This window comes from Equus quagga, chromosome 4 (genome assembly GCF_021613505.1).
Source record: "Equus quagga isolate Etosha38 chromosome 4, UCLA_HA_Equagga_1.0, whole genome shotgun sequence".
Lineage (NCBI taxonomy): Eukaryota > Metazoa > Chordata > Mammalia > Perissodactyla > Equidae > Equus > Equus quagga.
In genome coordinates, this window is record NC_060270.1 from 50,641,901 (window position 1) to 50,713,989 (window position 72,089).

The 72,089-nt window shown below is 37.4% G+C and overlaps 1 protein-coding gene across 1 annotated transcript; it reads right to left on the reverse strand.

Moving 5' to 3' along the window:
- Positions 1-17,778: 17,778 nt before the first annotated feature.
- On the reverse strand, positions 17,779-50,890 carry LOC124238658 (EGF-like and EMI domain-containing protein 1). Its single transcript, XM_046659839.1, is given in 11 exon segments — positions 17,779-17,935; positions 22,078-22,205; positions 25,860-25,993; positions 34,947-35,078; positions 37,036-37,158; positions 37,161-37,226; positions 39,441-39,563; positions 43,698-43,835; positions 48,690-48,741; positions 48,744-48,820; positions 50,773-50,890. Coding segments are annotated over 11 exon segments (1,248 nt in total).
- Between the last annotated feature and the right edge of the window lie 21,199 nt (positions 50,891-72,089).

Below are 72,089 nucleotides of genomic sequence, written 5' to 3' on the forward strand. Positions count from 1 at the left end.
CATCTTTCTTTGGAATCTTTTTCAGGGGCCAGAAGCAGGTGCTGCTAAATTTAGCTCTATTTAGGGGCATAGGTGTTAATCGGTCCTAGGATAGGCACGATTGTCTAAAGCAGTGGTTCTCAAACTTTAGCAAGCACCAGAAACACTTGGAGAGCTTGTTAAAACACAGATTGCTGGGCTCCATGGAAGCCAAAGAATTTGCATTTCTAACAAGCTCTCCAGGGATGCTGATGCTGCTGGTCTCGGGAGCTCAGTTTGAGATCCACTTGCCTAAAGATACCTATAGAGAATCTTTCAGATTCTTCTGGATACTGAAAATGCCAGATTTATGCAGAAAAGGTCAATGATGGTGACATCTCCTAGCAAATGTCTTGATGGCATTCACTGGGCAGAAGCTGAATCCCTGACGAATGGTGCAGAATTATTAGAATTGTGCCTGTACTGCGACCTCTATGTTGCTATCCCCCCATCCTACGACTGAGATAGTCCACAGACTCTCTGTGATACTGTAACAGAGGGCAAACAAACCAGAAAAACAGGGACAATACTTGGATTATTATAATTTCCTTTTCTCAAGTAAGAAACCATAACTTTTGACGTGCTTTTAAAAATTGAAAGGGATCTTTAAAACCACATGGTGGCAGTGTAATCACATGAGTGACAGTCTCATGGCACCGGTTTTGGGTTTCTGAGCTCGTTATATATTAAGAGATAATTCTCAAAGCTAAGCTATCTGCGATTTTGGCTTAACAATTATTGGCCCGTAAAGCATAAATGACAAGTTGTAGTCAGACACCTCTACCAAAAAACCTCAGGCAGAGCTTTCAATATTTTTACAATGCCTCAGACAGAATACATTTTCCCTTCTGCTGTTTGGTACTGTGAAAACAACTTCGCAAGAACAAGTCACAGATCATTTCATGCATGAGCTATGTAACAAATTCAATCTAACTTCTGCTTCAGTATAGCGAATTACTGTGTGGTAGCAAATTCACTTCTAGAGTTTAATCATTTTTGAAAAGTGAATTTATCTTTTCTCGAGCATTGCTTAATTTTAGATATTTGCATGACCATAAAGTTCTTACAACCAAGAAAAGCTGAACTTTCCTAGATTCATTTACTAAAGTACCTATTCAGAACTTTTCTTTCTACAGTGAGCTTGTAAGGTAGCATTAAGTCTTGGGTGCATTTTAATTTGGCTGGTTGGCTATTAATCTGTACTTTATAATCTTTACAACCCCAATATAAAATAAGGAGTAAGGAATTCTTAAAACAGGGTCCTGTTGAAGTGAAGGACATATTTCACTATTCCACTCCCTGTCCTGTCACAGAATATTCTTTTCTGTCAGCAGAAATGGCAGGTTGCTGGGGAGAGGGAGGAAGGGCTGGCTTAATATTAAATATTGAAAATACTCGCTTATTTTCATCCTGATATGGTGCTTCTGGTTACCTGAGCAGTAGAAAAAGTCACATAAAACCATTGCAAATGCCAACACAGATGGATGTCAACAGAAGGGAACAAAGAGCCCAGAACCTAGAAACTTCCCATGCAATATGGGGTTCTGTTCCAGCTCGCTGACAAAATCTGCTTTTGCCAAAGATGATGGGACCCAAAACATCAGCAACCAGATGAAAGTGGGAAAGAAGGAGGCATTACCTGTTCCACAACCTGCCCCCTTCCGTCCTCTTGAACATGTGCAGACTTCTCACACCACCGCAGACATTCCCATCTGGTCTTGGTTGCTGACCTTGCATTTCGGATCAAAGGTTCCCTCTGGGCATTCTGAATCAGACAAAATAGCCTCTGGGAATTACACTGTGCCAGAGATTGCCCCAAATGCGGGGATCTGAGGGGAAGGTGGATTAACCCAGAAAAAGACAAGACTCAAGGTCTAAAATGATCTCCCCAAATGCAGACTAGAGGAGTCATTAAAATGTTATTTTAGGATGGAGCTGTTGCTCTGATGTGGGTAACATGCACTGCACTTTACTGCCATGTGTGCTAGGCGGAATGGGAGCTCGGAGAGCCTGCCAGCTCTGCAGTGCTTCACAGCACAGCAACAGGTCTACAGTTTCAGAGGTTACAACTCCCCAGGTCCTCATTGCGATCGATGGGCTGCACACAGTGTTCAGAACTTCTTACTCGCCCCACGTCATCTGGGTTTTTAACCTGCTCTCCTAGTTGAGCTATTCCATATTCAGCCAGCTTGTTTTGCAGAGGTGTCCAAGTTTTATTCTCTTTCAGAATCTCAAGATCAAGTTTTTAAAGGATGAATATTAAGATTTAGAAAAACTATACTTTGCAAAAAAATCAGTCTCATGTATACACTCAGCTAGAGAGGTAGCCAAGCCTGTATGACGTAGGTATTATGATTCCCACTTTGGACATAAAGAAACTGAGGCTTAAAAAAGTCCAGTGACTTGTCCCTGGATGTCACAGTCACTAAGTGGCAGTGCTGGGATTCCTGTGCCAGTCGGCTTGGTAACTCTAAAGCCTGTGCTCTTAGTCATTGACAGGGTTGGAAAGACTTGTCAGTCATTACACTTCCTACCTTCAAAACAGTTATTCCTTCTTCCCGCCTTACTCCTCCAAAATGAGGAATAAAAAGGAAAAAACGATCTATTTTTTCTGTATGAGCATATATTATAGGCAGTTTATGAAAACTAGGCTTTTTTCTCCATGCAAAAGCTACTTATTTTTAATACTGACACATACGTTAACATTTAAAGAACATTCCATGCAATATTTATATGCATAATATGTATTAGCAATATTATGTTGGACATTTATAATTTTATCAAAGCACAATTACTAGGATTATTGCATGAGCTATCATTCTTTTTGACAATTCAATCAGGCTTCAAAAATTCAAAAGAAGTTTAACTTGCCTCATTGATTGATTTATTCATTATTTATACCCTGTCTATTTCAAAAAAGGATTTAAAATAACTTACACAAAAAAGAGAGACCCATAAAATAGAATCATTAAAGTAAAGATGAAAGAAAAAGAACCATGCAATAAAAGGGACAAAGGAATTGTGCCCAAACCCTTAGATTAAAGAAAGTTACTGTAATCAGACATGCTTTATTTGTGAGTTTTCAGATAGCTAAAGCAAAAACAAATTAACAGATAAAAATATAGTTCTCTAACTGATAAAAAGGATACTAGTCTTTTAGAAAAGATACATATCTTTGTACTATTAAACTTAAAATGTTTTGACCTGTGTGTATGGTGTGAGGTAGGAGTGAAGATTCATTTTTTTTCCTATATGAATATTCAAGGGACCCAGTCCCATTTATTGAAAAGACTGTTATATGTTCACTGCACTGTCAGGTGATCTTTGTCATAAATCAGTTGACTCTCTATGAGAGGGTCATTTTTCTGAACTTTTGATTATGTTCCATTGGACTATTCATCTATATCTGAACCAATACCACATTATCTTAATTGCTATAGCTTTATTTAGTAATGAAAGTTTCCCATCTCTGTTCTCATTCAAGATTGTCTTGGGTCTTCTTAGACTTTTACTTTTCCAGATACATCTTAGGGTCAGCTTGCCAATTCCAAAAAAACTGCAGGGATTTTGATTCTGATTGAGTTAGAACTATAAACTTTGAGTTGAATCTTCCAGTCGCTGGCCATGGTACATATGCCTACATGATATAGGTCTTCTCTAATTTCTCTCAAAAATATTTTGTAGGTTTACGTTACAGGCATTATACACCTTGCATCTCACTTATTTTGTGATATTCTCTAATGAAATTATAAATGCTGCCTTTTAAAAAATTCATTTTCTATTTGTTTGTGTTATATAGAAATATAATTAGTCTGTTTGTAGAGTATCTACTGACATAGTATCCAGTGACCCTGATAAACTTACCTTTTGGTTCTAATAGTATGTAGTTTATTTCAGGTTTCCTAGACACACAATCACGTCATTTAGGAAGAATGCAGTTTATGTCTTTCTTTCCAATAAGTCTTTTTCTTGACTTATTACACTGGATGGGACCTCGAGTGCAATAGAAGTGATGACAGCAGCATCCTTGTCTTATCTTCCTGATCTCAAGAGGATAGTTTCAACATTTTACCACCAAGTATCGTGTGTACTATATTTATTTTTATATTTTTTTTAAAAATCAGATTTAGGAAGTTCTCTTCTTTTACTCACTTGATAAGAGAATATGTGTGCGTGTGTACGTTGTGTGTGTGTTTTATTATAATGAGTGTTGAACTTTACCACATACTTTGCTGCATCTATTAACAAGATTATATAATTTTGCTCCATTTTTTCGCTAATACTATGGGGCATTACACTGATTTTTAATTGCAAAACTACCTTTGATTTCCTGTTATAAACCTCTTTGGGCAAGGCATATTGTCCTTTATATATATTACTAGATGGATTGTAGATTTAAATGTGAAAGGTAAGACAATAGAACTTTTAGAAGAAAACATGAGTGAATATATTCATGATTTTGAGTAGGCAAAGAATTCTTATATAGGGCTCAGAAAGGCTAAACACAAAGAAAAATAATGAAAATTCAACTATATTAAAATTAAAGACTTCTGTTCATCGAAAGATATTATTAACAGAGCAAAACTGTATGCCACAATGTAGGAGAAGATATTTGTAATACATGTATCCTACAAGGAGCCATATCCAGAATACAGAAAGAACTACAGATGAATAATAAAAATCAGGCAATCCACTTAAAAACTGGGTACAATACTAGGATAGGGACTCACAAAAGAGAAAATCCAAATGACAATAAGCACATGAAAAAGGAATAAATATCCTTAATTATCAGGGGAGTACAAGTAAAATCACAATGAGCTACCATTATACACACCCCTAGAATGGCTAAAATGAAAACTAGACACAACATCCAGTGTTTTCAAAGATGGGGTAACTAGAGTATTGCTTATAACAGTATAAATTTTTGCAAGCACTTTGGGAAACTCTTTGTAGTATCCTACTAAAGGTAAATGTCTGCATAACATATTGCAGAAATTCCACTACTAGGTATATACCCAACAGGAATGCATAATATTCTTACAAAATATGTGTAAAGGAATGTTCAAAGTAGCACAATTCTATTAGCCAAAAACTTAAAGCTGCTCCAATAGCAACAGTGGGAGCCCACCTCTGAGATGGTCTGCAATGTCCCTGCCTCCTGGTATCCACACTCTTTTGTAGTTCCCTCTCACACTGAAACGGTTAGTCGGTGTGACCAACACAGTGTGGCAGAAGTGATAGCATGTCACTCTTCAATTTGGTTATCAAACACTGCAGCTTCTTTCTTGGACCCTCCCTCCTTTCTTCTCCTCTTCTCTCTCTCGTCACTCTCTTGGGGAAACCAGCTGCCGTGTCATGAGAAACGGTATGAGGAGACCTATTTGTGAGGAACTAAAGCCTTGAAGCTTCTGCCAACAGACACAGAAGTGAACTTGAAGGAAGTTTGCCTCGGTCAAGTCTTCAGAGATGGAGCCTGGCTGGAAGCTTAAACACAAGTCATAAGAGACTCAGAATCCCTCAGTCGAGTCGTTCCTAGGTTCCTGATCCTCAAAATTTGTGTGAGATAATGTTTGTTCTCTTAAGGTGTAAGTTTGCTGCAAATTTGGGATAATCTGTTATACAGCAATAAATAACTAATACATCTATCACCAATAGAATTGAAAATTGTGGAATGAACATAAAATGAAATGCTAAACAGCAATGGGAATGAACCAATACAACTATATCCAACATTGTAGATGGATCTCACAGATATGTTTAATAAAATAAACCAGCTACTAAAGAGTACATACATAATGATGTATTTTCATAAAGATCAAAAGCCAGCTGGAGAAATGAATCTACAGTGATAGACGTCGGGATAGTGGTTACTCTCCCATGAGTCACAGGGGGCTTCAAGGAATACCGACAATGTTCTATTCCCTGCTCTGTGTTGGTGACATGGATGTGTTCATTTTGAAAAGTTCATCGTTCTGAACAATTATGGTTATTCACTTTTCTGTATGTATGTTATCATTACACATTTTAGTTAGGTTAAAAGGGAATGTGTTGCGAATTTCTGTATAAGGATCTTTGAACAACTCAATGAACTACTGTTTGGTGATAGTTTTGTAAAAGTACAGAATCACTTGATGTGTTGTTATTGCTTATACTGATTCTTGATAAAAATCAAGCACAAAATAGTGAATCATTGTACCGTGAAGATGACTCTCTAGGGAATTAAGTTAATGAGGTCCCAGTGTATAGTTCTCTAATAATCAAATTTAATTCTGAGATAAGCTCAGCAGTGTTTCTCAAACTTTAATATGCGTAGAAATACCTAGAGGATTGACTTAAAATGGAGATACACTGCCTCTACTCCCAGAGAGTCTGATTCAGCAGGACTGACAAAGGACCACGAATCTCTATTTTAAACAGATATTCTAGTGAAACCTTGTAAAATACTGAAATAAAACTGTACAGGTGTTTTCTGCAAACCTCAGTACATACTTGTGTTTCTGAATTCCAAATAGAAGCCATAGTTCAACTGCACATACACACGATATTTGATACTTAAAAAAAAAATTCCCTCAAAATGAGGGTAGATGAAAAAATAAAGCCTGAATATCAAAGCTCATATTTTAAATGTCTTTGGAGAATAAAAACAATATGAACTAAAAAGAATCACATATACTTTGCTGATTCTAATATATAACTTCTGTTGCATGCAGAGGGATGATATCTATAAAAGATACACACCTGTTGTACGATTAAATGTCACTGTAATGCGAACACTGCGCCCCCCCAACACACACACTTAAATTGCAGTCCAAATAGCCAACTTGGAATCCCCAATTAACAAAAAGGTTAAAAAACCCTCACAAATTTTAGTAAGATCATAGTGGTCTCTTAGAGGTTTATCTGTTCCTATGTTGTGTCCCTACAGTTCCAAAATCTTCACCTGGCTGTGGAAATGACCACGGCATGGAAAGCATGAGATTCTGACACGGAGGGAAGAAAAAGCAATAGCTCTCAAAGGACAAAGATCCAAATAACCTGTTTTCATGCAAATATACTCATAATGAACAAAGCGAGGCAAAAGGAATCCTGGAGACATAAGATATGTAGGCAGAATTATTTATAAGCTGTATTATTCTGAAACTGCCCAAGAGGCATCAGCAAGTCTTTAAAGGCCCCTTATGATCACTGTTACAAGTACTGCTGGAAATAACATACAGCAGTAATAAACCATGGGTAGCTACAGAAGCAGGCATACCATTTACTTTACCAAATGGGCTTTATTTCTCCTCTGTAGTCTCCTCTTAATAATATGAGCCCCAAAGTGAGGTCTGCATCTAGATTTATGAAGTAAGTGAAAATGGGGAGGTCCCAGGTCCTCATGCACACCAGCAACTCTGTATTCATGCAACAGCTTGCTGGGCAGGGCATGTGGCTACCTCTGTGTTCTGTACATTAGCTAGGCCTGTTGGTGCTCGTTAAATTCTTAACAGGGATGACAACACTACAACTGATGGAGTGTTTGAAATGCAGCTACCCCAGGTGCAAAATTATGGACCAGACTTTGAGCCCCCTCTTGCTGAGCCTATGAATTTTTCTATTAAAACTAGAACATGAAGGCATGAATAAACATGCTTATTAACATCCTCACCCTATATAGAGCAACCTTTTGGCCCCAGTGAGGCAGGTAGCATCTCCTCCTCCTCTGGGCAATGAACTTTGGAATGATCAGATCAAGATGGTGCCTCAGACTACCAGAGAATAACAAGGATGCTGGCATGCTGTAGAAGTGTACAAATACATATGCACACACATATATACACACAGATACATATATATCAAAGAAAAAAGATAGGAAAAAAGAAGAAACTTTCAGAACAGCCTTTTTTTAAAAATCAAGACTCCATTAGAAATTACATCTGTATTAAACCAAACATTGCAGAAATGTGTTACCCAGTGCACAACAACAATATGGAGCACTTTAGTTATTTTTCTCAAATGCTAATAAGGGCTAGAGAGTATTCAGAACCTCACATCTCACTTTGACCTATGGAGTGTACCATGAGGTAAAGAGTTGGTGTGATCCAGGATATGAGGGGCTATTAATATTGCCCTTCTTAATCTGAGAAAACAATTGTGGTTGATTTAAAAACGTCCCCGATTCTCCTCCCAGGCCTGTATCCCTGTCCTTTGCAATGTGACTTTCAGCTCCTCCCTTCAAGCGGTGGAGTTTATTTCTCTCCTCCTTGACTCTTGGTTGGTCTTGCGACTTGCTTTGACCAGTAGACTGCAACACAAGTGATGGTGTGCCAGTTCTGAGATTAGACCTAAGAGGCCATTGGGGACCAGCCAGCCATAACTGACCTGCCAGCCGACCACAGATACGTGAGAGAATCCGGCTGAGTCTGGTCTAGACCAGCACAACTGCGCAGTCTACCCATGGATTCTTGAGAAATAATAAATAGTTATTGCCTTGTGTCATTAAATTTTAAGGCAATGTGCTGCACAGCAGTGGCTACACAATCTTGCCTGACATTGTGATGAATAAATTCCCTCTCTAAATAAAGGATATTTTCTTACATTCCTTTTTGAGTCCTAGATAATAGCCATTATTATCATTTTTGCTATCTCATGTGAGATGCAGTTCTCTGTACCTTGTACATTTACTACAATTAATAGCTTTAAAAATCCAGATTTCTGGTATGGTGCTTTACCTAAATGGGAGGTCTGGTTATAACCACAGAGACACTAGTTTCTTGTCATTGACCCTCTGCATCAGAAAAGGTAGTTCAAAGGAGCAGCAGCCATTGCAGGCAACAGTGGGAAGATTAAAAGTGGTCCAGGCGTGCTATGACTGGGGACCCAGATGAAAAGTGGGTTGCATAATGAATAGGCAAACTCTCTAGTAACCTTTTCATCCTCAATTGGCACTTTGAACTGAAATTAACCTCAAAAGCTTGAGATGAAATGTATTCAGAAAAATGGCCGGTATCTTTAAATCATCATGGACAGGTACCAACCGGGATATTGGTTCCAGGATGCTCTCTGTAAGTGAGCAAAGACAGACATCCTAATATTCTTTCTTCCTAAAAACCAAACTTTAATTGCTGAGCAGACTGTTCCCAGGCAAAGAAATCTGAATATAGCCTGGTATCCAATCTATTACATATTTGAATTCAAATGATAAAAGAAACCATATAATTTTAAACATGGGCTCTCTAAAAACATTGGTGATCACAGCATTTTGGAAAATCTACAACTTGGAAGAGATTGTGAAATATCATCAAGACAAGAAAAAGAAATATTTTTATCCCCTTGGCTCCAGCAGATTTACTGCTTTGACCCAGGGGTAGCTTCACATGAACCCCTCTGCGTGGGGACAGAGGCGACAGTGGGAGAGGTTACAGTTATTAGTACTTTGAACCACTGTTACCCGTTTCCATGGTCCAGTCCGCAAATACCAGCATCGCTAGTTGCAGAGAAACACAAAATTTAAATGAGAGTGAATTTCACACTTGAGGCAACAGGCAGCTTTACATTTGGATATGACATTCTGAGCTATGTAAAAATACTACTTTGCATACGGATTATCGAACGCTTTGCCTTGGAAACCAAGTCATGTTCTGTATGCCAGGACCAAAGGAAAACTGGCAACGCTGACTGGCAGTCTTTCATTTAATTTAGAGAATTCCAAGAAGGAATATAATCTCCCCCCAGAGCATTTTTTATGAAAAAAGGAAACTAACAAACTTTTGGGACTGGATTTACAAGCACCTACAATGAGAGAAATACACCCGTTGAAAGACAGAGAAACTATAATTTTCCCCAAATTGGTAGTGAAAATGACTACAGAAATTTGCGCAATCATGCTAAATAACAGCACAGTTCACCAGATTATCTCTTTTTTTTTAATTCAAAGTTCTTGGAATGCAATATTTAGATATTTTAAAAACTAATTGTCATAATAAGAGATACCAATTATTGGGAATCCACCACGCGAAGACTAGTGTAACCGTTTTTGTGCAGTAAGTGTTTCTCACAACAACCCATCAACACAGGTACTATTGTTACTCCAATTTGAAAGATGGGGAAAATGAAAGGAAAATGATACATAATTCACCAGAGGTCACACTCAAAATACATCAATGATTTAAATAAATAGTTTTGATGTAAACAATTTTAACGCTGTTTTTGCCTCTTTTCACATTTATTATTATTGGCTTTTCTCTGGCTCTATAAACACATCAAAGTCAGAATTAAGAACAAAACACTCCTTTAGACCCTTCTTCTCTTCCTATTCCTCTCTCTTTTCTATTACCTCACAGTTCTCAAAATTTCCCCATTCTCCATTTAGATATCTATTTTTTCATTTATCTTCTTATTCCCAAACTTTTACTCAACTAAATTTTATGGTTACACTCCATGAAAACAACATACAGATTTTAGACGGTGAAGACTTCCTCATGATGACATGCCTCTGATTGTGTCAGTGAGTGAACTAAGTGACTCAAGCTTCAGGAGGTAGCAAGTCTTCCTCTGAAGACATCCTGCTGTCCCACATTTCTTTACTAGCATGCATATCGCCATCATCACCTTCTTATTTAATTGCTGTCAAAGACACTTGAGTTAATGTTTATGTGTGTGTTTTGATAAATAAAAACTTAAGGTTGGTGAAGAGGGCAGAGAGTCTCATACTATGTGTTCTTTTCAGAGCAGATGCATTTTAATTCAGATAACTAGAAACCACTCAAACTCTTTGACCTTAAAGCTGACATCTAATTAATCTTTAATGAGTTATTAATATTCTTTGCAAAGTTTTGAAAGGTCTTGCTAGGGACTAATAAAATTATTAAAATTTGAAAAATTAGCCCTGTACCAATGAGCAGGATATTTTACTATCTTGTCAGGTGGATAATGTACTTGAATACTAAGTGTGTGGGAATGTGCCACTTTGCAAAGAATGACTTTTGGAAACATTTGCCCGGGACTCTTAAAATTCTTCGTCGCCTAATGCATAGCCTTTTCATATGTTTTCAACCAGAATTGTCTTACTTTTCACTTTTAAAAATCTAAAATAGAAGAGAAAACGTGTATAAAATGCAAGATAGTGCAATATGAAGACTGCACGTTAGATACCATAAAGCACACATATTCAAGATTGATGGCAATAATAATTTAAGAGACTAAATATAACTGGGATTGGCTTTTTTGCCATTTCAATAGGACTGCAATATTGAAGTGGAGATCATTGTTTTCCCTTAGATAGTTTTCTTAGTTTTCTAAATTTGAACAAGATAATAGATGTGAAAAGTGCTTTGTAAAGTATAAAACACTAAACAGTTTTTATCATGGTATAATTATTAGAGATACAAGTCAGACTGCTTGCTCACATAGTTTAAGTTATAGAACATTCTCTATAGAAATGCAAACTTCTAAGAATACTATCTATAGACATTTTGGCACCATCACTTGCATTCTCTTAAATTTAACTTAAAATTTATCAACATACAGTTGAAATACAATGGAGATATTTCAGATTCTATAATACAGTGAAATGTAATTCCCTGGTAATAGCTAATGCACGTTATCTTGTGGGACTAAATAGGCAATTTCAGTGATATTACCGAACGTCTTCCTTGAGATTTGAAAAGTTTTAGATTGGGCTTTCAAATATGCATTAATTATGTGGAGAGTCTCACTAAGGTAGACATCCGGGAAGTCTATGCTCTTTGCTGCTGCGTTAAAGTGTGAGGCACATTAAGTGGTCTGCAGGCTTCCTTCCCCTTCTCTGTCTTCAGACAACTGATTAATGATGGCACAAAAACACAGTTAGTAAGATCGACAGTATCTTAAAATAGCAGAAGGATTTTTTTCCCCGGTTTCTCAGGCCTGTCGTTTTTATTACAGAAAAAAGCAAATACAGATATCTCAGACTGAGCACAACCATTGTCTCTGAAGCCAACAGGCAGTTATTTATTCCAACTTGGAAATAACTATTATGATCGATCAGGCATTTAAAATTGAGCCACTTCAAACTGTTTGAAAATTAATACACATATTTCATTTGATTTTCCCTTTGTATTCTATCTGCTTTTGGGCCCAGGAGATAGAACTTATTTGCAATGTAGTCACAGACGCTTTCCTTCCATGTGTTCCTAGAAAATAGACTACGTTAGGAAGTTACGATATAATTATATATTGCTGTGCTATTAGTTGTAAGACGTGCTCTAATTTTAGAGAAGTTGAAATGTCAAAAAATTATGACAGAATACGTAATACAAATATTGTATGTGTGTGTATGTGAGAGAGAGGAAAGAAGAGGGAGGGGACAAATTAAAACTTGACAATAGAAAAAGTCAGTGAGTCAAAAAAGTTGCTTCTCCAAGCGTCTATCAGCACAATTATTTAAACATATTCTTTGCAAGTTTCATGTGAAAGCAAATTTCCAGGTATTTGATTTCATTTCAACATCAATAATTCTCATGGATTCTGAATCCTTTCTATCGTGATTACATCGGACCTTACCTTCTATAGTGAGACGGATCGAGAATGAATAAGATTCATCGACAGGCAAATGACGGAGGCTCATGACCAGGAGGGATCGTGTATCTTGAAGAGGCCAAGAACATTTTAAATATTCTGTTGAGAGGGGAAAAAAACCAAATGAACCACTTTGTGTCCTTCACTGTCAAACTTTCTGAAAGAGCAGTCTGTAGGTGCCAATTTTATTCCTCACTTTCCATTCATTCTTTAATCCCAGTTTGCTTGTCCTCTCCTTCAGGGAATGGGTTTTTTCCCAAAATTACCAAGTCCTAAATCACAAATCTTTTTCTTGTCCTCCATTTTTTCTTCTCCTTTTTAAGCAGCCTATGAGACAGTGATCCTTTTCTTCTTGAAAGTCATCTTTCTCTGGAATTGTATCTCTGAGTTCTCCTATTTCCTTTCCACCTTTCCCCACCTTTCTAAAGCAGGGGTCACACACACAGTTCCCCGACAGCCAGGCAGGCCACATGTAGGTGTGGGCAGGTGGAGTCTCAGCAGGTGAATCACTGGGCGTGGAGGGCCTCCAACCAGCTGGAAAGTGCCTGCCTCCCCCAGAGAGGTATGAGCCAATTAAATGTAGTCATTTGTTCCCAAACAGGAATATGGGCCCAGTGTGCCTACATCCTCTGATTCTTTAAATATGGAATGATACATTTTAAAAGGAATTTTCCCATTATCCAAAGCACATCTGCAAGTCAAATGTAGCTCGAAGGCTGCTAGTTTGTAACATCTGCTCTAAGCAAATCTTGATCTCATTCACTGGTCTTCCTTTCTCTATATCCCCCTAAATGCAGGGGATTTAATGAGTTTCTGTTCATAGCCTTCTTGGCTTTCCCCTTCAGCATCTTCTCCTCAGTCATCTCATCCAAGCCATCTCTATGTTGATGGGTCTCACATCTACACTGCTAGTTCTGATCTTTAATTTGAGTTATTAAGATCTGATTTTTTAACAAATTATTTTCATGAATGTCCCGCTCAGCACGCCTCAAACTATACATGCCAAATAGTTTTTAAACTTCAGTCAGTCATCTTTCGCATGACTTGGTCCCAATCCAGTTCCCTCACTTAGTAACCAGGTGGCTTAGGCAAATCACTTTAACTCTCTGTGCCTCACTTTCCTTACCTGGAGATGGAGATAATAACAGTCCCTACTCCAAGATTATCCTTAGGATTAAAAAATTATTGACTAGATAGCAGGATACAAAATGGAATTTTTTTGTTGTTCCAGATTTGCAGAAGAGACCTCAAAACAACGTGTGTTAGACAATTTATTCAAGTTTTGCTAAGGAAGTATTAATCTAGTTTTGTGACGCAGCTTTTCAGTCATTTTGAAGGTACATAAGAAGTGCTATGAATTAATATTTGAAGACTGTCCCTGAGCTAACATCTGTGCCAATCTTCCTCTATTTTGTATGTGGGACACTGCCACAGCACGGCCACCAACAAGCAGTGCAGGTTCCTGCCTGGGAACCCAACCAGGGCTGCAGAAGCAGAGCACACTGAACTTAACCACTAGGCCATGGGGTCACACTGAGATTTTTTTTTTTTGACAAATGTACTTGGCTTTAGCCTTTTTTTTTCTTTTAAAATTTGCACCTGAGCGAACATCTGTTGACAATCTTCTTTTTCTTTTTTCCTTCTCCCTAAAGCCCCTCCAGTACATAGCTGTGCATTCTAGTTACAGGTTCTTCTGGCTCTGCTATGTGGGATGCCACCTCAGCATGGCTTGATGAGTGGTACTAGGTCTGTGCCCAGAATCTGAATCAGTGAAACCCTGGGCCGCCGAAGTGGGTGCGAGAACTTAATCACTTGACCATGGGGCCAGTCCTTGAGATTTTCTTTAAGGAGAGTTTTTTCAGCCTATAATTTGCTGAGTTTGTGTGCTAAATGCCCTTCCAAAGGTGTAGTATGTATTGACCTATTTAATCCTCGTTAGAATCTGATAAGTCCTTTGTTAATTCCATTTTACAGATGAGGAAACTAAGGCTAATTAAATACTTACCTAAAGTAAAGAGAGCCTAAGTGGAGAAGCCAGGATAGGGGGGCAGACAGGGTGACCCCAGGGTACAGCAATTCATTACTGTCCTAGTGCATCTTTGGAGTTGTCAGAGGACTGCTGCCTTACTCTTTCCTCTCTATGGAAAGCTTTCTCTTCCCCTTATGCCAAGCATGGAGGGCTTTGAGAGAACCACTTTGAGAGCCTGGTGTGTGCCTTCTGGAAATTTGGAAATTCATGAGCTGGTATCAGAGCCATATTTGAAGATGAGAGACTAGAGTGTGGCGCTTCCACCAACAGCAAACTCCAGGGACAACTTTCTCACAGGCCACATGCTGGCCCGATAGAGGTCGTCTTGGAAGGGGATCCTCCAAAAGAGGGGTGGAGGACAAGAGCAGGGGGAGGATGGAGGGAAGAGGCCCCTCTTTTCTCTGTTCTCCACTTCTGAACTTGAGTTTAGGCCTGGGCTGGGCAAGGGAACAAGCTTTGAATTGGATTAGAAATGGAAGTTTTGATAACATAGAACCATACTTTTAAATTGGATTATGCAATAAAACTTGAGAGTGACTAGAAAAGTCATGGGATCTTTCTAGGACCTCATCCAGAAGCAAGGAAAAATGAATCAACAGAGAGGCTGAGCAGAGCGGAGGTGCAATGATGTTTTGCACATCATGGCTGGGATCACATCCATTTATTTCTCAAAAACTTTTAGACCTTCCTTGTTCCTTCCAAAATAGGGCTCCATCCTCTAATGTGGCACCCAGGACTTTTCACTGTTTGACCCTTATTCTATCCCTTTTACACATATCATTTCTCATCATTAGTCCATTGCTCTTGCTAGTCACCCTGCCTGGCATGAACTTCATACCAGCCCGCCCTTCAAATTTTACTCATCCTTTAAGGTTCAGCTGATATTCCACTTCTTCAATGAAGCATTCAGGGATTTTCCCTAATGGGATTAATCACACTTTCCTCTCACACATCTATTATTTCATCTTCTTTTAAAATATAATTAAAATCAGTGGTTTGTACATCTTTCTCATCCATTAAATTGTGAATAAATTCCTTGAGGGCAGGAAGACATGTTAGTTTTTTAGTATCCCATATAGCACTTAGGAAATGATATGGACACAAGTCTCAACAAACAATAACAAAATTAAAATTTGATGAGTATTATGATCTGAGAGCTTTCTTACCTTCAAAGTGCCATGCAAAATTCTCAGGATAATCTATACCACATGGACGTTCCAGAGGTATAATGTGTATTAACTTATTTAATCCTCATAAGAATCTGATAGGGTAGGTCCTTTATTAGTCCCATTTACAGATGAGCAAACTAAAGCAAAATAAGTATTTACCTAACGTAACACAGAGCCTAAATGGAGAAGCATAGGAGGTCAGGACTTGTAAGATCTTTGCTTGTAAAGGAAATAATGACACAGTGTCAAAAAGCAAACCAAGAAAGGAAAGTGTTCTACATGTCAAACTGGTCCCTGTATTTAAATATTAAGAAATTACAGTTTTTGAATGAATACATGTCAAAGAAGTAAAAGTAAATATTCAGTCATAAGTAGATAAAAACTCCAAAATACATTGGACCATGAGCCCAACTAGTAAGGCACAAAGGGTCTGTGTATATGTATGAAAGGTGTGTGTGCTGGAAGGTAGAACTTCTGAATGACTCACTTTGTGGAAATAAGAATTTATTTTGTGCACTCTCAGATCCTCACTGTGGGGCTCTGGAAGCAAGCAGCAAGAGTAATCGTGGATTATTCTAGGCAGCTAGCCAGCGATATTTACCAAGACACAAGAAGAATTTTAAACACAGTTAATATTGGGTAGCTGTATAAAAACAAAAAGGATTGAGACCACTCAGCATCTGCAGAATGCAAAGAAAATTCCTCGGCTCATTATTTATGTTAGATGATGAACAAGACTTATAATCACCTTCTGATTTATAGCATCTGTCATCATGTTTGGTCCAGTTGCACAGGCAGGTACATTGGCTGGTATCAAGGTCCCACCGAGAACTACTATTACTGATGTGGTGCAGCAGGCAGCTTAGGCTGTGGAAATAGGTTGGACAAACAGAAAGCATCCTCCCTCCATCATTAAATTGAGCATAGGCTATTATGGAACTTGACATCTCAACTATGCTCTTGGCTGTATCAGTCACTCTTTTTGCAATCTACACATGTGGGGAGAACAAGAGAACAACCTAATCAAACTTACTGATTACTCAGGTACTCAGGGTTTTCTATGGAATCTTAATTTTCTCTATTTTCCTTAAATTTTACAAGCAGACAGCTACAATATTTAGTATTAACAACTATTGTCTCACTTTATAGATATGTAATGTTTGCGTGAACTTTACTGATTATCTAGTTCCCCATTACTAATTACATACAAGTTACCTTGGACAAGTTACTTAATGCTTCCCAGATTCAGCTTCCTCATTCATAAAAAGGGGATAGTAATGGAATCCCAACCCAATTAGTTGTTCTGAGGATTAGGTGAGTGAATTGATGAAAAATATATCTCTTGTATATTAAGTACTGGGGAATAATAACATGAATGAGTTTTAATCATGTACAAACAGTTATAATACAATATGATGGGAGATGCTATGGAAGGAAAGGATTTAGTATTTCTGTTTGTTTAAATATACTGAAAAATAAAAATCCCTCAAGAATTTTAATAGGCAATAAAAGTAGAGAGAGGAAAAAATTTATTAGCAGGAAAGCAATCAACAATGGCACCACATTTTCAAAGTGCATGGTGCTTAGGGGAATGACTAAAGGAGGCGGGGTATGCCTGAAAGCAGTCAAAATGACGCTAGCAACAGATTGATGACGAGTCTTTAGTGCCCAAAACTCTTCATGGAATTTTGACTTCATCACATAAAGCATCAGTCGGTCATTGAGGGTTATAAGGTTATGACATGATTCAGTTCATTTTTAAAGATCTGAGACCTTATAGAGGATGATATGAAAAGGGGAAAGAGTAGCTCTCAGCCTTCTTCAATGGGTCTGTGCTAAAAAATAATGCCAATTTGAATATTAACTTTTTGGAAACACAGGAAGACAAATCTCCTCGAGACCAGATGCACCACGCCTCAACTCCATGACTTTGTATCATTGCACCAAGACTCCCTTCTGCTTCCGCAGACGATGGGGAGATGAATGCATTGGTAATGACGTCCCCATCAGTCCTCAACTATATCCCTATTTTAAAACTGAATTTGCACAATAGCTTTTTGAAAGGCCTGTCACTTCTTCAGTGTCGCCTCTCTGTCGCACTTCTCTGTGGGAGCTGACATTTTGCTGATACTTCATCAGGCTGGACCGCCCGCTGAGAACCAGATTGGTAAGGGATACGCATCTCACTGCTGGAAAGGATGGGAGATGTATTATTTAAATACAATTTATTTTATAGCAACTTTAAAAATCAGATTTAGAATGGCTTCAGAGAGGTTAGAAATATATTATTGCATCTCAGCTCTTCATGTTTGGCGATGTTTAAGACATTTAATTGTTCTTCTACTGGTTTTTTATTTGTTCATTTTGTTTTATTTTATTTTACATGTACTCATTTTTTCTGCCTTAGATAACTGCTTTCTTTTTCACAACAGAGCGTCATAAAGGAAATGCTAGCCCTGGTTTAGGGTAGGTGTGTTCCAGGAAGTTGGAAAACAGTTTAGAGGTTGTTTAAGGGAACAGATGGTTCCTTTAGATCTGAGTCAATGCTCCGACTACATGAATTCTAGAGAAAAAGAGCGGGGAGTCTGTGTCTACACATAAAGCAATCCAACATTTTTGTTTGTTTTTCAAGCTTGAATCAGTTCAGTCAAACAATTGAATTTTGTTTTAAAAATAAAACAGACTGAACAGTGAATGTTTTGTTGGTTGGAACTATTTGTTGGTTAATTTAATTTAACCAAAAAGGTCAAACTAGTTATCTGTTTAGAAACTGCAAAGTAAAACTGACACCTGAAAAGTAAAGAGAAAGTACAAGTTTAAGAAATCATGCTGTGTGTTCAAAATGCAATATTTGCCAGCCAGGGGTATACTGGAGCTGTTACTCCCAGCTCAGGAAAGTCAATCGTTAAATTTTCAGGAATTTCGAAAGCCAGTTCACACCCGTTGCTTGAAATCACCATGGTGGAGGTATTACACTGTGGAAATTGGCAAATGCTGCAAACCAGGGTTTTTGTATTTCAGAGAACCAGTTGTTAAACATTCACCAGATTACCTCTACAGCAGGTTCACATCTGTGTTCAGCATGGTTTTCATGATGTTTAATGATGTTTGAACACCATCATTTCACGATGATTCATCGTTTCATGATAGTTGATGGTATGATGCTTAAAATGTAAATTGTATTTGGAATTCGTATCTCCCTTCTAGTGTCTTCTCCCCCATTCTCTCTAATTTGCTCTCTTTCAGTAGTGGAGGGGCCATATTTGTAAATGGTCATGAAAAACATGGCAGAATTCAGAGAAGAAAGAACAAAATGACTGAGAGAGAAAATGGGATTTCTGAAGAAAGGGAAACAAAGTGTTCAGAGGAAAGATTACTATGTTCTTTTAGCTTTTTTTTTTAAGTTTTAGTGGTGCTGCCAAGCTATGTTCAATATCCACATCATGTGAAACAGGAGAACGCAGTCAAATCAAAATAATGACACATTCAAGTAGACTGGAGGAAAAACGTCTTCACTATTTGGAAAGTTAAAACCACCAGATAATACTTTAAGAACAGATAACTATCTCGCTTGGATATTTAGTCAATAATTGGTCTGAAGATGATTTATTTTTCCTCCAGATTGTTAAGGGGGAAAATGGTAATGACTATAAGGACAGACATTATAAAGGAGAAAAATATTCACCCATAGTCCAAACATCTAGAGATGGCCACTGTTACCAACTGCTGTCCTTTCTACTAAAATTTTCAGTATACATACATGGGTAGATGTTCTTACAAATTTGGGTCATTTTCTATATACATCATTTAATGTCAATGTAATGTCAATTCTCCTGACATTACACGTTCTTCCAAAATATGAATCTTAATGGCCTCAGAATAGTCCACTGATGTGTTATATAATTTGTTTAATCATTCTCCTTCTGATGGATAATTAAGTTGTTTCTATTTTATACTTTTGCTATTATAAATAATGCTGTAATAAAGAACAAACTGGGACTACTTCTCAGATTTTTTGATAAAAGCCCTGATATATAAGGCTAGTCGACGCTTCACAGAGATGGTACATTCTAACCAAGGATGTGAGAATGTCTATGAAGCCACAGCTGCCCCACTCAACACTGTTTAGAAAGCGGAAAAAAGAAAAATACAACATACCATAATCCAGAGAGTTTTCTACCACAGTGAAAAGAACATTTTTTTTAAAAAGAATTATTTTACTCAAGTATTTGTATCTATAACTTCCAAAAAAATTGGAATTTATATAAAGCCAATATCTTTAGAAATAGCTTTTTTGGTCTTTGCTGCCTCTAAAACATATTACCTTGGATAGCCTATAATATTTTTACAGTTCATTATGCAGAGTAACTAGGTCCTAAAATTCTGTAAGCACTATAACAAGATATTTAGTGAAATGTTGTATCCTTTTTTTCCAATACAGGTCCTTTTTTAAATGCCATACACATTCTTTGTGGAGTATGCATGAAGCATTTTTAATGAGTCCTATCCTTTGGTTCCATTCATTTGCCTAAATATCTTATTATGATGATTATATAATTTGTGTTTGTGTCTGTGTGTGTAAAATCAGATAATAGCATATAATACTAAAATTGAAGTGGACTAGGAGTCAGGGAATATTTTTGCCTGTTCAACACATTATCTCACGTATCACGTTGCCAATCAAATTAGAATACTATTACTCGTCACCAGGAATCTCTCAGGACTATCATGATACAGTCATCTGGGGTTTGAAATCCCAGAATGGAAGAGTTGTAATGTAACTATTAAAATTAATATTTTAAAGAATGAGCAGTTTATCTTCCTCTGCACTTGTTTCTAAATAGTCTATTTATATCACCTGACAATTGGAACAGTGTAAACGTTATCACTATCTGCTTAATAATTATTGCATTAAAGTGAAGTTAGACAAGAGAAAATGTCACTTCACTGTGGAAATAGCAAGTAACTACCTTTTGAATATGTAAATTCTTACCTTTAAGGTTTTTTTTTTTTTTTTTTTTTAAGCAAACACATAGGTTAGGGATAGCCAACTGCTGCATGGGCAGACTTTTACACTGTTTGAAATGCTTGTCAACAGTGCCCGAATGACAGCCCTAAAGTAAAAACTATCTAGCTATATCCAGAAAAATCATCAGGCAAAGACGTTGTTCCCTCTCTTTCTCAAGGGTTATCCTTCAGGGCAGCAATGCATTTCCCCAAATCATCAGACGATTAGCTACTAGGTGTTACATTTTATATTTACATTAAGTTTCTGGTTTTATTTGCTTGCTGGTTTATAAAAAGTCCTGAGCACTGAAAGCTAATTCAGATAACTGTTCACACCTCATAATGTCACAGACAATCACAAGCAACAGACTTTTGCTAACCTGTATTAGTCACATTTGAAATAGTAATGTAAAAAATACCGTCTTTACCATGCAGCCCCCAGCTTCCCTGGAGTTCTCAAGTTCCTGAGTTCCCCCGTGGATGGAGTAGAGGGTGAGAGAGACAGGGCTAACAGAGGTTGTGTAAGAGTCACAAGCAAGAAAGGAGATTGTAGGGTAGTTGTGCTACAGGCTCTTTGAAGCAGATTCAGTTTAACTAACCACTTTCTGTCAGCCTATAATGTGCTTCCACTGACAAGAAGGATAAACACAGTCTAGTGGATTCTTAAAGTGTCTTTCAGTATAACTTTCAATAGTATACTATGGTAGATTGGTTCCAAAGATGGCTTCAACCATATCTCCCAGCCGGCAGGTCCTTGCAATGAGATATTGCTACTCTTCGTGTCAGGGGTAGAATCTCTTTCTCCTCCTCTTCAATCTGGTTAGACTTATGTCTTGCCTTAACCAACAGAATGTGGCAGAAATGATGATGTGTGGCTTCTGAAACAAGGCTTTTTGACGTGTTGAACCTTCTGCCTTCACACTTTTGGGATGCTCCTTCTTGGACTGTTATCCCGAGACTGCCACGCTCTGAGGAAGCCGAGGCTAATCTTGTGGAAATGCTGTGTACAGCAAAGGCCAGGTTCCTGCTGAGAAGCCCAGCCAAACCCAAGTCCCAGCTGACCTATTAGCTAGAAGCAGCTACGGGAGTGACTCCAGGTGAGACTAGCAGGAGAACCATCTCCTCAACCCACAGGATCAAAAGAAATAATAAATCATTGTTTTAAGCCACAAAATATTGGGACGGTTTGTTACACAACAGTAGATAATTGAAACATGTATCCTAACACAGTATCTCATAAAGCAGTTGAGAGGGGTAAGCACTTACAAAAGCTAACAACTTTGTTGACTTTCTTGGTTATCTTGTCTAGGTAATGACTTATCCATGGTACAGGCCTTTCCCATGTAACCAGGAAGACAATCACAGTTGCCAGATTTTTTGTTGCACTGACTTCCATTCTTGCAGCATCCACAGGAGAACTGGCACTGTGGTCCCCAGAGGCCATCGGACAGGCTTGTAATATAAAAAGAAAGAGAAAGAAAGGAGCTAAGACTTGTAATAAATCTCAAGATGGTCCCAGATTTCTGCTCTTGCCTAAGTGAGTTGCAAGTTGGAAGTGTGTGTATGAGTGTGTGTGTGTGTGTGTGTGTATGACTGAGCTGCAAAGAAAGAAACATTCAAGCAGCCTCCAAGGATTTACAGCACTTCCAAAAATACTCCCTCAAGAAATCAACATGATGCTATATCTTGTCACTTTGGAAACACTGATACAGAGGTTGGCTTTTTGCTGAAAATGTGGTTTTTCAGACAGTAACAATGGAAGCAATTTTGATATATGTCTTCGGAGGCAGTTGCACAGAACAAAACCTGAAAGTGAGATGTAATTTGTAAAGGAAGCCTAGGAGGTGCGGTGTTCGGGAAGTTGTCCCCAAATGGTTGCCTGAATCCTGTTCTCCCAGACTTTGCTTCTTTTGTAAGCCAGAATAGTCACTCTCGAGGTTTGTAATTTGTGTATTTTAGAAGAGTGACCAATGCATAAGGTGGGGAGAGAGGAACATGCGCTGCTTTGTTGAATGCCCTTTGAACTGGAAAAAGATGATGGATGCTACAGGGACCACCGAGGGCTCAGGGAGAGGTTTCAGTGTATGTTGTACTGTTGAAGCCCCCAGAATTAGAAACCTGGTAGAAAACATTCTTTTAACACAGGGAAAACAGTGAAAGTTTCCTAAATACGTGACAATTGTGGAAAGTTATGTTAAACCAAGTTGGGCTGTGAAGTATCTTCCTGTCCTGGGCAGAGTCTCTGGGTAATAGAATTATTACATTTTCTGGAATGTTCATACCATTCCTGGCTATTATCTGTTGATCACGTACTCTGTGCCAAGCACTTTACATAAATTAGCTTATATTTCCATAAATATCACCATATGACACAAGCAACTTTATCTCTATTTTACATAAGAAACCGAGGCTCTGAGAAGTAAAGTGACTTACTCTGGGTCACACAGCTAATAAGGAGCAGAGTCAGGATTTGAACCTAGAACCTCTGGCCTCTGAAACTGGTGCTCTAAGCCACTTAAACCCCACTTATGCTGCCATACTACGTGAGCAGCACCTTTCAAGTCAATTAACCTGCTTTTAGAGATCCACCAGAGTTCAAAATCTGAAGTTCGTTCAAAATGGAACCACTGTAACAAAAATCTGTCCTTCTTTTGGTGACACAACAGTTGAATGGGCCTCCTTAAATGAACTCAAGTGGCTCACTGGGCCAGAGTTTTCCATGTACAGAGGTCTGCCTGCAGCTGGGGGCAAAGTACCCCGGGCTACAAACTAATCAAAACAAGGCAAAGACATTGGCTGTCTATTTTTTTTTCTCTCTCTCTCCCTTTTTTGCTATTTCACAAATTAGTGTAGAAACTAGCTCTTCTGCTCTTAGAAGTCATTGCTGATGGGCTAAACAAGGCCTGGTGCTGATTGTGGAGAGCAGCGTTCATTAGTGCCATTGAAACAATTTGCACTCTTTAATTAACTATTCATCTGCAATCCAGACACAGGTCTGGAGCTAAGATCTTTAAAGATATGTCTGGCTCTCGGAGCACTTGGTCTACTTCACTCCTAAAATAGAGAAAGAAAAACAACAAGCCTGATTTGCATCATGCTCAACTCTTGGAGAGCTCTTTTCGCCTTGATTTCAGCTGTCAATCAAGGTGATCCCATTCACCCGCTCCAGTCTGATTCATAATTTCATTTTGTGGTTAGACAAAAATATCAGAATTGGACAAAGTTATCTGATTGAAAAATAATATGTTTTCCAGAGATTATGGTGACCTCTCTATTTTGCTGATTTACATATACTTTCAACTCATTTTCCTTCACAGTGGGAATCTCAGAAGCATTTTCCAATATACTACATTCAGCAGCTGCTTTAAAAAAAGTTATCAGAATAAATTAAATGTACCCAGGTGTGTGTATATGGTATTGTCTCCTCATGCGTTGACGTCCAGGGCATGACTTCTCTAGTGGGGAAATGAATAAGGGACTGACTCTAGGCTTACAAGTCAGTTGAAGCAGGAAGAGATTCAGAGATTGGCATGGGGCCCACTCTCATACCATATTAAACACCTTTGTGTAAAGTCAGGCTTCAGTTTCCCCAAGTTCTTTCCCCCTTTGCTTAGAAAGTTGCAATCCAGCTACATAAATGGCTCACTGTCCATGAAATCTAGATGGACATTGCTGCTCACAGATTCCAGTTCCGTAGCCACAGTACCTGGAGAGTCTTACCTGGAAGAGTCTTACTCCCAGTCAGCTCCGGAAAAGTCCGCAGACTCTCTGAAGATGACAATGCAAGGAGCAATGTGTAATACTTGAGGGCCAGAGACAGGCTTCAACCCCAGTGCCTGCCTCCGGAAGTGGGCCCAACAGGAGTACGGCTTCCTTTCCAACCCATTGGCTCCTCCTGATTTTAAACAAGACTGCCCTTCGGATCATTTCAAAGGCAAAAAGGGCACTTGCTATTAGTTTTCATAATTTTATTTGTTATATATTTAGTCTTCCTATATATTAAAGAGAAAAAAATGCTGTGATAATTTCCCCTGAATAAAATAGTAACAAGTGCTTAATTAAGAATGCATGATAACATGAAAAAAATGGATAAAGAATAAAAATTGGACCATGCACATTTACGTGTTCATTTAAGAAAATACTTATTGAGCAACTCCTATATGTCAGGATTGTTCTAGAAGTTTGGAGCTACTTCAGTCAACAAAAAAGACAGATATCCTTTCCCCCACGGGGCTTAGCTTCTAGCAGGAAGGACAGGCAATAAATATTAGACATAATAATAATTAAAATGTGTTATAATAATAATAACATGTTAGACGATGATACATACCTTGGAAAAAATTTTTAAAGTTCAAGGAGTCTCGCAAGTTGCAATTTTAGGTAGGGTGGTACTGACAAGATTCAGTGAAACAGTGACATGAGACTCTTTGAACAAGCAAAAGAGCCATGTAGATGACACTGAGGGAGAAGCATTCCACGCATCCACAAACCAGGGACAGCCATCACTAACATCTTGGAATACTTTCTTCCAAATTTTATATACATCTACATACACATATATTTATATATTTTACTTAAAATTAGAATCATGCTGGACATAAACTTTATTTATAGATTTATAAAAAATACTTATGTAATCCTGAAAAGTTTGAGGAAGGACCACACTGATAACCAAATTGAAGTTTTCCAAAATTTTTCTATGGTTAGAATGTTTGAATTGTATTTGTTTGAATGATCAATCTTTAGATATAAAGAAAACGATTCTTTGACACTGGAAGCCAGCAGCGCCCTTGTTGAGTTCAGCTCAAAGTCGTGATTGGCCAGCTTTAATCTTCTTAAGATACGAGCCTCTGCCAATGTGATCTTTCTTCCTTTGCTCAAGCTAGCAAGGGGACAGCGAACAGCAGTGACTGAGAAGACAAGGTTGAATAACTTTATTGCCCGGTGTCTCCGTTTCCTCACCTGCAAATCGGGGATTAATAAAGCTTACCCATCTCCTGAGGACACTGGTGGATTAACTAATTAATGATCATATGGTGCTGAACAAAGGCTGAGTGTTCTTATTAGAGAAGAAAGAGAATTTATCATCAGATTGTACCTTTCTGGCATCTGTTGCCTTGGTAACCAGATTTGCAGGTGCAACTGCCATTTTTGGCACTGTATTCCAGGGTGATCTCCTCCACACACTGACATTCTGAAGAGCAGCCAGCTCTGTAGGCCCCCTTGGGACAGGCTGCAAGCAGATTGAGGCAAACCAGTCACCTGAAAACCACGCTTTGTTTCTTTCACATTGTTAGTGCACGGCCATGTTGTTCTGTGGGGCCTGATTATGGGGAAAACAAGGGGATCATCCTGACTGCCAAAAAAATAGGGAAACAAATGTCTTTCAAATCAGTCAATTCATTTGCTTTTTGGCAACGGGATGAGAACAGTGAAGCCTGAGCTACTTAAAAGGCTTTGGTGCTTCCGGGAGAGAAATTGCTTCTCAATGTGCTCCATTGGTGCCTATAGTTAGTATTCTCCAAGGACTGCTAAGGCCTGCCAGGCCCCATATTCCTCCTGCTGCAGCCTGGAGATGATGGAGAAGCTTCCATGTGAAGGCTCGCCATTGTTTCCATTCCCTTTCGTTATACGGTAATCGGAAATAATTTTACATCACGTAGGTAACACAAAACTTTCATTGTGACAGCTGCACTATCCTGGCCACATCTTGGGAAATGGTGCTTGGCTTTTCTTTAATTATTTTCCCCTAGCTGTTAAGTTTTAGGGATGTTGGTCAGCACAGGAATTCTAATTTGAAAAAGTCTCAACTTCTCATTCAGGAAAACATACCCTTAGTTCTCTCTTTGAGGAGTTACTTAGAGTAATTCAATTCCCTTCCCAAAATATCTCTCTGACAATTTTTTTCTCCCCCATTACAGATGTCCATGGGTCTTATCAAATAAAAGATCCTTCAAGTGCTCTCCAGGCTCAAGGTAATTGCATTGTATGCCCATATAGGCTTTGCTGTCGAAAGCTGCTTGAAGAGAACAAAGTAAGCCACTTGACTTTCTGGTGGGTGGAAATTACTAGCATCTGCTAATATCTGCTATTATTAGTTGAGATAATTTAAAGCTATGGTTACAATGCCAACATGTAGGGTAATCCTTGTCCCAGTTGCCAGTGGTACAGTTACGCCTAAAACAGAACAGAACTATTAACAGGGCCCTTTTTCACTATTAATATTATTATATTTGGATAATAAATTATATGCTCCCTCTCTCATCTTTCCTGTGCCTTCCAAGTTTTGAGTCCTTTCCCAGTCCCACCATGCCTCAAGGTCTCTTACAACTATTGTCTTCCTGGATGTAGGCCGCTTCTTGCTCGTTCCAGAACACTCGCCTCCCTGTATTGGCTTCCACACCCTCCTCTTCCTGGTTCAGCACGTATAACAGTGGTTCAGGGGACAACTCAGGCGTGATGGAATACTTAAATGCAACAATTGTGTATATTAAGAAAATATAACTGTGGAAATATGATTAGAAAAAAAGGGAAAGTACAGGAATTAACCTCTTTCGGCAATCTAGTGTCTCCTCAGGGCTTGTTATGCATTGAAATGTGTCCTCCTAAAATTCGTATGTTGATGTCCTTACCCCCAGTCCCTAGGAATGTGACCTTATTTGGAAATTGCATTGCTGCCAATGTAGTTAGTTAAGATAAAGTCACAATGGAGAAGCATGGGCCTCTAACCTAATAAGACTGGTGTCTTTATAAATAGGAGAAATTTGGACACAGAGACGCTTAACAGGGGAGAAGACCATGCGAAGGCTTCAGTTATGCTGTCATAAGCCAAGGAACCACCAGAAGCTGCGAGAGAGGCCTGCAACCCATCCTTCCCTAGCACCGTCAGAGAGAGCACGGCCTGCCAGCACCTTCATCCTAGACGTCCGGCGCCCAGAACTGGGAGCCAATAAATTTCTGTTATTTAAGGCTCTCAGACGGTAGTACTTTATTATGACAGCTTCTAGAAAACTAATACATGGTTGCAAACTCAAACTTCTCAGGACCAGGCAAGTGGCATTGATAAATGAAGCCTCAAGGCTAAGCAAGAAGAGGCCTGAGGAATGGGAATGTGGATGTTTTTTCTAAAGACAGTCACATTCAAAATGCTAACCACCACTACCACCACCACCATCTGCTCTTGACATTTTTTTTTTTTAAAAGATTGGCACCTGCGCTAACACCTGTTGCCAATCTTCTTTCTTTTCCTTGTTCTTCTTCTTCTTCTCCTCCCCAAAGCCCCCCAGTACATAGTTCTATATTCTACTTGTAGGTCCTTCCAGTTCTGCTATGTGGGACCCGCCTCAGCATGGGCTGATGAGCCGTGTTAGGTCCGCACCCAGGATCCGAACTGGGAAAACCCTGAGCTGCCGAAGCAGACGGTGTGAACTTAACCACTTGCCCATGGGGCTGGCCCCTGCTCTTTGAATTTTTGACCAGATGAATTACGATTTAAATGATTTTTCCCAAAACATCTGCTATTACCTTATAAAATATTCAGAAGTTATTACTAAAAAATAGAGTGTGTCTTGTTAGCCTGGAGGAGGATAACAGAAGTGATGCTGTTTCTAGGTGTCTTCTTCTGTTGGCCTGTTCTAGGAGGTATATGATGTTCTAGAACACACCATCTGCACCCGCATTGTTCACATTTATCCATATCCTCTTCCCTTCTGCTCCACTTTGCTTATCCAAGCCTAGCCTTTCCTCATGACCCGGGTTCAGTTTTCTATGATGCCTCCACTGGCTCTCTTATTGGAATATCCAAAATTTACTCTCTGTTTTAAAGGGGCACGGCTTTTACAAAATAGGTAAGATCCACAGACATTCAATGAAAAATACAATATAAGACTTTAAAAGGTCTGTGTCTTGAGAAACAGGTCACGGCATTCCTGAAGCCACTCAGGAAGGATTTTCAGAGGAGGGCATATGGAACAGGAGAGGAGCAGACAGGAGATTGTTTCAGGCTCACAAGTCCTTGCACGCAGCTTCAAGATGGGATGGTGGGCACCCAGAGCTGGCCAACTGGGAGAAACCCTAAAAGTTACTGATAGGCTGAAGTATTTAATGATTATATTTTCTTGTATCTTTTGCAACATGTGATTGATGGTGAAAATGCAAAAGGAATAGCCTGTTTTAGACATTTTAGAAAATAATTGCTTTGCACTAGAACCCAGAAATAGAGGAAACTTATTCTGGGCCTTTGATATTCAACTCCTATAAACTATCAAATGTCCATTTAAATGAACAATTAATAATCTTCCTTCAATAAATAAAGTAAACACTGACTGAAAAAAATGTAAAGAATTCAGAAATATTTTGCTTTCATTCATCAACATCCAGACTCTGTAATGTAAGGAGGCTAAATAAAGACTAGAACATCATCATATGTATGTGATATGACTATATAAAATGCTATGTTTTTTAACTCTCCTTCTTTGTCTAACATATTGTCAGTACTTTTATGAGCATCCTTGCTTCACCTAGGGAGCAAATTTAGCAAATTTAGCCTGTGACTTACTCAGATGACAAAACCTCCCATAGCACCCTGACTCACACATACGGGCGCCACACAACCTGTGGCAATGGCCATTGTTGGTGCAGTTACGTTTCTTTTTGCAGTTCTTCCCAAATAATCCTTTTGGGCATCCTGGAGGGTGAAAGGACAAACAAAGCAAATATTAAGCCACATGCAACACTTGCTCGAGCTATTTTTACATGAAATAAGGAGCTTGCAAAAGGTTAGATGTTTCTAACCTGATTGGACTGAGGCTAGCTAGATCTTTTGAAAGCCACAAATATGATTGTATATCCTCTCCCTAAAATCCTACAATGACTTGCCATTGCTGTCAGGTTAAAAATCCAAAACCTAACAAGACCTGTGAGCCCCGTGCTGGCTGACTTCACATTGAGCTAGTGTCTCCCTGACTGCCTTTCGCTCCGTCAGGTTCCTCTAATGCACCTCACTCTTTCCCACTTTAGTCTGGCAACATGTGGCACCCTCAGTCTGGAATGATCTTCCCTCACTCTCCCCCCTTCTCGTGTCTCCTCATTCTGCAGGCTTCTGCTTAAGTGGCACTTCTCTAGAAGTCTCTCCACGGCTCACACAGTCTGCATTGTCTGCATGGTCTGACCTCCAAGCAGACATTGATATTTAATTTGTAATACCTACCAACATTTGTAACCTAGGTTTGCTTTGAACAAGACCATAACTTCCACATGGAAGGACCAGGGTCTTTTTAATTTTTTTTGTTGTTGTTACAATATCAGAATGCCTGGCACAGTTTCTTGCAAACACTTAACATATATTTTTTGAATAAATGAATCACCGTTGTTCAGGGGGATAAATAACTAGGATGCCCACAGGAGCCTTCCTGCACCTCCGAAAGCAAAGTGGACTTAGTTTCCATCTCCCCAGTTCCATGACCTGTGAGAATCTATGATTTCTGGCAATCCCTGAAGACGTCTATCTTCGTTGATTCTCTGCCTTCAGCTCTTGGGCCTGTAAAGGAGGGTTTTCTGGGTGCTTTATCCACCCATGAAAGAAATGCAGCCTCTTCACTGGTTTCCATGAAAAATCCACACACAGCACTCATTGGTATTTTGTGAGTTTTTCATCCATCATTTCTCTTCTTGTTTCCTCTCTTCTGTTTCTTTTCTTTCTTTCTTTCTTTCTTTTTTTTTTTTGCTGAGGAAGATTAGCCCTGAGCTAACATCTGTTGCCAATCTTCCTCGTTTTTTGCTTGAGGGAAGATTAGCCCTGAACTAACATCTGTGCCAATCTTCCTCTACCTTATATGTGGGGAACTAGCACAGCATGGCTCACGAGTGGTGTAGGTCTGTGACCAGGATCTGAACCCGCAAACCTGGGCTGCTGAAGTGGAATGTGCTAAACTTAACCACTATGCCATGAGGCCAGCTCCCCTCCTCTCCTTTTTGTCTCTGATTGTCATCTCTTTTCCTCCCCAATTTGCCCAAAGAGCTCCATTTTTTTCTTCTGTTGTGCAGAGCAAATAAATTCTCTCCAGCTCCTATGTCCAAACCTGCACACACAAACTCAATTTTTTGCTCAGAGGAAGAAAAAGCCTTTCTCTGTATCAGGATTCATCCCACTTGGATCACAGTTGGAGATTTAAGCCTCATTTATTTTGTTCTATTACATATATCATTGGTCAAAGCAATTGTACTTTTGTACATATAGATACACAAACACACACACAAGACATAGCCTTTTATGTCTTCACAAAGGCCACCTTGAAAAATACAGATGCAACTTTCACTTGGTCTATTTCTCATTAGAAACCTCAAGAACTTCAAGAGTTGTCTCCTCTCACCAGCACCAGGCATTCCTACCATCTTCATAGGTTTGCCCAAGCATCCCTGGGGGCACTGGCACTACCCAGTGAGAGCATCACAGGTGCCTCTGTTCTGACCATCACGGATGCTGCCACACTCTTTCCCACTGGCCTTTGGGGAACAAGCTATGAAGAAAATGGAGAAGGTGAACAAGCAGTATAATATACTTATTGTAATACAAATGAAGGGGAAAAAAAGCTTGTCTTTCTATTAGAATGGATACCAAGTAGTTAAAATCTCTGTAACCTGCAGACTCAGGAAGAGTCTCTGGCAGGTTCCTAGTTAGGATGGCGTAATCATTCCTGGGAGAGCACTGGCACAGCTAGTTAACATGATGATGACAGAGGTACTGCTAACAAGGTTCACATGAAAAATTTACCTTGTTCCTTAAACTCTAATGCTCACATTTCAAAGCTATTTAGACATCTATGCTGTATAACTCTCACCAACATTAATGAGAAACTGAACCGTCCATTTTGAAAAAGGGGAAGAAAACGTAGAAAAAAGTCATGAATTTTTAACCAGGAATGAAAGCAGCTAAGACCATCTTGAGTGTCCCAAGGTATTTTGCATTGTCAAAGATTGAGGAAGTCAAGCAAACAACTGTTTTCTTTGGTTTGTTGTTTTTTGGGGAAGTGTTCAGTATTCCACTAAAAAAATAAATTGGGAAAAATGTCTGTGACTTTAAGTTTAACTTGAGTAAATACATCCCCTAAGATACTTTCAGTAACCATTTTAATTGCCATTTTATTGTAATTGGCTAAATATTATAAAACTACATTCCTATCACCTCCTCCATCTACCCACAGACACTATTCCAGATGTTAATATAGAAGCTTGGCTCCTTATTCACTTTTTTCTTTGTTTTCAAGCTCTAGGCTACTATGAAAAGGAAGGAGAAAAACAAAAGGAATGAGAGAGTAAGAAACTGGCAACAAACATTGGAGGAGGCCTCCCTTGTTAATTTACATGTAGTAAGTCTGAATTCTTATAGCAACAACAGAGGGAACAATTTTAAAAATGACCTGGAAAATGAAGCTAAGGAAGTTCAAATAGGTTGCATTGTATCTGGATTATAGGAAGCCATCAAGATCGGCAAACCAACACCGTTGTCTGACACTCGGTTGAAAAGTAGAATATGATGTCACATAGTATAAGGATTTGCTAAATATTTCATTCGCATCAAACAGAGCAACCCTGGAGAAGAAAAACAAATATGCCCCAAACCATGGTTGTATAATTTGGAAGAAGTCATGAATCTTCCCTTCCATGTATAGTCCATTCACTTGTCATATGAAAATTCTCCTATCTTTCCTTTCTACTGGAAAGAGTCTCACAATGTGAAATGTCTTCAAAAGAAATGGAGTTCTAAAATGTGCTATTAAAATTAATAATACGTGGTAACTTTTAAATTGTTTCATTATAATGACTTGAAGAAATTCCTAAGATATCAAAGTAGATATTTTCATTATAGACAGAGAAAGATATCAGGCTAGAAGATCTAAATGCAAAAACTGACTTTCCAGATCCCTGCTGGATGCTCTTTTTTTAATTTTATTTATTTAATTAATCAATTAATTAATTGATTAATTTTTTTGAGGAAGATTAGCCCTGAGATAACATCTGATGTCAACCCTCCTCTTTTTGCTGAGGAAGACTGGCCCTGAGCTAACATCCTTGCCCATCTTCCTTTACTTTATGTGTGGGACGCCTACCACAGCATGGCTTAATAAGCAATGCCATGTCCGCACCTGTGATCCAAACGGCTGAACCCTGGGCTCTCAGAGCGGAATGTGGGCGCTTAACCACTGCACCACTGGGCCAGCCCCTGAACATTCTTTTTAAATTTCCTTTGCTGCATTTGAAGAGCTGGTACTCTCAAAAATATGGGTGATGAATGATTGGTCACTTCCATTTATTGCAGTTTACAGGGAGTTTTAAGAAAATGTTCCCACTACCCCTTTTTGTTAAAGAATTCATGAATACTTTTTTCATTTCTCCTAAATGGATTGTTGTTTCTGTTTTTGTAAAAAGAATGAAAGAAGGACAGAGAGGAAGTGCAAAGAAGATATAAGCTTCTGGTTTCAGACATAGCCTCCCCTTTACAAGGCCAGGTGAACACTTGAGAGATTCCCAAGGTTTTCCAAAGCCAGAGAAACAGTCATCTTATCTTCATGTTTATCAGCAAGTTCATTTTCAATAGCATTAATTTTATATCAGAGATGTTTTATTCTGATGTATTTGAGATAGGTTTTTAGTTTTATTTTTCATGCTGCCATGTTAGGGATCAAGGGTTTGAAGATTCATATTTACCAAAAAAAGTACAATATAAGGTTACTCTCTAATCGTCATGCAGTAACACTTATTTGATCTCAATTTTATATAGTTGAGTATGTCAAGTTGAAGGTTAATATAGTTGGGTATCTCAATACCAAATTTTATTTGGTATTCATTTGTTCATTCATGCCCTGGGCACCTCCAGTTTGGAGAAACAAGAATAGGACCTGGTCAACGAGCTCTCAGTTTAGTAAGGGAGATAGAATAGACGCATAGCTAACTCAAGTCCAATGTCGAGAGAGAGAGAGACAGAGAGAGACTTTAAATCCACTGAAAATATAAACAGTTGTGGCTCGACTGAGACCGTCAAAGAAAGCTTCCTGCAATAAGTGGCAATAGACAATCAAAGGCAGCAGTTTAGCAAAAGGCACAAAGCTAAAAATTGGCAAAGCATTAGGTAGCGAGTGGCTTAGTTTTCTGGAAATGATAAGCCAGGCAAAGAGTTGTGATTGGGGTAAAAAATGAAAAGGATTTATGAGGCCCTGGTTTTAGATCTTGCCAATGACTGAATTCAAAGTGGATGCTTTATGTGTCAGGAAATGGGACACTCAAATTTTTTGAGCAGCCAAGAAACATGATCAGAGCTACACTTGAGGAAGCTCCTCAGGACTCTAACCAGTAATCTTGGTTAAACCACTTCACTATTTTATGACTCAAGTTTGCATCTATCTCATAATAGAGACAATATTTGTGCTCTTCCTTCCCATATGCAGGGGGTTCAAAAGAAAATCTGCTCATATCATCTTCCAAGCCAATCACAAAGACTAAGAAAACACTTTTATTAAAAAATTTATAAGGTAAACTTAAAAACAAGAAAGAGGAGACAAAGATAGTCCATATGTTTTGTTTTATTACTTGGCAGTTTCAGTACCTGCAAGTATATTTCCATCAAAAATACAAAGAAAAAGATTTATTAGGGGCATCTGTTTGTAAATTTTTGATATTGTCTCATGAAAGACATATAAAAAGTTAAAAGTATCATTGACTTCACTAACATATTTTAAAAAAGGAAAAGAAAAAACGCAAACAAAAAGTAGCAGCAAAGAGTCAAGAGATTCCATTAATTGCACTTTGAGGCACAAATCCTTTCTTTTTTTCCTTCATTGGGAATAGCTTGCCAGGGCCTAATGATTTATTTAAATGGAGGGATTTTTATAGGCCTAGAATATTAGGATCCTTTATTAACTTTTACGTTCATGGATAAACAAGAGACAGCACATCAAGTTTCCCGGGAAACACAAAATCTCCCCTTTAATCACATGTTCAGTTTAGAAGCTCAGCGCTTCACAGGCATTCTTCATGCAGAACAATAAATTGGTTTCTCGCCCATATCAATTGCCTACCTTGTTAAGACATTTTGGGGAGAACCCACATAAAGGAGAACTCATCACCAGCAGTTTACCAGTAGTAAAGGAGAACTCATCACCCTCTTACCACTTCCCCAGGGGGTCACTTACTTTCATTACACAGAATGCCACCCCAGCCAATGGGGCAGGAGCATCCACTCTTCCCTTCCTGGCATCTACCTCCATGCATGCAGTCCTCACAGCTCAAACTGCAGTCGTGTCCCAAGCTATGATCTAAACAAACTGGAATGTGATACCATCTTGGTTAGCTCACGCTGTCTACACCACTGAAAAGGGAGATGAAACCCTTAATTTCTCAAAAAAAAAAAAAGAGATCTTTGACTGTACTTCCCAAAGAGTCCAAGAAAAAGACAACAGCCAAGAGATAAAATAGAGCTTATTTTACCTTTTCCAATTATAATATTGAAATGTAGTCCCTAAAGAATATTTAGAATATTTAAAAAAGTGAAAAGAAATTACCCTTGATTTCAAAATACAAGAACAATCAGTGTTCCTGGCATTTGGGGCTTTTCATTCCAGGCTTTTTTATGCAAAGTCTCTTTTCCGTAAGTAAACGTTTTTATTGAGACTCGACATACATGCAGAGAAGTGCACGAATCTCAAGTGTTCACTTCATACTTTTTTCTACAATGCAAACAACCCCATGTAAATGCCACTCAGACCAAGAGATAGAATACTGCCAGCACCCCAAAAACTCAAAGGGGACTGGATGATTCTTCATCATTAGTCTCACAAATTAAGCACTATACTAATTTCTATCACCATAGATGATTTTTCCTTATTTTTGAACTTTATATAAATGGAATCATAAAACATACTTTTTGGTTATCAAGCTTCTTTCATTCAGTATGTTTGTGAAACTCACCTGTATTATGTGTACACTACTTTACTTTTTATGGCTATATAGTATTCTATTGTATAAATGTACCATAATGTGTCTTTCCATTCAATCACGTTAATCCGAATAAGGATAGAGATATTTCAGTTGTTTTAAGGCTTGTCTCATTTCAAGTTTTGCCCCTGCTTCTAGATGGTATCTTTCAGACATCCCAATGGAAAGCCAGTCATGTTTACCACATCCTCTTTATTTTGGCAGATCCTGAGCTCTAACCTGTACCTGCCCTTCACCATGATACTACTAATAACTGTGCTTAGCTCCTCACCCTATTAGCAGCTGTCTTTTGATTTCTTGGCTTCCCTACCCGGGCAGGCCATACATTAGCAAATGCTTCAAGGGGACAAGCAGCAGAGATTGTCTGTCTCACTTGTCTGAGCTTCTCTTCTCTCAAGATCTTGTCCACTTAAATTCTGGCTGCCTTCATAGCCCTAAACTATTTCTATTCTGACTTTGAGTAGCCAAGATATCAGGAGTTTAATTAAGAAACTCTAAAGCATTGCTATTTTTATGCAGACACCTTTATTCATATTATTAATCTGATTGGTCGTAGCATAAAAATATTCCAGCCATTTTACCCAACGCATTCTGAAGCAATCATCAAGCTTTGCTATTCTTAAAATACAATGAATAGAGGGAAAACAAAAAGAGCAGCTCTGTCTCACAAGGAAAAGAAAAAGAAGCAGCAGACTGCCTGCAAACTGTTACTTCTGAAAGAGGTTATGCAAATTTATTTTGATCAGGAGTGATTTGACGCTTGAATTCTGTTGCGTGGAGATATAAGAAAAACTGCTCAAATTTTAAAGATATTTTCTTGGTCCACTTGAGCATATTGAACAATTGGTTCTCTGCATTTTACAATCTAGAAAGGGTCTAAATCTTAAGGCTATTTAAGGTAAATTTCCACTATGTAAAAGTGACTTCTAGCGGAGTTTTAATAGTTATAAGAACTAAAAGATTCCATTACGCTACCTTAAAGATGTATTTCAGCTCCATTTCACCATTTATCACACTTCAGCAGCCCCCTCCACCCTGACCCCCACTTCCACTCATACCTGCAAAGCAACCCTTTATTTTGCAAAGGGAAGAAAGATTGAAGAGGATGGCTTTGATAGGAAGCATTGAAAAAGTGATTTTGGCTCCATTTTTTCTTACTAACATCATGTTAAGACATTTGATGGCATTCAATATTGATAATAAAATCGTCAATAAAAGAATTTGTGAATTTTCTTAAAAGAAAGAAAAGAGGTGAGAATAATGAGATCAATTCTTTTACCCACCAACTTTGCACAAAGCAGTTGAGTTCTCCTCGAATTTCTTTTTCCTCTTCTTCCGCATCTTCTTCATCTTTGTAGGTGGGAGGCAGCGAGGTAGCAACATCATGAAGCAGTTGAGGTGGGCTCTTGAATAACGGCCTGGACACCTCATGCCTTCCAATTCCTCTTCTTCTTCATCTAGCTCATCATCATCTAAAGCTAACACCACACAGGAAAAATGTCTGGATTCAACATGCTGGTTAAAAGAAGGGAAAACTGAGCAACGGTTGATGACAGAAATGAGAAAGTTTGAACTAGACAGCCAAGGCAGGGGGTGAATGAAAGGTAAAACTCTTTGAGAAGACCATTTCAAAAAGTCTGTTGTAAAGGAAGGGGAGAAGCAGCAAGCACAAAGTTGAAACTGCAGCAGAGAGAACAAAACGAAAAGAAAGATCTCAGTGTGTGAAGAGAGAAAGGAGAGGACAGGTTGAGTTAAGGAATATGTGGTCTCCATGCTCCTGAAGAACAGGATGAGGGTGGAAGCAGTTTAGAAGAGATACAGTAAATTCTTCACAGTGACTTAGAGATGCAAGTTTTTCCATCACTTCCAATTCTGTAGCCTTCTTTACAAGTACAATCATATGTTCCCAAGAGTCAATACATAGTTAGTCACAGACTATACTGACTTGCAGACACTCATCCACATCCAGGAAAATTTAAACAATGTCTGCTTTTAGGCACTGAGAGATCAAATAGACATTATGAACTCATGGGCATATTTGTGTTCCTCATCACCTTTATCACAATGTATTGCCTTACAGAAAGTATAGCCCCCAAATTGTTTCTCAAGTATATCCTGTCAATACTTTTTTTACTCATTTCCAAGTTTACTGTAGTTCATCTACATAGGAAAAGACTTTCTGAGACCTTGTTCATGAAGTTTTGATAAAGAATTTGAAACTTAAAATAAATTCAATGGTCTCAGCCTGTGCACCATTTTGCGGAATGTTCATTCATTCTTGAATTATTCAATATCTATGATGAAGCATTTATAATTCTGTACTAGGTTTGTAGAGAATTTTAAAGATGCACGAACCTTAGACCTTAATCTCATGTGACTTACTGGTGTATGCTCACGTCTGAGCCCAGACTTTGGACAATGTGTTCATGATACTAAAAATTCATTTTTGAAGCTGAGCTCCTAAGCTTTGCCTCAGATTATGGACACCTTTTCCATTTGGATGTGTGTACGCAGCTATGTACATTCACTCCATACAATTATCTCTTGGCTCACTCTCTTTAAGAGCAGATGGTACATGAAATTCAAATTTTTTGGCCCTGTTAATTGGATTGAATGTGGTAAATGGTAATATACTCTACCGTGTTTAGAATATATAGATATCATAATTGTGTGTTCTTTGCTGTTATCTATACTCCAAGGCTGGGGAACTTGGCATCTATATGAAGAAACACACCTATCATCCTCAACAGAATTCAGGAATTTGTTTGTTTAGGCAAAAAAACACTATTTCCATTGAAGTGTTAAAGTCCTCATATGATTTGACTGTTGTTGAAATAGATGTCAATCTTATGTTTGTTTTGATTTCAAGAAAAATATTGTCTAAAATAATAGTAATAATGATCACAAAATGCAAACTTAAAGATTACATATTTAAGGTAAGCTTTTAAAAGGAAATCATGGCAATGACTTAAATGAGCCGTTCTTCATGGTAAAAAAATAAAGTGAAATAATTTTACTTGCTAAATCCAAATTCTCCTATGATATTTAAAAAAAATACCTAAGCTACAAATCATCTGAAAGGCAAGTAAACCAATTTTAACAAATGTTAGAAAATTGTAAAATGACATTTAAAACTTGCATTAGCTCATTTAATATTGGATATATAGAGGATTCTGAGACAGAGTTGCACTGTGGCTCATGAACTGGCAATCGTTTTGCTACTGCTCCCTCATTAAAACGACTTTCAGTAACCAACTTTCTAATTCCAGTCAAGTTTGCCTTGAGTGATTCCTTGGCAGTATGCTACGGCCTGCCAGAATCCCTCACTTGCCTATATATATATTAAATTAGGTAAAAGAGATCATGGGCCAATGAATATTATAATAATAATAGCTATTTTTAGTTGAATGATTTCTCTATGTCAATCACTATACTAGGCACTTTACATTTATTACTTTCCCTAATTTATCCACTAATCCTATTGCTGTCTTCACTTTACCGATGAGGGTCTATGGCTCAGAGCAGTTAGAGGCGCCCAAGTCCATACAATAGTAAATGGTAGAACCACATAGAAATCCCGTCTTTAGTGTCACAGCCTTCCTTTTCCAACCCTAACCCTCTGCCTCAGATGCTCCTCCTCCATTGCTTGCCCCAACACATCAGTGATTTCACGTTAGATCTCAGGACTTTACCATCACATCCACAACCATCAGAACTGATCCCAAAGCCCTTCTGACAACTGCATTCGTAGCCTCCAGAAAAGGTGATGCAGAGCTGAGCACAGCAGGCTTCTCCACTCTCACATTCATCAAGGTCTGAAGGGGAAAAGGACATTTCTGTTATTTATGAGACAGGAATTTAACAAACCTAAAGAAGTGCTGATAAGTCTCACTTCTAAATGAAAACTGTTTTACTAATCAGTTTCTATTTCCCAGGCTACACTGGACAGACATTCGAAGAAAGTGTAATACAAAAAGAATGAAGCCCACTTTAGGGTTTATGTTTCTTGCGTGCTTCTCCTATGACTGTTAGCTATTTGTTTTCAAAGTATGTAAATACTCTTCAAATGCATTTATAAGTAAAGGAAAAGAGATCTCTGCTATTTTTCCAATTAAACAGTAATCTCATTGAACAAACAGAGAACTTGAAGAACAACAACAAAAAAACAGCTTGAGAAGAAGAGCCAAAGAATTCCATTCAGTGAACATTTGATAGCTGCAAAGAGAGGCAGTCTTAGTTAGCTTCCATAAAATGTTTGTCCTTCTAGAGCTTCGAAGAAAGAGTGTTCCCAAGCAAAAGGAAATTACACCACCGGGAAGAGAAGGGACAACTGCAATTCAGAGAGAGGGCAGAAAATCATTTTAAATATTATGTTTTAAATTACAGAATATTTCAGAGAATTTGCTTGAACTTTTCAGTGAAGGTTTGGCTGGGATCAATAGGGTCTGTGGGTTGTTATTACAATTGGTGACACCATTACTCTGGCATGTCCTATCAGATAAACAGCTTTCTAAATGATGACCTTTAAGTCTCCTTCAGCAGTATTATTCTAGAATTCTACCAACCTGAATGTTTCTTCCTAAAACATAATTGCCCTGGGGAAAATAAAAATGCCCATCAAATTGAAACCCTTCAGCCAAAGAATAACCTATTTGGCCTGAGTTTTGAGGTGATTGCTTCTAACGTAATTGGCTAAGGAGTAGCAACAGACTCTTCACCCACTATTTCCTTAGGCTAGACACCTGGGAATTGTGTGGTCAGAGTTTTTGGCTATAGGTCCTTGGTTCAATTCAATCGCTTCTGTTTGTTGAGCTGTTAGGCTGGGTGGCCTGTCGGTGCTGAGTTTACAAAATTCTATTTTTCGATAACTACGTGAGCAGCCACAGATGTAAAAGGTCGATGTCTCAATTAACCTTGGAAAGGGTACAAATGTAAGGAAATGCAGACAAGAGAAAGGAAGGAAAGAAAATGCAATCAATCAACCAAGGTGAGGGGTCACTACAAAATATCTAAATGAAGGTCGTTTGGACACAAAACAGTCTTTCTCCTGCAAAATGTCACAAGCAGTGCCACTCACAAAATTTTAGATGGTGTTTTTTCCCTTCTCATATTAGATATTCCCTTGTCCTTTGGATTAAATAGTATGAATATAGAAGCTAAAGAAAGAAAACACTTGAAAAAATTCAGTTTCATTTCATCTAAAACACTATCTTTTATGTTTTTTTAAAATTTTATTTCAAGATTTTTTTAAAGTCTTCTCAGATACAGCCAGAGTGTCCAAACATGCTTGCCTCAGGAGTCCTTGCTCTCCACTAGCAAGGGGTATGATTGCTTCACACAAGTGGAAAATGAGTTCCTCAATCTATCATTTGACGATCCATTTTGGATTCTTCTATTATCATTCCTGTGGGGTGATTTCTAGCTTATCTTATGTGTATCATCCTGAAACCCATCTGAAACCCATCCTCATCTGAAACCCATCCTTCCTACATCATAGACCTTTTTAAAAAATGCTCTGTCCCTTCAACCCTTAGATCACCTGTTTCCTAAATTCCTTGATTTCTTTTTGGATCTTATTTGGTGAAATCTTTGCTTTCATATTTTTCCCTTTTAATTTTCCTTCTCTCTGATGATCGTATTTTTCCTACATTCATCAATATGCCAAATATTGTGACATTGCAGAGAAATTCACCTATACATAAAAATTAAGCCTCAGTTAAAAATAGAGCATCATTTATAGCCAGGATATACAATTACCCATTTCAGTCTGACTTCAGAAAAGCATTAAAAGTGAATCTTGAAAAAAGTCATCTTCTGTATATGTCCTCCATACATAATCACTCAATAAAGCTCCAAAGATTAGAAATAAAAATATTTTCTAATAACTACCAATTTTTAAATTTAGTGTGCTTATTGCTGCTCAGACATTTGAGTTTTGTACAGCTGTCTTTCAAATTATGTTTACATATCTTTAGATTTTAGCCCTAGTAAATTTTTGCATTTGGGCAAGACTGATTGACCATTTGCAGAGTGGATGACTTATTTTCAGTTATTTGTACGTTCTCATATAAAAAATAAAGCTTATCCTAAAATAAGCTAAGAAGAAAATTCTTTAATTTCCTTCATGCATGAATGTTTTTACAAAGCATCCACGGCCTTACTCTGTTCTTGGGCAAAAAAGCAAAGTATGCATATGTACACTCCAAACAAATCATTGCCTTTACTCTAGTGAAAATTTAGTCTTTAGAAATGAGTGTTATTTACTGTCGGAAAATGAAATAAACTTGAGCCATATATAATATGACGTTGTCACGTTGACTGCTGAAATCTCATAAATATGCAATTTTCTAAATTTTGACCCTGGCAGATGCTATTTTTTTCCAGCTGTAAATGAGAACTTTACTGAATTGTACTTTTCAAAAAATAAGGAAAGACGTCAAATTGTAAGTTGCAAACAAAAGGTTTAGCAAAATTCCAGTTTCCCTTATCTAATAGTCAAAAGAGGAAGATAGACAGGTAGGAAGAAAGGGGGGCAGGGAGGGAAAGAGGGAGGGAGGGAGGAAGGAAGGAAGTCCTTTATTTTTTCCAGAGATACAAATGCTAGCAAGGTAGAAAAATATTTAAGCTTATTTTTCATTATGTAAAAAGAAGCAAGGAAAGCAATTGGATTCATTAAGTTAACCAGTGTGGACTCTAAGAAAAATGCAGAAGGCACTGTCGGATCAAGAAATACAAGTAATGACATCGTTTTGGTTAAATAATTTATGAAATGAGAATATTCAAAAATCCCTTGAAGTTCACTCTGTCATGTAGTTGTGCCAAAATAAAAAATCCCAAGTACTTGAATACTTGGACCTCTGAAATTCATTTCTTCTTTTATGATACTCCAATGTTTCTCTAATCATATTGAGTGGCATGGAATGGTCAAAGATTTTTTTTGGTATTTATAATTTTTAAGAAAGGAGATATAAAATATCACAAAAGAAAACAAGCAAATATGGTATCATAATTCCTGAATGATGGCAAATTGCCCTGGGCCTTGTAGGTGTTCTCAGAACCAGAGCACATAGTAATATAGTTGGATACTCATTATCCCTATTTTCAGTAGATATTCCTTTATTTCAGAAGCTCTAGATTAAACATTTTATTATGAAGCAAGGATAGGCTGGAATTTATTCTTCTCAATGTCCCAAATGATATGTTCTAATAATATGTTGGAAAAGTTATCCATTAAAAATGGGTTTGAGTTGGGATTTCCAAAGAACGATACCTTAGTTCTCCTTTGGCATGGAGCTATCTGCCACGCCGAAGCTGAATGCAACCACATCACCACGAAGTTGAAAACCAATGCATGTGAGTTAGTTTCTGCCTGAGGTAGAGAGAAGTAGGGGGGTTGGTAGCATTTGTTGTTTAAATTACAAATTACATTAAATGGTTACATAAGCCTTGGAATATTTTTCTGAAATAAAACTATTAAGTCCATATATTTCATTAAAATGTTTTAAAGGGGCCAGCCCAGTAGAGTAGTGGTTAAGTTCGTGTGCTCTGCTTTGGTGGCCTGGGCATGGACCTACGCACTGCTCATCAAGCCACACTGTGGCAGCGTCCCACATATAAAATAGAGGAAGATGGGCACAGATGTTAGCTCAGGGTCAATCTTCATCAGCAAAAAGAGGAGGGTTGGTGATGGATGATAGCTCAGGGCTAATCTTCCTCACTAAAAAAATTTTTTAAATCTCCTTTAACTTAAAAGTAAATATTTAAGCATGATGATGTCTTCTACCAAGTAATCTTTCTCTTACGTGTATCCAGTAGCCAGAGACAATGTTCACTTTACTTCTTGCATTCTGAGAGACATGGTCCACATGACAGCAATAAGTATCAGAGGGGAAAGGGCTAAATGAATCCAGGGCAACTTCTGAAGGAAGATGGCATTCAGTATACATTACCTATGCATGTATTCTCATTTGAATCACTCCGGTGTCCATGGTTACAGGAACAACGGGGCCCATCAAGTACACGTTCACGGTGATGGGAACAACCACCATTGTTCCTTTCACAGCAATTGACAATTTCCAATTCAACCTCTTTCTAAAACAAGCAAAATAGGATTATTAGCATAACAACAGAAAAACCTGAATATATGTCAACAATGGGTACACTCTCTCTGTTGGGAAGGTGACAAACTTTACTGGAAATTTATCAACACTCTACACATGTAAAAGGAAAAGTCTAAGGGCTATGAAGTATTGTAAATATCTATACCATATCAAAATACTGATAATCCTATAAAATATGTTAAGTTGATGAAATGATTCAGAAAGGTAATGAATCCACCAGTGGTCACTAAACACTTATCTTAAAGGACACTTACCTCTTGGAATTCTCAGTATTTTCAGGATATAAAAATATGTGTATTGAATCAATGATCAGAAAGCAAGTAAGTTGTTTGCCAGCTAACGTTTCTGTTCTCAAGCTAATGATATGTTATTATCTGTCCTTTTTAGAGGCTCTGAGTACATGAAAATACTGTTAAAAATAGCCTTGGAACCAAAGTATGAACATGAAATCAATAAATTAGCTGATCATATGTAACTACTATCATGTTGGTCTGCTAATCAGCTTTGATATATATGAGAATCACTTATTATATAATCATACTATTACTTTGAAAACGAATTTGCCAATTCTGGTACACGCTGCTAATTTGGGGCATTTCGGGGGACATCAGCCTCAGCATATGGATGCCAATTGTCCTGAGCACACAGACATTATAGTCAATCATTTTCTAAGTAGGAAGTGAGAAATAAAAGAATGCTTTGAATCTGGGTTAAGAACATGGAATTCTATTTTCTGCTCAAGTTTGTTATTTTCTCCATTGGCCTCTATTGTTCTCCAGTTGTGTTGCTTGGATACATCTCTTCTTAATGAGTGTCTATAGTGGTTCATTTCTTTCCATTCTTAACTCTTGAATCCTTTGGGAGAAGAAAGATGGGAAAGTCCAGGACAAGGGATTGTGGTACTCTGTGAAAGCCTATATCACTATTCAAGCTGCCTAGGTGTCTGCTGCAGTTCCTGCAGTATACAGTACAGAAATCATCCTCCCTGAGCCCAGCCTCCAGTCTGTGGTAGGCAGCAGCCCTACGTGCTCCAGAGCACCCTACATGCTCCAGAGCACCCAATGTATATCCCTGTCATCGCATGCATCTCTCTGTGCCATCATCATCCTGTATTACTCAACTCATAACAGATGTTCAAAAATAGGTTCTAAATGATTGAATAAACAAAAGAAGGATTATACTAATCAATTTATTGTTGAAAATAAGAACCCCTTTGGGTTTAGAAACAGCAAGTTTAAGACTGAACAAAACTAAAACCTTAACGGAAATATTGAAATAATGAAGGGAACTGATATTTTTCACAATATGTTAACATATACTCTTTAGGGAGACATATTTCAAATTTTTACCCCTATTATTATTTTTCTGTGATCAATGCAGCTCTAAGACTGCTGGTGGTAACTTACTTCAAACATAAATGATATTATCGTAATCTCTTTGAAAAACATATGGGACCAAAACAAGTGCATACTCAGATCTATAACTCTCCGCTAGAAGCAATTTTGCATCCTTGATATAGATGACAAGATTTAACTATTGTGCTTAAAAAATATTCTACTTTAAAAAAACTTTAAAAAACAATCCTTGTAGTTTCCGATAGGTAGCAAATAATCACTATTTTCTTGATATATTAAACATGTATGGAATTTAAGTTCAACTATATATTGCTTGGTGAGTTGGGGGAAGTCTTATTTTACCTTGTTGTATCTGGAATTTTCCAACCTCTAATCACAATATAGTGATAGTTCATTCCTAGCACACTGTAAGGATTTGATGTTTATGCTATACAATGTTTTGAGAGCTTCTGAGAAGAAATTATATAAATACAAAATATTGTTTTCCTAAGAAAAATTTAAAACAATATTTTCCTAAAATATACTTGTTAAGTGAAGGACACATAATTCATTGTTAAACATCACCATGCTCTGAAAACATTTACTCCACCTACAGGTTTTGAAACAACTTAAAATACCAGTTTTCACCAAGAAACTTTTGTATGTCAGTTAGTAAATATTGAGGTCTTGCAAAAGCTGCACAAAGAACTTAGCCAAATATTCACATAAAGGAAATAAATGTAAAAATACACTTCTACCAAATGTATTCAACTCTAGGGCAAATTGCTTTCCCAAGTAAATTCTAAAGAAAGCCTGTACCTCGCAACTCATTAGCAATAATGGCCCCATGTTTCATAACTGAGAATCCACCAGCCAGATTACAAGAGATTTTATTTCAGATATTTGTAAAGTGTACTCATCTCCTAAGCCTTTAGCCACATTAAAAACCCAAAATATTAATAAGAAAGAAAAACCCATCCACATTTCTCTCTGCCCGAAAGGACTCCTCAGGGCATTGAGAGAAAGACTCACTTCAGAAGGAGTTGTATCCTAATTAGTAGTTAATTCTTCTCTCCCATCTTATTTAGTTTGCTCTATAAAAGACAAATATCACCCTGGCAAGACTGCACTGTCTTTAATCAGTAGAAATATACCAACAGAACTTAAGGCTACACTGGCAACCTGGGCATTAAAGAAACGTAGAGTTTTATGCAGTGGAGGAGAATGAAGAATTTGGTGATCCTAAGAATGTCTCTTCATGAGACAGCTTGGGTAAGAACAAAAAATTCTTTATTCTATTTATTACAACCTTTATTCTCCCTCTGTGATTAAAATTGATAAAGAGACATACAATGAAAATAAATATGCGATGAAGTTGAAAGGATAGTACATTTGGAGTCTAAAGAGCCTAGTTCAAATCTCAGTTCTGTCACTTACTCATTTTGTATTACTGGGGTTTTTGGCTTCAACAACAAATGGATGGTTTACTAAGATATGGAGAACTGGGAAGAGCATCTTTGGAACTGAGACTGGAAAGCAGTAGTTCTGTTTTGGACCTGTCAAGTTTTTAATGCCCGTTGGTCAAACAAGTGAACATGTTGAGTACATAGTTTCACATATTCACATGTAGTTAAAGGAAGAAGAGAAGTGGAAATATAAATCTGACAATGAGAGAGGGGCCAGAGACGGAGAGGAAAACAAGGAAAGTATGAAAACATGGAAGAGAAGAAAGCGTTCCGAGAGGGAGGAAGGGATTAGTCAACTGTGTCGAAAGCTGCTGCGAGGTCAAGTAGGATAAAACCAGAGAAGTTAACATGCCATCGGGCAACATGGAGGTCATGGGTGACCATGGAGGGGTAGAGATAGAAATCTGATTAGTCTAGGATGATGAGAGAATGCCAGATGAGGAGGAGAAGACATTGACTAAGTTATAAAAATTTGCTGTGAAAGGGATCAGATTGAAGCTCTAGTGGAATGTGGGCTCATGGGAGAGTACTTCAAAGATAGGAGATTCTGGCCCATAATGATATGCTGATGAGAATAATCCATTAGATAATTGTAATAGCAAAGATCTTGAGATAAGGAGAGGGAATGGAATCCAAAGTACAATGGAAAAGACAGCCTTTGATAGCAGTAAGACCACTTCCTTCATATTAATAGGGGTGAAGTCTTTTCCATATGATTTTGTGGGATATTTCATGTCAATTACTAGCTTGAATGGTAGTTTGCATCCATTTTATTGATGATGTAAGGGACAAGGTAGGGATAAAGGCAAAAAGGAGGGTGACATAAAGATCTGGAAGAGAAAGAGAAGGTGTTAAACATTCATTTTGATGAGGATCAAAGTGGACATGTTCTGAGAGTAGAGATTTGTCCAGCCATGTCCTTTAATCATTTGAGATTTAAGGTCCTGAATTTGAAATAAAACCATTTAACACAGTTATGTTTTGAACATAGCAAAATTCACCTGCTAAGGTATAGATAGGAAGTGGAGAAAAAAGGGAAGTCACCGATGGAAAGGTAGGGTCTGAAGATGAAGAAGAAAATTGAATTACTGAAGTACCATAATCACATAAAATGCAGAAATGGAGAAATCAGCCAAAGAAACAAGAAAAAAATTATTCTGTCACTCAAAAATGGAAGGAAGATGATGGGTAAGGATGGAAAATATTGAAGTAGGGTGCATGGAACTTGAGGGAATTTGTATCAGATGGTTTTAAGCTTAGTAAAGTAGGAAGTGTGTTCATCTAAGCAGTGGACCAGTAGGGAAGACATGAAAGAAGGAAAAGCAGCAGTAGCTATTAATTCAGCATATTAACATATTCACAGTAACGGATATATTAAACTGTATAACTGAACCTAGGCGCGGAAGAAGCTAAGGTTAGATGACACGGATCATAATTTTTGGAAGAAAATGGGTAGAGGGATGAGTCAGTGAAGGAGAATGCAAAGTCAGAAGGAGCTGCTTAAAGAGGCTTGATGGAAATGAGTGGAAAATGGGGGAGAGAAGCGAAGGACTGCCATGGAAGATACTATTTAGAGCATCCAATGTGTCAGACATGGTACTACAACCTAGAGCCGCTTCTTGTACTGCTGGTTCCTTCACTCCTGCTAGTTCCTTTTCCTTGAATTTTATATTGGACTTATTAGTATTCAATAAATATTGCATGGCAGAGATGATGAAGGAAGACAGACTCTATGCAAAGGAGAGCCATGGGTCCAACAGAGCCCCAAGTCAGAGGTCCTCAGACTTAGTCCTTGCTGTCTACACTGTGGATCATTATGCCAACCATTTTCTTTTGGCTTTGGGCCCCTGTTTCTTCAAATTAAAATGAGGGGGTTGGACTGCTAAGCTCCCACCACCAACCTGCCCCAGCGGAAAACATTCTCAGGAGCTTCTGCTTTGCCAAGATATCCAGGGTTGTTCTTTGTTTATCATTCTTGTAAAATGCCACACATGTCCCTGGCCATGATTGTTGCCACTTACTGTAACACTGTTTTCCATCAGCTCCCAGTTCAAAGCTAGAGTGGCAGGCACAAATGAAAGATTGAAAGATCGCATTGTGTTCACACCACGATGGCCACAGTGAGCAAGCCCTTCAGCACACTCGATTATGTCTGTAGAGAGAGATACACAGCAGCTGTGTCTTCTAAGCTGGAATTAATATTTATCTCAAAACTGTGACAATGAACTAAGGCATCCCCTCCCCCCAAAACCCCCAACATCAAGTATGACAGTAAAATACCGCATAGGCTCCATATTTTCAAATAAAGCAAGTGCTAAGGACATTAACTCTAGTGTAGGTCTTAAGCTCTCAAACACTTCTTTCCACTAGAACCTACTAGTATATACTAATTGAGAGAAAGAAAAAAGAAAACAAACAAAAAGCAGACCTTATCTGACCCCTAATATTACAAGTAAAAGTCAGTGTAATTTGTCTTTAGGACTACATATCACATTCTTAACCAAAAATGGTATCTCTTTGGGGCCGGCCCAGTGGCACAGTGGTTAAGTTCACACATTCTGCTTTGGAGACCCAGGGTTTGCCAGTTTGGATCCTGGGTGCAGACCTATGCACAGCTTGTTGGGCCATGCTGTGGTAGGCCTCCCACATAACATAAAGGAAGATGGGCAGAGATGTTAGCTCAGGGCCACTCTTCATTAGCAAAAAGAGGAGGATTGGCTGCAGATGTTAGCTCAAGGCTAATCTTCTGCCCAAAAAAAAACAAGTATCTCCTTGATTTAAGGTAGACAATACGTGTGGCCATAGACAAGGCAGATTTGGAGGTTTCCTATGTAGCAATCCATGGCGTATGTGGTACATATGATTGATACGTGGCAGTGCTATTTAAACAGTGGCACCCTCTCTCTCTCCTGATACTGACAGCCAAGTCTGTTCAGTGTAACTTCATTTTGTGGCCCAGGTAGTCCCTGCTCCTTTCCTTTAAATGGATAGGTCTCACCATCATTTCCCCACTAGAACTTCCTCCTTGTACTGTCCTGCATGTCATTCTCCCCCGGGAGCTTAAGAGAAATACTCATTCTTCTAAGGTCTTTGTAAAACCCTATGTAGGTAGTAATTTCGGGGATAGACTTTCCAGGAATAATGCATCAGACATTAAAACAAAACTTTGAAAGAGTATATGAAGTTGGATATAGATGTATGTATATATCTATATCTATTTGTCAATCTTCCACAAATACTTAAAAAGATCTTTTTCTGTGCCAGGTTCTGGGCTAGGCAGGTGCTGTGTAAACAGAGGACCGAAGCAGAAATGTTCTCTGTCACAGAAGTATGTTAACAAAGCCACAGAAAACTTTATTGTAGTTTGACTTAAAGAAAAAAAAACTAACAACATAATTTTTTTGACTAATTCTTTTTAAGTTTCTCAAAGTGTTTATCAGTCCCCTAAGTCAGGAAATGTTTTGGCATTTTCGTAATTAATCCAAATAAACTGTTTCTCATTTCATGAAAATGTCATAATAAAAATGAAGGATTTTGTGATTTCTCAGAAGTTATTAAAACAAACTCTGTCCCACAGGAACGACTTCATTTATCAGTTCTGGTCATGGAGTAATTTATCACTTTCATCTTTGAATTGAAGTGTGTCTGTTTTGCTATTTCTAGGAAACAGAAATATGTAGCCTTGTATTTATAGAGTCTCTTTCTTTTTGGTTTTAATTATTCCTAACTTCTGAGAACACTCATTTGCACATACTTGCTTTTCAAAGGTTTCCCCCATCTTCTCTAACCTATAATAAAAAGCTCCCTGTGTGGTTATGGAAGGTTTTGAAATATTAATTCTGGAATTCACTTCAGAATGAGAAACAGAAAACAAAAAGCATAGATTCTGAAACTACACCAGACCATATTTTTTGTAACTAAAAATTTCACTGAGTTTTTATGGTATCATAAAAATACCTTTCAGAATGATCAAATAAGAATATAAATGGCCCTTTTTTAAGCATACATGAAAACACCTTTCTCCTAGCTGTTCTGACTATTCAAAACCGAATTATACCACAAAATTTCAATTACACAATTCAGCCATCAGCTTCAGCTTCCTACCTCCACAGGCCTTTTTGTCTTCAGACAGCTGGTAGCCTGGGTGACAGGCACACCTGGCCACTCCATCCTCACTCCGACATATGTGGGCACATCCGTTCCCACCTGTGCAGGGGTCCATCTCTAAAAGCAATTAAGCAGTGATAGTTTGCAATTCATTAACTTTAGAAACATACACAGAGTGGTAGATTGGATAAGATAAAGAGAGAACTGGGGCCAATGGGTTTTTCACGTAGATCTTAAGGACTCCTGAAAGTCCTTCCCCACTTTCAGATGGAACTAATTCAACAAAAGTTTTCTCATTTTGTGATCTGAACTCCAAAATATGATCAAATCTAAACAGGGATCAAGGCCAAAGAAGAATTAGCTTAATGTCCCTCTTTCTAAAAGTGTATCAGCTGCCCAAAGTTAAACAGAATCAGCAGGGGCTCCTCCATACACCTTTGCGTTTTTTCCTTCTTCTCTCTGCACCTTTTCCAGTCCTTTAAGCAGCAGAATCATCCTTAGATAAACCCTTTTACCTCCTCTAGATCTCCTCTGCCTTTACGTAAGCAACCACTATGTGAGAAAAAGCCCGACTAGAGCTACAGGAGAGAGTCTCAGTGACAGCTGCAGTGGAGATGGAGCAAAGCTCAGATCCCCCTGGAATTAGTCAGCTGGCCTCCTTTTCTCCATCACTTGCTCCTGTCTTAATCAGTCTTAGTCATATTCTCTGCAAGGCCAAAATCACACACCCTATCAGGAGTACCTCCACAAGGAGCTCACTTGTTGAATTTAAGAAGTGATTCCAGTCCACTGTGAATCCACCCTTGTCTACGTTACAGGTTGCTGGGGTGGGATGGCAGAATTTCTACTCCTGCCCCACCCCTGCCACCCCTTTAAAAAATAACGTGCAGAATATAAAAAGCAAAACAATGTATAAAGCTACCCTGCCCCCACATTCACCCAGTTTCAACCCAACCACTACCATACACGGATGCACTTGCTTTCATTAGTTTCTTATAAATCCTTCCAGACTTTTCATGAAAATATAAGTAGTACAAACATATCTATCTATCCATCCATCACAGATACAAAATACACTGTTCTGCTCTTTGCTTTTATGGCAGAGAGAGACTAAATTGAATTTGTACATCAACTTGGGGGAATATGGCCATTTGAACAATATTAAGTTGTCTGATTCATGAACGTGAGATGTCTTTCCATATATTTTAGGTCTTTAATTTATTTCAACAGTGTTTCATAGTTTTCGGTATATAATTTTTGCACTTCCTTGGTGAGATTTGTTCCTATGTACTTTATCCTTTTTGATGCTATTGTAAATAAGATTGTTTCTCAATTTTACTTTTAGATTGTTCATTGCTAGTGTATAGAAATCTAATTGATGGTTACGTGTTGATCTTATATCCTGAAACTTTGTTGAATTTCTTTATTAATTCTAATGATTTTTTAAAGCAGATTCCTTAAGATTTTCTGCATGCAAGATCATGTCATCAGCAAATAGAGATATTTTACTTCATCCTTTCTAATCTGGATGAATTTTATTTTATTTTCTTGCCTTTATGTTCTAGCTGGAACTTCTAGTACAATGTTGAATAGAAGTGGCATGAAGAGACATCCTTGTCTTGTTCCTGATCTTAGGGAGAAAGCTTTTAGTATTTCACTATTAAGTATAACATGTTAGCTGTATATTGTCATAGGTTCCATTTTATCAGGCAGCTCTCTTCTATTTCTAGTTTGTTGAGTTCTTTGATGATGAAAGGGTGTTGGATTTTGCCAAGCTTTTTTTCCCCTGCATCTATTGAGATGATCATGTGAGTTTTGTCTTTTATCTGATTGATAATGGTGTATTACAATAATTGATTTTCAGATGTTGGACAAACCTTGTTTTCCTGAGATAAATCCTACTTGATCATAGCGTATAATCGCTTTTATATGTTGTTGGATTTGGTTTCCTAGTATTTTGTTGAGGGCTTTTACATCTATATTCACAAGAGATTTTGGGCTGTAGTTTTCTTTCATATGAAAACCTTGTCTGGTTTTGGTATCAGGGTAATACTGACCTCATGGAATAAGTTGGGAAATGTTCTCTCTTCTTCTATATTTTGGCAGAATTTGTATTAATTCTTCTTTAAATGTCTGGCATAATTCACCATTGAAACCATCTGGGTCTGAGCTTTTCTTTATGGGAAGTTTTAAAATTACTAATTCTATGTCTTTCTTCTTATATGTCTAATCAGATTTTCTTTTTCTTCAGAAGTCAGTTTCAGTAGTTCTTGTCATTCTAGGAATTTGTTAATTTCATCCAAGTTATTTAATTTGCTGTGACACAGTTTTTTATAGTATTACCTTATTCTCTTTTTTATTTCCTTAGGGTCAGTAGTGAGGTCCCCTGTTTCATTCATGACTTTAGTAATTTGAGTCATCTCTCTTTTTTCCTTTGTCTGTCTAGCTAAAGGTTTATCAATTTTGTCAATTTTCTTGATCTTTTCAAAGAACCAACTTTTGGTTTTATTAATTTTCTTTCTTGTTTTTCTATTCTCTATTTCATTAATTTCTATACACATCTTTATTATTGCCTTGCTTCTTTTCTCACCTTTCCCTGTCCTTTTTCTTCTCGTCTTGCTTCTGTTCAGTATCAGCTCTCTGAGAAATTCTTACACTCAAGTTTGCAGATTCAACCTGCCCCTTAATTTCACAAAAAATAAAATTTGCTGGACCTTTTTGGTTTTGTTTATTTTCTTCTTTGTCACAGGTTAAGAGAAAAATGTTGACCTACACAGTCACCAGAAACTTAATTTCTTTAATCCATATCCCCTACTGCCAGCTCTCATGACAATGGGAGAGGTAACTCCTCTTAACTCGGAAAAGTGAGGGGTCAGATCCACCAGACGCAAGAATATAAAGTACGATGCAATTATCTTTAATATGTTCTTCTCATTGATCACTATCTCTGGGTACCTCTTCTCTAAATTTACTTTAATCTCCTACTGCCCATAATGCCTTCATGATTCTCAAGGTCTCCAACTATGAGGGGTTAACCTTCTAGAAAATGGCTAGATATAGCCTCCTCACTGCAAGCACTAGTACTGTCAAAAGTCCCTTCTGTTTTTGAGACTGATTTTAACTGTGAACTTAACCCATATGAATTGGCCATGGAAGAACTATAAAATAAAACTCCTACAATATAGCATTGGTTGTAAAATTACAGCTTTTATTTTCAGCTGCAGAACATAGGAGGTGCTTTGAAAGTAGCATGTAGGACACACGTAAGATTTTCAGCCAAAATTCTAATGCTTCCTTTGTGTAAAGATAAAGGGCAGTACTCTTTAGATAGTAGCACTTAAAGGAGGTCTGTTCAAATTTGGCTTGTGACCCTGAAAGAGAAACCATGACGGGGCTTCCTTTCTGCCATAAACAACTAGAAGACTAGATAGAAATACATGAAACAACTGTTTGTAGATATTGAACAACAGGCAGCACAGGAGGGGGAAGCTTGAGAGAAGAGAAACAAAATTAAATTATTGCTCTGTGTTTTGCTAGAGGCAATTTCTGGATTACAGCGCAAGAAAGAGAAACCAAAAGAGAGCTTAATGATCTTTCTAAGTTGAAGAGACAAGTCAGAGTTCATAATTGTTGAGGAAACTAGAATTTGTGCAGTGCTAGAAAAGGGTGGGGAAAGGAGTGTTATGCAGAGAAAAAACTTCCAGAAATAGATTTAATGATCCTCTTGAATCTTTGACTAAATATTATTCCATGTATACATAGGGTAAATCTCCACGAAGCCAGGCAAAGAACAATACACTGGAAAGAAGAATTAGGGCAGCTGTAAGTCAAACAATTCCAGGAACACACAGAAGCCCAGGAATCAGTTCTCAGTAGGCAGAGTGGAGAAATGTCATTGAATACATGGGTGTTCAGTAGAGATCCCAGAAGGGCCAAGGCTCAGTAGTAGGGCCAATCTAACCCCAGTAAAGTCTGCTCTAGATTTACCCTAACAAAGCTTAAAAATAGTACTTGACAGGATTAAACTCATCTGTAAATAACTTGACTTGTCATCCAGAAAAAAGTACAATACTTTTTAAAGGATAACAACAAAGGCTAATACTCAATCACGTAAAATTCCATAATGTCCTGCATCCCATAAAAAATTAATAACATGTGAGAAGGGTAAGAAAACGTGACTCATATCCAGGAGAAAACTCATTCAATAAAAACAGATATAGAAACAATAGGTATCATGAAATCAGCAGATAAGGACATTAAAACAGCACTATAAATAAACCCAATACGTCCAATGATTTACAAGAAAACGTGCATTTAATGCAAAGTAGAAGATATGAAAAACTACCAAAGGAAAATTCTAGAGCAAAAGAATAAAAGATCTGGAATTAAAATTTCAATGAATGGGATTAACAGCAGATTAGATAATTATAAATTTATGGGACATAAAAATTTAGCAGTATAAATTATACCAAATAAAGAATAGAAAGAAAAAAAGGACTAAGCAATTTAAATAAGATTGTCTGGGTGACCAGTAGAGCAATATTAAGCAGGTAGTATCAAGTAATTTGAATTTTAGAAGCAGATTCTCTAGCCAAAGGACCAGGAAAGAAGAAGTCTAGCAAGACAGAAAACTTGTGGAAAATAACTGCGGTGCTGTGGCCAAACAACATAGAAAAAATAGATAGCCCCATCCTCATACATTACACCAAAGATGGAGTGGCGAGCCTAGACTAACGTTTACCAGGCTGTAATGAGGTGTTTTCTTCCCTCCTCATTGGTTTCAGAGGAGGCTTATTGGAAAGTTAAGACTTTCACCACCACCCAGTGATAATGAGGCCACCCCACCAGGGTGACCATAAAAGCCATATGAGAACACTAAAAGGGCCCACCTACACTTCCCAGCCACATGGTATCAGTGGAGGCCTAGTGGAGAGCTAGAAGTCCCATCCTTGCACAAAAGCAATGAGACATACACTCCGCAGGAGTCCTTAGAAACCAGGTGGGAAGCTTGGACTTCTACTCCCATTGGGCAATAACAAAGTGATATTCTCTCTTTTCCCCTTCTGGAGTAGTGTCCAAAAAACCCAACTAAAATAGAAGATTTAAATAAGATCCAGAGCCTTATAGTCCACAAAATGTCCAGATTTCGTTAGAAAATCACTCATCATATCAAGAACGAGGGAGATCTCAAAATGATTTTAAAAGTCAATCAATAGATGCCAATACCAAGATGTTAGAGATGTTAGAATTCTCTCACAAAGATTTTAAAGCAGCCATCATAAAAATGCGTCAATGAGCAATTACAAACATACTTGAAACAAATAAAATAGAGTCTCCGCAAAGAAACAGAAGGTACAAAGAAGAACCAAATGGAAGTTTTAGAACTGAAGAACACAATAGCTGAAATAAAATATCAATGGATGGGCTATAAAGCAGAATGGAGAGGACAGATGAAAGAATCAGTGAATGGAAGATAGAACAATAGAAATTACCCAACCGAACAACAGAGAGAAAATAGACTGTAAAAGAAAAGGAAAGAATGAAGCCTGAGACCCAGCGAACTATAGTGAAAATATAATATTGTGTCAATGAAGTCTTAGGGGATGGAAGAAAGAGGATGAGCTGAAAATGTGTTCAAAAAATAAGACTGAAAATTTCCCAAGTTTGGCAAAAGACATATTATCTACAGATCTAAGAAGCTGAATGAAGCCCAAGCAAATTAAACCCAAAGAAATCCACACTAAGAGCCCTCATGGTCAAACTTTTGACAACTAAAGACGAAGGAAAAACCCTTAAAGCAACAAAAGAGAAATGACACCTTATCTATAGGTGGAAAATGTAAAATAGAAAATTTCTCATCATAAATCATGGAAATCAGAAGGAAGTGACAACATTTCTCAAACCAATGAAAGAAAACAACCTAGAATCCTATGTGCAGCAAAATTACCTGGTAGGAATGAAGAGGAAACCAAGATATTCTCAGATAAAGGAAAACTAAGGGAATTTATCTCCAGTAGACTGCCCTAAAATAATGTCTAAAGGAACTTCTCTGAATGGAGAAGAAATAATAATACAAAAAGGAATTGTGAAACATTAGGAAGGAAGAAAGAATAAGAGCATTAGGAAGAAGAAAAGAGTGGGAATGAGAAAAAAATATATAAATACAATCAACTTTCCTTCCCCTCTTGAGTCTTCTAAATTATACATAATGGCTGAAGCAAAAATTATAACATTCTCTGATGTGGTTCTCAATGTACATAAAGGAAATTGTTAAAAATATGTGTATAAGTGGAGAAGAGTAAAGGAAAAGGAAGTTAAGGTTTCTAGACTCCACTTGAACTCGTAAAATGATGCCACCAGTAGATAAGTTAGTTATACATAATGTAATACCTAGAGCAACCAATAAAAAAGCTATGTAAAGAGATACACTCAAAATTACTATGAATAAAAAAAATGGAATTCTAAAAAATGTTTACATAACCCACAAGAAGACAGGAAAAAGATATGAAAAATAAAAAACAGAAATAACAAAAAGATGGCAAACTGTAACATATCAATAACTACATTCATGTAAATCGCTTACCACTACACCAATTAAAAGGCCCAAACTTGAAGAGAAGATTAAAAAACATGACCAAACCATATAATGTTTACATGAAACTCACTCCAAATATAATGCTATAGGCATATATTCGGTTCGTTGTTGACTGGCATATTGTTATGCAATACATGACTGCATATAGAAATTTAATTGATTTTTGTATGTTTATCTTGTATCTTGATAACTTGGTGAACTCACTTTTTAGTTCTAAGAGTTTGCAGATTCCTTAGGATTTTTCAGACAATCACGTCATATGCAAATAAGAACAGTGTTATTTCTTCCTATCTAATGTATAGTTTTTTTAATCCCCTTCTCATGCCCGATTGCACGGGCTAGAACTTTTAGCACTGTTGCATTCAGCAATGAGAGTGAACATCTTTGCCTTGCTCTCAGTCTTGGGGGGAAAACGTTTGGTCTTTCAGCATTAAGTGTAATATTGATTGTAGATTTCTTGTACTATTCTCTGTATCAAGATGAAGAGGTACCCACTGCTCTCATTTTCTGAGATTTTTTCTTTTTATTATGAATGTGTGTTGAATTATGCTTTTTCTGCATTGATTGATAGGATCATGTAAATTTTCTTCTTTATTCTTGACAAATAGAAATGGCAAGCAATAGGATATATTGGAGTATATGAGGAAGCCATTTGGTGTAAACTTAATTCAGTTTTTCCAAAAGTGCCTGACTTTATTTTAGTTGTGGGTCCTTCTAGTTGTGGCATGTGAGACACTGCCTCAGCATGGCCTGATGAGCGGTGCCATGTCTGCGCCCAGGATCCGACCTGGCAAAACCCTGGGCCGCCAAAGCAGAGAGTGCGAACTTATCCACTTGACCATGGGGCTGGCCCCCAAAAAGTTGGCTTTTTAAAAGTTCAATCAAACTGACAAACCTCTAGCTAAAGTGAGGAAGAATAAATAGAGGACACAAATTAATAAGGAAATATTATGAATAATTTTTGCAAATACATTTATAGTTTATATGAAATGGACAAATTCTTTGGCACAGTTTATTACAATGTATCAAACTGACTCAAGAAGTGAAAGAAAGCTTAAATAGCCTTATATCAATTTTTAAAATTGAACTAATGAATAAAAACTTTTCCTCAAAGAAAATGCTAGGCCAACATGGCTTTGCTGGTGAATTATCTCAAACATTTAAGCAAGAACTTGTACAAGTTGTATGCAAAGTCTTGCAGAAAATAGGAGGGAATTCTTTTCAATTCAGTTTATTAAGCTAGCGTTACTCTTTATCAAAACTAGACAAACATTACAAAAAATAAAACTATAGAACAATAACCCTAATTAACATAGATGCAGAAATCCCACATAACCTCTTGACTGACAGTTTCAAGTTTTGACAAGAGGGTAGGGCACCTGAAACTCTCACACATTGGTTGGAACTGTAAAGTTATGTAACTCAGGAATACAATTTTGTAGTATTTTATAAGGTTAAATACGCACTTACCATATGACCCAAAAATTCTACTCTTAGGCATTTACTTTGTAATAAAAATACTATTCAGTAGCAAGAAGGAACGTGCTACTTATATGCAAAAACATAGATGAATTTCAAAAACATTATGCTGAGCAAAAGAATACAGACATAAATGATTACAGACTGAATTATTCTTTTTATATGACACTTAGAGAACACAAATCTAATCTATAGTGACAGAAAGCAGATCATTGGTTGCTAGGATTGGGGGTAGAGTAATTGTCTGGGAAAGAGAATAGGGGAAGCTTTCCGTGTGATAGAAATATTCACGTCTTTATTGTGGTAATAGTGATATGGTGTATACATTTAAGTGTGTCATTTTAAAACTGTTACATTTTATTGGATGTAAATTACACCTTTAAAATGTTGAGTTAGAAAATGTAAACAACAAAAAATGAGGACTATTTTTGCTTGATTGGTTATGGTTTATATTAAAGACAAATACATTGATAAATCTTCTCCATTCTTTCAATATGTCCCAATGAATTTTAGCCCCATTCATATCTTATTTATTCTTCTATTCGAAGGCACCCAAACATATTTGCTTAATAAATGAAGGTTAATGTTTTAAAGAAGAGAGTGAATAATTGACACTTTTCTCACTTTCTTTTATAAGAAAACAGCAACTACACTTTCACGTATTTCTTGCTCTCCTTGCCCAGATAGTCATTGTCCTGACTAGTTGATTGATGGACCTATTCTTTTTCCCAGACTCAATCTTAGGTACTACTTCCTCCATGAAATCTTTCCCAATGATTTAAAAAACAGCTTTCATTATTGAAAGCAGCCAGCTTTTCTCAGTTTCAGTTCCATACAATAGTAATTTGACAGGATGTTAGCAGATATTATGTGATAAAAGTTTCCTACATCAAATAAGCTTGTGAATGAAGTAAAGCTGTTCTCCATTGAATTTCTCAGAGCCTTTAATATGCTTTAATGCATCATGGTCATCCAAAAGATAACAGGTGAATAATAGGATGAAAATTTTGCCACATTTATTTGACCATGACACTCTTTTTATTTTAAACCAATTCAATAAGTTAATGTTTTGTAGAGCAAGTATGGGAAATTATGGATGATGCTATATATTTAATTCTTATAATATGCTACCTTAAACTTAAAGAGATCAATAACAAAACACACTCTATATCTTTGAATAGATCACAATTCCTGGAAGGCATGGACCTGACTCACCTACCTTGATATTCCCATTTGTCTAGAATCTATATAGAAGGTGCTTTATAAACTGTGGTTTGACGGAAAGAGGATGTAGCTACCAGAAATTTAGTTTCAGATATTGGTCTGTTGGTGTTACCTTGAATAACACTCAATAGATACACGGTGGTAGACTCTAGATGCATAGCAGTGAATAGGGCCACAATCCTGCCCTCATGGAACGTTCATTTTGGTGGGTGAGATAGACAATATGTGAGTAAGCCAATAAGAAAAATCATCACAGATTATTCTGAGTGCTGTGAAGGAAATAACCAGGATGATGTGAGAGACAGTACCTGAAGAGGAGAGCCCGACTGGAAAAGAGAATTTGGGGCACAGATCTTGAGACACGAGGTAGAAAAGGCACAGCATATTCAAAGAACAATAAAGAAATCGCTTTGGCTGCACATGTAAGACATTGTGGTCCATGGTAAGGATTTTGGAATTTATTTTACATTCAATAGTAACCCACTGGAGATTTTAAGTGGAAAAGTGGTAGGGTCAAAAGTAAAATTCCCAGGTCTCCTGATTCTTAGTTCAATAATCCTTTTCTCTTTATTAAAGATTATTAAAACACATGCGTTTTATTAAGAAAATGCTTCATTTCAAAATGCTAGCCCTAAAGCTACACGGGATAAAATCTTTCACTGACTGTAATCTTAAATCCCTTAGTGTCTTGCATGCTTATGCACAGTTAAGGCATTTCAAATTCAAAAGAAATTGCCATTTCTTTTTCACTTCCTGTGTAACTTGGAATACATAAATAAGAAAGTAATTTAGATGGATGAGTTGGCATGGATTTCACTAAATATGTTTGTTTAACAGCAGTTTAAAATAATACATTGCAATTTATCTTGAACAGCTCAAACTCTGGCTGGAAATCATTTTAAGGACTTGATTATTAGTAACAATTTTGGAAGATGCTTAAGTAAAAAGAAAAACTGTTTTATGTATTTCCAATACAACTTAAAACCTTCCTTAGATTTTTTACCAAATATGAGATACAAAATATGATTTAAAAATTCAGAACTTGGCTATGATTATTATATTTATCCCAAATGAGTCTTTGTCATATACTTCCACTTTTCAAAGGATGGATTAAATAGCCAGAGAGATATTCTTGACTTATTTGTAAAACTAAACATACACCAACTTGGAAACTATACAAGCCAATTTACACCTCTCAACTTTTAAGAAAAACCTCTTTTTAGAGTCTGTCCAAATGTACACTGAGGCAGCTAAATATTATTTCATTACAATCAGTGACACAAATTTCAAGCTTAAGCCCAGGATTTTGTCTCCCTTAAAGATACTCTGTTACATTTCCTCAGGTCTTCTGGTGAGCAGTCTTTTGACAGTTGACAAAGGATTTTGTCAGAAGGATTAAAGCAGTCATGGAAAGGATCTGGCTACTTCTTGTTCTTGTGGTGACTACTTTGCAACACACTCATGCAGCACTTTCTCAAAAACATATGTTGGTAACCTCCATGTACATCCCACAGGCCCTGGAGCATTTGCTATAGGTATTCACCAGTCTGAGTCCCTTGATTTCATCTCTAGATTCTCACTTCTTGACTTTCAAAGACACATGAAACCCAGTGATTTTGCTCGTAAGGTTGAGATATGCATGTTTAACAAGGCACCCATGCAGCTAAACGATGCACATCTTCATATATAAAGGTGTAGTGGCATTTTGCCAGAGAACATGTTCTGGTCCAAGAAATATGTTCCTAAAAAAATTACTTGAACATATGGCAATAAAAATATCCACTCTAAAATCCCAATAGCTTCCTTAATTGTTGATATTTGAAATATCATGGGCTCTCTATTTGTGTAGTAATCCTATAATAGAAAGGTTGTCTGGGATCTCAGCATTTCTCTTCTCTGCACCAATTTCTACTCTTTTTTTCAAAATTTAATGTAGGTGTCATCTCCTCTTACAAGCTTTCTCTGAACCCCTTCAGGCTGGCTGAGGTTGATTCACTGGGGCTCCTGTAATATGCTACGCGCATCTTTACCATCTTGCTGCTACACTCTTTAGTTATGCATTTCTCTCCCTCACTAGACCATGAGCTTCTTGAGGGCAGGGACCTTTGATTTTTGTATCACAGATCTCTTCATTTCCAACCCCAGTGCCTGGTATATAATAGGAACTTGAATATGTCCCTTGCGTGAAGGAGATGAATGACAAAGCAATATGTGAGAGGATGGTGAGGAAGAAAAGCAGATTTTCTCTCTCGTGAAATACCAAATGACTATCTCAAGCCTGAAAAAAAAACCCTCAAAGGAAAAATGAGATAAAACAATCATTTGGCACATGCTCTTTAAAAAGAGACAGAAAACCCCCCAAACCTTTAGATTTTCTTTTCAAGTTTTGCTCATTACTAATATTATTCATTTCATACACACTCCATATCTGTTCAAGTCCCTCAGAGAGTCAAGACTTATTTCTAGCACAGCATTATGGATCCCTTTCATCTAGTCCTAGATAAAATGCAAGAAATCTATTTAGTTCATGGAGAGAAGTGCGGCTGCCTTTGGAGCTTCCACACGCTTAATGAACTGCATGTTCACTTGAAAGGCTAATCCAAACCAACTAGAGTTAGGGCCATTACGAGGCTTGCAAGGGCGCTCAGACATGAAATGCTCACTAAGAATCTAACGGAGATTCATAATTGACAGCATCTCGGTTTATGGGACAGTAAGATTGCATTCATCAAAGTACAGTACAAGACTGTGTATTGACTGAACGGAGAAACTAGCCACATCCTCCTATGCTGCTCTAGTTTAGTCTAGCTGTCAATTTGGCAGTTCCTGGGTTGCAAATTGTGGACACTATTGCTTAACATTCATGTCTGGTTCACATCCCAGCGGTGGCAGTTCACCATCTACAATCATGTTTCCTAACTGCAGTCCAGCCCAGCTGGAGAGCCAATTTCCAACACAATTGCAGCCAGCTCTGCCTGGAGGTCTAGTAGTCAAATGCCCCATTCTCTGAGGTTCTGGGAGACTCTCTGCTTTGTGAAGCATTAGTAGATACAATGAGAAAACCAACGGACAGGAAATAAATGTTTTTTTTTTTTAATTTAGGTTAAGTATATTAAAAAAATTCTATTCCTCAGAATTACTATAATAATTATTGCATAGAATATTCATGTTGACATTTAACATGTTAAACTTTCAAAATGGCATAAGGAAAAAGTCAGAGACGTGAATTTGTAGCCTGAGTCTGCCAAGCCACCAGCTCTGTGACCTTGGGGCAATCACTTGACTTCTAGGAGCCTTAAATCCCTTATCTTTAAAACAAGCATAATAACACCTATTTCATGAGATTGTTGTGGATATTAAGTGAAATAATGTATGTAAAGCAACTAATACAATATCCGTAATCTTGTATAATATGTCTAACTCAATAAATGTTAGGCATTATTAGTATCAATATAGTAAAGAGAAAAATTGAAATGGACAAAAGAATAATAAGCTAGCATCAGAAGGAGAAATTTTAGAATTTAAGATATTTAAAGTAAAGCAATTGTGAGTGCTATGAAAATCCAGAGTGTATTCAGGCTTGTGTATAGCAAACCTGACTGGAGTTGAGGAAGTTAAAAAATCCTATGTCGGGAGTTAAAAGAATCAAGACAAATAACTAAAGTCAGCAAAGATTTACTAAATTCTATGATGTGTAAGATACTTGGAGAGAAAGATAAATAAGGTATTCCCACTGCCTTCAAGGAGCTTACAGTATGTGGGGAGATGAACAAGTATGTACATTCAAGAAAAGATGTTGAAAGAGAAGATCAAGTATTAGAAAAAGAACCATTGGGGCCTGCTGGTGGTATAGTGGTTAAGTTCACATGCTCTGCTTCAGTGGCCCCAGGTTTGTGGGTTCAGGTCCTGGGTGTGGACCTAGCACTGCTCATCAAGCCACACTGTGGAGGCAGCCCACATAAAATAGAGGAAGATTGGCACAGATGTCAGTTCAGTGACAATCTTCCTCAAGCAAAAAGAAGAAGATTGGCAACAGATGTTAGCTCAGGGCCAATCTTCCTCACACACACACACACACACAGAGAAAGAACCAGAACCAGGAAGGAATAGAGTCTCAAAATATGAAGAAAGAGACTTTCAAGAAGAAAGTCAAGGGCAAACTAGGTCAGGTTCTGAGGGGTTGAGAGTAAACAAAAAGGGCCAGCATTTTATGAGTGCTTCTCTTGTGTTCAGCATAGTTTCAGGCACTTCTCACATATTTGTTCAATACATCATTCAAGTAAGATAAGGAAAAGTATTTACTGGATAATAGAAGGGAACAAGGAGATGAATTTGGAAGAGACAATAACTCTGAGCTATGTTTGGAAATCTTTAAGAGATAATAATAATTGTTACTACAACTAGATAAATAATAGGTTATGGATAATATTTATACAGTGCTTAATATGGTTCCAGGCACTGTTGTAAGCATTTAAGTGCACCTTTCATTTAATCTTCACAACAATGCAATGAGGTAGGTGCAGTTTAAATACCCATTTTACATATAAGGAAACTGAGGCAGAAAATGCATTCAAGGTCCGCAAACTAAAGAGTGACAGAACTGAGATTTGTGGAAAAAGAAGACTTTAAAGTCAGGAGGCTCAGGTCAGAACTTGTTTCTCAACTCCTTCACTACATTAGAGAAGAGGCCTTGGCTCTCTCAGGATAGCTGTAGAGATGGGATGCTCACAAACATGGGTTATAAAGGTTGGTGTACTCAGATAATGAGAGCTTCAGAAGATAAGTGATAAAGAGAGCTAAAGTCAGACAACAGTGATGAGTAAAGAGGACAGAAAAGGTGAAGGAGAAATGGAAACTGTGTTCCTGGAAGTTGGGAGAAATGATATTGAAGAAAAATTTGAGGGTACATAAGAACCGATTCCTAAAACTCAGTAAGGAATCCTTGAGAGCCAGCAAAGTGAGACCCCAGGAAGCTTGCACTGGATAGAGTATATGTGGTTTGAGCATAGGATTTGGTGTCATCGATAACTCTGAATTCTAACCCTGACTCTGTCAAGAAACAGGTTTGTAACCATTCGGCTGAAAACGTACTTACTCATCTCTGCTTTAGGGTTCTAGCAAATTTTGTGAGTCAGGGAAATTACTAAGCTCGTTACATCCATTAGATATTTAATCTTCATTCACAACCTCATGACGTACATATGATTATTATGCCCAAATCACAGAAGAGGAAATGCCAATGAGTTTAAATAACTGCCCATCATCACAGTGAGTGAGGGACTCCAACCCACATCTATCCGATTTTGCAGTCCTTTGTATCACGAGGTCATATTGCTTCTCTAATAACCCAGCATTACCAATGAGAAAAAATAGGTTTGAGAATTTTGAACCCAACCCACAATTATGGTGTGTAAATATAGGAAGGCAAGAGGTTGAGAACAGTGGCAGCAGTGGCAATTGGGAATCAGTTATTTGAAACTGAGTACGTGTATAGCACCAACCCCAAGGACCCGTTGGAGTGCTGGCTAGGGAAAATCTATTTCCAGAGTTGTGGGCAATTTTTTTTAACAGGGGCACTTGCTGGGTGGGTCGTTGAGGTAAGGGATGTGCAAGAGTAATTTGAAGAAAATTCAATAACATTGGATCATTACAAAAGTGAGAAAAACAATGAAAATGAATTTTCATTGCTTAAGCCCTTCCTGAACATGGATATTATTTCACAAGAGCTTTCCTTTCAGTGGTGCAGGAGGGATGTTGGAGTACTGGTGTACAGCTCGGATACTAGATTTTTCAAGGAAAGTCAAGTTTTCAAGTATATATATATATATATACAGATGCCAGATCTTTTATTTTAATTTTTGGTTTAGAAAATGTTAAAGTACAAAAAGCTCAAATCCTTTCCAAAGTGCTACTGTAGCTTACTATCTGCCATCAATAATTTCTATGTATAAAGGCATTTCCAGACATACCAATATCGAAAACAGGCGCACTGGAAAATTCTATTAAAGCCACGGTAGATATAATTCCTTGGTGTATTTGCAAAAGGTACGAGAGGTCAACGAAGACCATGTGACCTTAATCCTCCAATATGCCATTTATTCAGCTTTTAGATGATCTCTGTAATTATCAAAGGATTCAGGTGACCATTTCCTTGGGTCGAATATCACAAAAATAGGAAATAGGATATTTTCCAGATCTAGACTAATCAGTCATCAAGCCCGTACTGAGAGCCCATTACCATATACGCGAGGAGCTTGCATCTTAAAGCCCGCACTGAGAGCCCATTACCATATACGCGAGGAGCTTGCATCTTAAAGCCCGCACTGAGAGCCCATTACTATATACGCGAGGAGCTTGCATCTTAAAGCCTGCATCATATCTGAATTCATATAAATCATCTTTTGAACTTCCAAAATATTTCATACTTCTAAGGTCAGAACAGGATTATGAGGCTTATTTCCCACAAGATACACAGTGGCGATGCGATTTGCTAGAAATCAAAAAAGGATTTGAATACGGTGTTCTACTGCTTCCAGTTTTCAGTCTGTATCTGTTAGGTTGGGCTGCCTTGAGGCTTAAGTTTACATAAAGTTTGGTGTCATAAACTGTGCAGATAACCTTTGGACCCTAACAATTTTAATCACTGGAACTTATCTTAAGGAAATTATCATGTGGGGGAGCAAAGATTTATCTATAAGAATATTTATTGTAATTTTAAAAATTATAATTAAAAAGTGAAAATCTAAGTATCCAACATCAGGAAATTGGAATAGTGAAATCATAAAAACAATGATGTGCAATGCATTATACAGTCAGCTTTAAAAATCTTAGATTCCAAGGTTCTAGTCCCTGGATTCAAATCCTGGTTCTGCCACTTCCATGCCATAAAATTTTGGGCCATTTAAGCAACCTCTACTGTGCTCCATTTCCTTTCTTATAAAATGGAGATGGTAACAGTGCCTTCCTTAAATGATTCTATGAATTTAAATGAGACAATGCAGATAAATTTACATTTCACTGGTGACTGACACAAAGGTAATTCTAAATAAATATAAGCTATTATTGCTATTATTATAGTACAACCATTAAAAATCATATATCAGAAAATTAAATTATGACATTAAGTAATGTTTTAAAATATTGTAATAAAGAAATATATAAGAGAAAGTATAGTATAATCTTATTTCATAAAAGTGTGTTTATTTAGGCAAACAAAATATTTGACAAGATATACACCAATATGTTAAAAACTATTACTTCTGTATGGTGGTATGGGTGGTTCCTATCATTTTTCTTTTGTGTTATTTTACTATCCATTTTTTTTCAAATTTCCTTCAATAAACATGTATTGCTTTTATAACAGAAAGTATAAAGCCATAAAAATAAAATAAATTGCATGGCGTATATTGATCGATGACAAAGTTAAAAGGACCTCAGCAGAAGTTAGTGCCATCAGTATGTCAATAGTTCCTGAGGCAAGAGATGCTTATGACACCAAAAAAGACCACAAGGAGAGGAGAGGTGTGGAGGGGGACTCGGTGTATTCAATATAGAGTAATAGAAGTTGAAGCTGATGACAGCAGAACCAAAAAGTCAATGCCTGCTGAAAACACAAAAGGTACAATTCCAACATCAAGATTACTACTGCTGAAGTAGGAAATAATTGTTTCTAATGATCTGGAAATAGAGTGATTTTACCTTGAATTAAATATGTAAGGCCCTGATTAAATTCATTAACTTCTTTATGCTTTCTTTGGGGTGATTTTTATTTTCAGTTCAGTTGTAGATGTCATTTCAGTGTGTGGGCATGTCCACTTCCACAGTGAAAGGCAGTAGGACACAATACTGGAAGGATGTCTGAGCTAAGACACTGCTGATTCAGGACATGTTGCTTCATAAGACATGCCCTTGGCATTTTATACCCATTTGTGGGGTGCTTATGATCAATGTCTATCTAAGAACAAATAGCAGATGAAAACCTGGAACAGCTCCATACCCATATCCTCCCCTCCCCACACACGTACACACACACACACACACACGCACACACACACTTTCCTTGAGTTACATTCTTCAAACTCTTCAAACTCTTAAATTCAGGAAAGTTCCTGGGAGTGTTTAACTTAAAAACTACTGAAGTAGACCATCGCTAAGATTCTACAACTCCTCTGTGATTCTAGGTCTCTCAACAAAGTCCTTTCAGCTGTTCTTTTTACTCTCCAACCTCTCACCCAATTAGCACAAACTTACATTCTGATTTTTGGAAAGTTCAGCCCATTAGCCCATTTCTCTTACATGTTGGTTTGTAATGCCAGAATAGCAAGCACGATATTTTTGATAATCTCAGGCACATGATGGAGATATTCCTGAGTTCTCTCCTCTGTCTTGCCTGTCCCTTCTGTATTTAACGAGCAATGCGTCCTCCACACGGATATTTTCTCCACCTCCCTACCCCCCATCATCTTAAACTCAGTAGTCCAACAATCTTCTTATCAATTCCCCTGCCCTCATAATGATATTACCATCATTTCTGACTCCCAAATAGGAAACCCTGAAATGATCCTCTCTGTATGATTAATCTCTCATCACATCCTCTAGTTTCTTCCTCAACTCAGCTATAACTCCTCTGTTACATCTTTGCTGAAACTTATTTAATCATACCTGAATCATTGCAACAGATTTCTTAATCATCAAAGTGATTTTCCTAAAATACCAACTTGATTATGTCATTTCCAAGCTGACAGCCGATATAGACTCCCCTACTTCTTTTCTACATCAAGTCTGCATTCAACCTGACTTCCAAGTCTTCCTAAAGTTCGGATCCTCCACTCTCCCTATCAAAGCTTTATATTTACAAGTTACAATTGGATAAAATTATTTTTGTCTATCCACATGCAAGATAAATAAGAATAACAATACACTGTGTTGGTGGATATGACAAAACTAGCCCTCTTACACATTGGTGGAAATGTGAAGCAGTTCCCTTTTCTTGAAGACAGATTAGTAAATTGTATCAAAAGCCTAAAAAATTGTACATATTTTACACTCAATTATTCCACATTCAGAAATTTATCCTAAGGAAATAATATGACAAATATCCAAAGATTATGCACCAGGACATTAACTGAAGTTTCCACTTATCAGTAACTGGTTAAATAAACTATGGCAATTGTGATATTGTGATATAACAAAAAGTATATTTGGTCTTCATCCTCTGGCATGAGAACTTTCAAAATCCTTAGAATTTCCTGAGGGATAGGGATATAAGAAGCATCTTTTGTTATTCATAATAAGCCCCTTTCAATCACACCTAAGTTTATGTTGGTGACTTGATTCTTGGTGGGTCCCTACGTAGCTTCAGGATGCCAGCAGGTTGCCAGAGCAATCAATCATGTGATTAGAGAGTTACAACTTTTGGGCTTTCCCACTCCCTCCACCCCTGTACTCCAGGGATGGGGGAGGAAGGTAGGGGCTAGAGACTGAGTTAATCACCAATGGCCAAGAACTTAATCAATCATGCCTATGTAATGGAATCTCCAAAAAACCCCTAAATGATAGGGTTTGGAAAGATTTGCTTGGTGAACACATTGAGATGTTGGGAGGGTGGCAGTCCCAGAAAGGACATGGAAACTCTGTGCCCCTACCCCCAATATCTTGCCCTATTCATCTCTTCCCTTGGGCTGTTCCTGAATTCCTTTATAATAAACTGATAATAGTAAGTAAAGTGCCTTCCTCAATTCTGTGAGCCATTTCAGCAAATTATTAAACTTCTGAAGGGAATAATAGGAAACCCAATTTATGGCCAGCTGGTCAGAAGTGTAGGAAGCCTGGGACTTGCAACTGGCATCTGAAGTGGGGGCAGTCTTGTGGGACTGAGTCCTTAAATCTGTGGAGTCTGTGCTAGGTCAAGGTAGTTACTGTCAGAATTGAATTGACTTGTAGGACACCCAGTTGATGTCTGCAGAAAATGAGAGAATTTCTTGGTATGGAAAAACCACACATTTGGTGTTAGAAGTGTTGTGAATAACAACAATTCGTAGCAATCTATACAATGGAACACAATACACACACAAAATATTAAGAGAAAACTATACTTTTATCTTCTAGTAGTAGAGGTTTCACATATTTGAAATTTATTATTAAGGCTTTCCACATTTTAAAATTCATATTTTGGTGAATAAGAAATATTTCACAGTAAAAATTCTATTTGGGGGAAAAACATGAAGGAAAATATGTTACACAAAAGAAAATACTTCAAATGGCAAGAAGAACTTCCATAAACTATGCAGAAAAATCAAATAATAAATTGTAAAAATAGTGGACTATACTAACTTTTAAGGGGTTCATTAATATCCACAATATATAATAATCTCCTGTAAATCAACAAAAAGGCACATGCCCATAGAAAAATGGCATAAAGAGGCAATATAATATAAAATGTATTCACATGGCCAAGAAATACATAAACAAATTTCAACCTCATGTATAAAAAAACAATAGGCAAACAAGAAACACTAATCAGATACCTTAGGGCCCATCAAACTGGTGAGGCTGGGAATAAAGGGGACTCTGATATTCCTAGTAGAATGAAACATGGCTGACTTATGGGAGTTTGGCTACATATCAAAACCTTATAGTTGATCCCATAATTACATTTTCAAGAATTTGACCTAAGAAAATAATTGAGAATGTTTGTAAAAATAGGTGAGTGTTCACTACAGCATTGTTTTGAAAAGTAAAAGAGTAAATTCCTTGTTATCTGATAATGGGAAAATGATATTTTCTATATTTTGCTATATTCACTCAATGGAATATTACAGCTATTGGAAATTATGTATAGAATTATCTTAACTGACACAGAAATATGTTCATAAGATATTAAGTAAGAAAACAGTAGGTTAAGTTACAAAACCGTACAGTCAGTATGACACCAGAATTGAAAAAACAAAACAAAAGAGTTTATATATTTTCTGAAAGAACTTGTAATATGATAAAAGTGAAACCAATAACCACTGGTGTTGAAGTGGTACAATGAAAGGTGAAGTTTATTTTTTTCTTTTCACCCATTGGTATTTGATAGTTCATCTTCAACAAATATTTATCATTCACTTATTAAAGAAAAAGGAAAAGGCAAAGCAACGGTAGGAACGTGAGAGGGAGTTGGAAATATTTATTCTGAATACTAGTCGAATTAATGAATGCAGGCGTTGAAGTTAGGTGAAGAGTGTTTACGGGGGAGGTTTGTGTGTTTCCATGTTTGTTTCTAGGGGCAAGGGGAAGAATAAGCTAGGTCCTGAAACATCATGTGGTAGACGTTGGTGATTGCTGTCTTCCTTGCTACTGTGTTCTGGTGGCCATGCGTCAGCCCCAGGGGAAGGGAAGCCAAGAAACCAGTTCTACAAGAAATGCTGAAGGGATATATTTAAGTGGGAAAGCAATGACCACAAATAGAGATTTAAAAAAATTATCAAAAAGACAAAGCGACAAAAAAACTCAGGCAATAAAATCACTTGTAAAGGTAAAAATACAGTAAATGTAGCAGATGAACTACCTGTGAAGATAATATGAAGGTTAAAAGACAAATGTACTAAAATCACCTATTTTAGTGATAAGAGGGTAATGAATAGACACATACTAAACAAGAGACTATACATGATTTGAAAAACATAAAATGTGGGAGTAGGGGAATGAAAAAGTAGAGCTTTTAGAAAGAGGTCAAGCTAAAGAGTCTATCAACTTGATATAGACTGTTATATACATAGAATATTAAATAGGATCCTCATGGTAATCACAAATCAGAAACTTATAATAAGCAAGAAAAAAAGTAAGACAAAAGAAATCAAATATAGTACTAAAGATAGCCATCAAATCACAAGGGAAGGGAGCAAGAGAAAAAGAAAGGAACAGAGAAGAACTACTAAAACACCCAGAAAAAAAAGTAACAAAATGACAACAAATACATATTTATCAATAGCTACTTTTAAATGTCAATGGGCTAAATGCTCCAATCAAATGC